Source organism: Manihot esculenta, chromosome 10 (genome assembly GCF_001659605.2).
Source record: "Manihot esculenta cultivar AM560-2 chromosome 10, M.esculenta_v8, whole genome shotgun sequence".
Taxonomy (NCBI): Eukaryota; Viridiplantae; Streptophyta; class Magnoliopsida; order Malpighiales; family Euphorbiaceae; genus Manihot; species Manihot esculenta.
Window position 1 is genome coordinate 25,485,300 of NC_035170.2, and position 71,289 is coordinate 25,556,588.

The following is a 71,289-nucleotide window of genomic DNA, read 5'->3' on the forward strand; positions in this document are numbered from 1 at the left end:
AATGTATTTATTTATTCATTCCGCTCATGATAGAGCCAAGGGGTGGTGGCGCAGTTGGCTAGCGCGTAGGTCTCATAGCTACTGAGTTATCCTGAGGTCGAGAGTTCGAGCCTCTCTCACCCCATTCATTTTTTTTTTAACTTTTTTCAACCACGAACCTGCATTAAAAGAAAATTTTAAATTTTAAATTTTTTAATTATATTTATTATAAAGATATTATATTTTATTAAATATCAGTAAAAATTTAAATAAACTTAAACATTAAATAATATTAATATTCATCGTTTTATATATTATTATAATATAAAAAATAAATAATAATTTTACATCATTTTATATATTATTATAATATAAAAAATAAATAATAATTAAAAAATTTATAAAATGAATAAAATATTATAATTTTTCAAATTATTATACTTTTTAAAAAATATTAAATTTTATTAACTTTTTAATTATATTTATTATAAAAATATTAAATTTTATTAAATATTAACAAAAATTTAAAAAAATTTAAACATAAAATAATATTAATACTCATCATTTTATATATTATTATAATATAAAAAATAAAATAAATAATAATTTTAACAATAATTAAAAAAATTAATAAGATGGAGGAAGGAGACTTAAGTCTCCTTTCCTGTGCATGGAAGTCCGCGGGACTGTACATGCACAGCGCTACACGGGTCTGTACAGTGCCGGATAGTGTTTTTGACATTCAAAATATCGAACCCGCCACCACCAGAGGAGTTCAAACTGCTTTCGTGAGGTGAACAGCTGAACACATTTTTTTACACACAAAATTTGAAATTATTTTGAGATTCTGTCTAAAATGGTAATTATATTTTTTATGCATAAATTAAAAAAATCTCCCAATTTTGATGACAGTTGAGTTAGTCGAGTTTCTTTTTTTTTTTTTTCAAAATCCAAAGAGCTGAGTTGAGTTGTTAATCATTCTCCGATCCTGATATACTGTCGACTGTCGCCTTTCGTCCCACCACCATCACCATCTCCACCGCCCGACCCTTCCCAAAACCCCCAATCCCACTAGTCCCAGTCCTTCGCTCTCCTATGATCATCCATTGACACCGGTCACTTCGAAAACCAATCAATCATTATTTTTCTCAAGCCATTCCTTTATGCACGCCCCGAATTCCAGCAATTTGAATTAGTAGATTTAGTGGGATTTGCGAGTCTCGAAGACCATTTAGAGAGGAATTGAGGAGGATATTGGGATTTTTCAGGGAGCTGGAAGGCAATGGTGTAGCAGGAGAAGGAAGACGAAGATTGTAATACACTAGTGGGTTTGTTGATGTCATGACCGTTGGCTTGTTTGGTTTAATTTCAATTTCAAAAATTAGAATATTGTGTATTTGTATTGAAGAAAAATTAAAATTTAATTTAAAAATTGAATTTTATAAAATAAATTATAATTAAAATAAATTCTTTTAAATTTAAATAAAATTTGAAATGAAATGAATTCACAGAACTTACATAACAATTTTTTGGATTAAAATACCTTTAATAAAATTTCACTTAATTATTATTTATTTTACTAGTTAATTAAATAAATAATTGAAAATTAATTATAAATTATTAAAAATGTTAATGCTTACAAAATGAATAATTAAAATTTATTTTAATAAATAATTATAATTTTTATTTTTATATTATTTATAAATATTAAATAAAAATAATAGATACTACTTGAACAATAGGCCATTTACCTTAAATTTTTAATTTTTTAAATTGATCCAATGAAATGAAAACTTTATTATATAAGAATACACACAAATATAACTCTCATATTATTTATTTTAATTTTATTAATATATTGTTAGAGTATTATTATTATTATTATCATTATTATTATTATTATTATTATTATTATTATTAATTAATTAAATTTTTTGAATAATATATATATATATATATATATATATTACTGAGTAATTTAGAATAAATGAATTTCAATTCTGAAATTAAACCAAACACAAATTATATGGAATTCAATTGACTTTTACAATTTAAGTTACATCAAATTAAATAGTAAAATTCATTTGAAATAAATTATATATGGAATTCAATTAAATTCCACATAATTCTAATAATAAAATTGATTAAGAAATTAATTTTAAATTTTATGACAGACTTGAATCGAATTTAACTTCTCTACCAACATCTATTGGAAGTCACAATAGCTTTTCAAAAATAAAACTTGAATCGAATTTAACTTCTCTTCGAACGTCTGTTGAAAGTCATAATAGCTTTTCAAAAATAGAATTTCGAAATGCAAAAGTTTCAAAAATTATCATGGCGGCAAAAGGTTTTGGATTTTAATTATTTTTTTAAATTTTTTTATAATTTTCTATATTATGATTTTTACTATTATAAATAGTTATTTTTTTATCGTATTATAAATATTTTTTTTACTATTTAAGATATTTTTTAATTTTTAAAAATTTAATAATAAATTTAGATTTTTAACCTTTCATTTTTTGACTTGCGGCAAGATTGTTTTGTTACCGATTCCATTAGGAACCGCAGATCATCTTAATAAAAAGATATCGACTAAAATTTCAGGAAGTCTAAACAGTCCTGTTCCATAAACAAATACTATGTTCCTACTTAGACTGAAAAGGAAAGATTCCTTACTTAGGTTACTTGCTAAAGATATATAAGTTACTTATTGTTCTTCTTCTTGTTCTCTGGTTTCCTGTGTTTCTTTTTAGTTTTGCTTGTATCTCACATGATTCTAAATAAATAAGATAGCTTCCATATATTTATGTTCATGGTCATGAAGTCATTCATGTGTATTTTAGCAATATAATCACGGGATTCCCGATCAATTAGCCGATGGAATCTTCTATCAATTAGACGACACCAGCCGAATCTCAAGAAAATATTATAATTAATTCCATATTCTTACAATATAAAAGATAATGATTGCAGAGATAAAGGTACATATTTGTACACAATTACTCTTGAATTCTAAGCAATTCCTTACATTCGCCTTTTTCTTCAGTTTATTGACTTGAGTATCAGAATCTCTGCCGTAGATACCAACTACCTCACATTCTCTTTCTTGCAGGTTGACCAATCATAGTTTAGCTCACTTTCAGCCACATCATTTGGTTCCGCTGTCGGAAAATCCATTGATTTTTCTCTGTTTATTTGGATTAAAACTGGTCTCTAATCCTCTCCCTTAAAAAGAAATTTCTGCTTTCTCTCTCTCGAAATGACTGACAATTCACAAGCTACTACTAAAGTTGCTATCAATGAGGACGCTATCATTTCTTCCACTCCTAGCAGTAGACAAAACACATCCTCTATGGTCAATGAAGCAGAACTCAATAATCTAAACAATGAGTAAATGCTCAAGTACATCAAAAGGTTGCATGCTACTCTCGAGCAATATAAAACTCAGGGGAGGCATCTTTCATGGCTCTCAAGGGAAGGGAAGAAGCCTTCATGGACACCCTAAGGACTCGGATAGAGGCGATCCAAACATGGTCTAACAGGAAGGCTAAGTTCGAGGAAGTGGAGTCATCAGACGAGGCTCCGAATTACGTTGACTGAAAACTGGTACAAGCTGTTCAAAGGTACTAGAAGGAGCAAGAGAAGAACTATGGCCTTGACAATGTCTCGCCCCTATCAGAAGAGATCTTAGCAGAAACTTTCTCAACCAAGTTTAAGCTGCCAAGCTTGGACAAATATGATGGAACAACAGACCCCAGAACCCACCTGGTGATCTTTAGGATGACCATGCAGCTTCAAGATGTTAATGACTTCGTGTTGTGCTGGGTATTTCTGTCAACACTCACAAGTTTGGTGTAACGATCCAGAAATCGGACCGCTATCGGCGCTAGAATCCATGTAATACCTGGCTAGACTTCGACATCGGAATTTTCACTTTTCGGCAGAATCTCGGATGTCGGAACCCTCTAGAAGGGTAAAATTATGGTTTTCTAAAATGTTTTTATGTGTTTTATAATTTTAATATAAAGAAAAGAAAGTGAGTTTGAAAGAAAAGATCAAGGAAGGAAAAAGCCAGATTCGGCCGCCGAACCTCATGTTCGGCCGCCGAACATTGGCCTCTTGTGGAGGCACCTTTGGCCCCCGAAGGTGGTCTGGCCAGCCACCTATAAAAGGCCCCTTGTCCGGAAATGGACGAGTTTTCTATCTCTATTTTCGGGCATAGGTGAGATTTCGCCCTTCCATGGTCGATTTGTTGTTTTCCTTCAATCTCTTCAAGTTTTGATGAGTTTTTACTTTGTTTTGAAGATTTTTTTAAGCTAAGATCAAGTTTTTGGAAGGTTGGAGACTCCCGAAGCTCGATTTCTCCAAATCTCCAAGTTTGGAGTAGTTCCGGATGAATGGATATTAGAAGGAGTAGTTCCTCCACCAGAACCAGAAAAGATAAAACCAAATACAAATTTAAGTAAAATTGAACAGTTTGAAGATGGTAAAGTATCATTAAAATTTAATAGGAGTGCAAGCACTAGGTATACAGGATCTTCATCTTCAGAAGTAACAGAAGATATAGGAAGAGTCTCAAACCTACCATCAGTTATATATGCTACATACAAAGGAGATGAACCTAAATCGGTAATCCAGACCATAGTAAAACCCAGGTTTTCTATATCAGATATCCCAGATAGACAGCTTAAAATGAAAGGAGTAGATTATAGTTCTTCAGTTCCCCAGGCAGTATATAATTCAGTAGAAAACTATCTAAATCAGCAGGCTGAGATAGCTCCTTCATCCCCATCATCACCTTCAGTATCTGCTATTACAGAAAATATAAACAATATAAATAGGGAATTGAATGTCCTCAGTAAAGAGAAAATTGAAAAGAAATTTCTAAAAGAAATAACAAAGACAAAAAATTTAAGTAAACTAAATAAAATAGTTAAAAGATATAAGTTTGAAAACTTAAAGGAAGAATATCTTGATTATATCGGTCAGAATAGAGAAGAAATAGGATTTTTCGAATGGTTTAAGTTAACTAAAAAGAAGAGTATAAATCCGATAACAGAGAGAGATAAGAGACCAGAATGGATTGTAAATGATAAAATAATTCAAAGTGAGTTTCCACCTAAAACGATTAGTAAAATAAAACATGGAGATAATGAAATAATTTGTGCATCTTATAAAATAGCTAGAGAAAATGATACAGATAAAAAGATTATAGAACAGAATAATTTGAGTAATGCAAGTTTAATATGTATTGGTACCCAGTTAAAGAAGACAGAAAAAATATTAAAAGAAAAAGATGTAGAAAAAGAAGAGAAAAAAGAGATAAAACCTCATATATTTAAACCATATCAAATATCTAGTTCAAGTCAAAAGGAATTAAAGAATAATAAAAATAAATTTTTACAGAGTTTGAAAGACCAGTTAAGTAAGATAGAGTCTTTAGAGTCTACCAAGAATGCAGCTCCAGAGACACCCCAGTCTAGGAACATAAATGTAATAGAAGAAAAAGAGTCAGATACAGATAGTGAGAATAGCCTAAGCCAGCCAGAGTCAGAAGAAATAAAACAATTTGAGATAAATCCTATATCACACAGAGAAATAGTAAGTAGAGCACCAGATCTAGGATTATTAGATAAACCAATCAGTACTTCTCAATTTAAATATAATGCTTCAACAGTCTATGAATGGAATATAGATGGATTGTCTGAGTATAACATTCTAAGTTTATTACAACAGATGACTATGGCAGCTAATGCATATAAAACCCAGTCTTTTGCATTAGATAGGGCAATAACTGAAATATTAGTAGCAGGATTTACAGGACAATTAAAAGGATGGTGGAATTATCATTTAACAGATATGCAGCAGTTAGAAATTTTAAATTCAGTTTAGGTAGATAGCGAAGGAGAACCTATATGTAATGAGTTAGGAGAAGCTATTTAGGATGCAGTATCCACATTAATTTTAACAATTTCATTACATTTTATAGGAGACCCATCCCTCTTAAAAGATAAAAATGCTGAGTTATTAAGTAATTTAAAATGTAAAAAATTAAGTGATTTCCAGTATTATAAAACAACATTTTTAACAAGATTAATGTTAAGAGAAGACTCAAATCAAGACTTTTGGAAAGAAAAATTTTTAGCAGGACTCTCTTATTTCTTAGGAGAGAAAGTAAGAAATCATATAAAGAACCAATATGGAAAGAAAAATCTTTTAGTAAATTAACATATGGACAGATAGTAAGTATAATTCAGAAGGAAGGATTGCAGATTTATCATGATTTAAAGTTACAAAGAACTCTAAAGTATGAAATGCATAAAACTAAGAAGGAGTTAGGATCTTTTTGTAAACAGTTTGATTATGGGATAAATCAGGATAAACTCTGTAATGGTCAGTGTTCTAAATCTAAACTTAGAAAATATTATAAGAAGGATCAGTATTATAAGAAGAAATATATAGCAAGACCGAGTAAAGAAGAATATTATAAGAAGAAAAATTATAAACCTTATAAAAAATATAAAAGGAAAGCACTAGTAAATAAAACTCAGAATAAAAAATCATTTAAAGATTTAATATGCTATAATTGTAATAAGAAAGGTCATACATCTAAGTTTTATAAGTTTAATAAAAAATTAAATGAGTTAGATTTAGATGAAGAAATAATAAATAAAATTCAGGAGCTATATATAGATTTAGAAACTACAGAGTCAGAACTCTCAGAAAATGAGAATCAGATAGATGAGTTAGGAACTAGCTCATCAAAAAATTCAATAAATGTTTTAACTAAAGAACAGAGTTCATTACTGTAATTAGTAAATAATATAGAGGATAATACCACTAAAGAAAAATTTATTAAAAAATTAATTAAAAGTTTTGATGAATCAGAAGAGGTTAAAAATATTATTTCTAAAATAGAAAAACAGACTTATGATTTAACTAAAATATTAACTAGAAACAAAAAACCAAAGGAAACAGCATCTATAGAAGATTTGCAAAAAGAAATTAGGATAATAAAAAGTGAAGTAAAAGAATTAAAGAATCAAATTCAGAAGGATTCGAAGAAAATAAAATTTTTAGAAGAACAATTAATTTCTGAATCATCTTCGACTAATGAGGAGAATGAGAATGAGGAAGAGGATGATAAAATAAATCAGTTAGAAAGTGAAGAAATAGATAATAATTTTATATTATTACTACAGGAAATAATTTCTAGAAAATATCTGATAAAATTAACAATTAAACTATCAGAAGACTTTAAAATAGATATCATAGCATTATTTGATACGGGAGCAGATTTAAATTGTATAAAATCAAGTCTAGTACCTAAAAGATTTTCGCAGGAGACTAAAGAAAAATTAAAAACAGCAAATAAGACTAGTCTAAATATCTTAGGGAAAACAGAAGCATTAATTATAAATCAGGATTTAGAAATAAAAACTGTATTTTTATTATCACAACAGATAAATCACACAGTAATACTAGGAACTCCGTTTATAAATCTAATAACACCCTATTCAGTAAAAGATGATTGTATAGAAATTAAAACAAAAGGTAAAAGGATTAGAATGAATTTTATAGAAAAACCTAAGAGGAAAAACTTAAATCTAATAAAGGCACACTCCATTAGGACAATGGAAATAAACTCAATAATAAAATCTAAATCAGAAGACTTAAAAGATTTAAAGAATACTATACATTTTAATAGGATTAAAACTCAGTTAGAAAAGGAATATATAAAAGAGAAGATAAAAAATTTAAAAGAACATATGGAAAAGGAATTATGTGCAGATCACCCTAATGCTTTCTGAAATAGGAGATAACATATAGTAGACCTACCTTATGAAGAAGGTTTTGATTAAAAAACTATTTCAACAAAGGCTAGACCTATCCAGATGGCACCAGAATTAATGGAACATTGTAAAAAAGAAATAAAAGAATTAGAAGATAAAAAATTAATAAGCAAATCAAGAAGTCCCTGGTCAGGTGCAGCTTTTTATGTTAATAAAAGTGCAGAAATAGAAAGAGGAACACCAAGGTTAGTTATAAACTATAAACCATTAAATACAACATTAAAATGGATTAGGTACCCAATTCCTAATAAAAAAGATCTTTTAAATAGGTTATTTAATGCAAATATTTTTAGTAAATTTGATATGAAATCAGGATATTGGCAGATTCAAATTCACCCCAATGACAGATATAAAACGGCATTTACAATCCCTTTTGGACAGTATGAATGGAATGTAATGCCTTTTGGATTAAAGAATGCTCCTTCAGAATTTCAGAGAATTATGAATGATATATTTAATTCTTATTCAAAATTTTGTATAGTCTACATAGATGATGTAGTGATATTTAGCCAGACAATAGAAGAACATTTTAAACATCTAAGGACATTCTGCATGATAATAAGGAAGAATGGGTTAGCTCTAAGTAAAACTAAAATAAATTTATTCCAGACCAAAATTAGATTTTTAGGACACTATATAGAACAAGGTAAAATCCAACCAATTGAAAGGACAATGGCGTTTGGAGATAAATTCCCAGATGAAATAACCAATAAAACTCAACTACAAAGATTTTTAGGATGTTTAAATTATGTCATAGATTTTTATCCTAATTTAAACAGAATGATAAAACCATTACATAACAGACTTAAGAAAAATGCTGGACCATGGACTGAAGAACATACCAGCATTATAAGACACATAAAATCTTTACTAAAGGAAATCCCATGTTTATACCTTCCTAATCCAGAAGCTTTTAAAATAGTAGAAACAGATGCTTCAGACGTAGGATATGGAGGAATTTTAAAACAAAAGATAAATGGTAAAGAAAATATAATTCAATTTACGTTGGGTCATTGGAATTCAGCTCAATTAAATTATTCCACTATTAAAAAGGAAATTTTGAGTATTGTGATTTGTATAAATAAATTCCAGTCTGATTTGTTAAATCAAAAGTTTTTAGTCAGAATTGATTGTAAATCGGCAAATGATGTTTTAAAGAAAGATGTTAAAAACCTTGCCTCTAAACAAATTTTTGCTAGATGGCAAGCAATTTTAAGTATTTTTTATTTTAATATTGAGTATATTAAAGGAAGTAAAAATAATATCCCAGACTTTCTAACTAGAGAATTTTTATAGCAAAATGGGAAGAAAGAAGAATAAACAGAAGAAAATAAAATCCAGCTCCAGTTCTACTAAAGCCCTCTCCAAGCATTCGGAAGAACTTAATAAGTCCACAATAAAGCCTGTTGAGCCTAGTAAAACCACTAAAATCCAAGAAAAAACTTCAGAAGATTTGAAAAAATGGATCGAAGAATTAAGCCAGTCACTAGAAGTGATTAAAGCTCTGCAGGATATAGCCTCTTCTTCAGGAGAATCAGGTATGGCTTCTAAATCTAAAGCTATCGTACCCATTCATAGTACGGCTAGTCTGTCTCAAACGGTAGACAGTAAAGACTTATCAAATCCGTTGAAGGCTGTGGGTTTGCCAAAAATCCAATCTTCCCAAGGATATAACACTGGTATTCATAAATGGAATTTAAAAAGTTTTTCAGAAGTAGAAATTGAAATTGAACATGGTTTTAATGATATAAATCCATGGGAAGTAATTAGAAAAAACTATCCTGAGGATTGGTATTTTACACCAAAAGATCTTTCAAAACCTCAGGATTATTATCAAAGTATTTTGCAGGAAACAGAATCAGTTGAAACAAAACATAATTTTCATAAAACCCATAAAAATGTGATAGCATACTCCTCTATTAAAATAAAACAAGTTTTTCACCCTAAGGATTGGCCCGTTTCAAGTTTGTATACCCCATTAACTTTTAAAAATTTAAAAAAGTATTGCTTTTCATATAATTACTTTGATTATATAGAAGTATGGAAAAATATTTTTTGTGTTCAGAATGCAAATACTACTCATTCGTGGTTAATATATTTTGATCATCAAAGTTTTAAAACCACCTCTAGATATCCAAATTGGTTTTTAAGATGGTGGCAAAATAAAGGTATTACTGATGATATTTTATCACCAGAAGTTTTTAAAGTATATCAGTATTTTAAAACAAATTATAAACCTGCTCAGCATGAAAAATATATTCCTCCCTTAATGTATTTTTGTACCCAGTTTTTTATACCCTGGGTATATCAATGGTATTTTGATTTCCAGTATATAACACTAAATATCCCAGTTATTGTAAAAAGACACAAAGTAAAATGGTGGGGATCCTTCAAGAACTCTACAACAGAATTGGTTGTAAAGCAGAGGATACTTAAAAAAGCCCAGTTCCCTGCAATATCTTATGCTAGTAAATTGGCCCTGCAAGGAGAGTCTTCATTTGGGGCTCAGAAGGCCCAATGCCAAGCTATGCTCTCATCAGCTAAAACTTCTGAAGAATATAAAATGATATGTCAACAGATGTTCAGCCAATTGGGCTCAGGAGAAACAATAAAGTCTGAAGAAATAAAACAGGAAAGAAAGTCCAGTAGTAAAGAATCTTCAAAGCATTCTTCCAGTAAAAAAGCTCTAAAGAAAAAGTCAAGCAAAAGAAAGCCTAAAAAACAGTCAAGTTCGGAATCGGAGTCGACAGCGTCAAGTACGTCATCCTCCAGTAAAACTTCGGCATCTTCTTATTGTGATAGCAATGAAGATGACTGTTATGGAATATTACCAGCAATAAGAATTAAAAGCAAGACAGACAAAGTAAAAGAAAAGGGAAAGAAAAAGTAAAGAAAAAAGGAAAAGGGAAAAAGAAACGGGACACCTCGTCATCATCAGACTCAGAGTAAAAAACAAAAATGGGCAGATCACTATTCATCTACAGTAAAAGCAGGTGACACAGTAAAAAGCAGGTGGCCGACATACTATTCATCTACAGTAAAAGCAGGTAGCACAGTAAAAAGCAGGTGGCCGACATACTATTCATCTACAGTAAAAGCAGGTAGCACAGTAAAAAGCAGGTGGCCGACATACTATTCATCTACAGTAAAAGCTACTATTCATGAACAGTGAAAGCCGTGTTAATCAACAGTAAAAGTCCGAAAATTTTCTATAAAAAGGGAGCCTCTCCCCTTGTGAAGGCACGCATATATTTTCTCCCTCTCTCTATTTTCTCTACCTTGACACTTCTCTGTAAAATCTCTATATCAATTTTCAATTTCCAGAAATTTTGTAAAACCTTCAAGAATAAATAAAATCATAGTAAGTTTTATATTAATTTCTGCATATTTTATATCTGCTATTTATATAAACCCGTGTTGACGGCACCTTTCTCTTCTCCCTCCTCACTCAGACTTAATTCTGGGGATCTCAGGTTAAGATTGCAGGAACCTAAAACCTTTGTGCTATTTTGTTGCCTAAGTATGTTCTATGGTTACAGCTCAGGCTGACCTTCCACATCAGAAATATGTATTGTTTGCTTGAGCTAGTTATAAATTTAATCATTTCATATTTTAAAGGCCAAGGATTTTGTGAGGCCAGAAATTTTACTTTTATTAAGGCTAGTGACCTTTTGAGGACTGAGTAATATTTCTAATATTTCTAATATTTCTTTTAAATTTAATTTTTGATGTATGTTTCGATCCAGTATTTTGTTATCAATTATTGAGAGGCTAAGTTACAAATTGAGTGTGGTGAAGAATCGTTCTTTTTTTTAATTTTATAAAAAATTAATTTAATTATTTAAATTAAAAATTTTAATTTTTTAATAAAAATTCTCGAAAAATTTTTTAAAAAATTTCAGCTATTTTTACTGAAATATTTAAAATATTACTTTCCCATAATTTTTATTTACTTTATTTTTCACATATATTAAAAAATATAATTATTTTTATTAATATTTTCATTATATTTATTTTAAATATATTAAATTTTATTAAATATTAAGATATATTTAAAAAAATTTTAAAAATAAAATAAAATAAAAAAGATTATAATGTCCAATTCATATATTATTATAATCTAAAAATAAAAAAAGAATTTTAAGATAATAAAAAATAAATAAATAAAAATGATGGGACGGCCAAAATCAATAATTTAATATATAAATTTTATACATGAGGTCAATTAATCTTCAAAATTTTAGAATTGCTAACTATCATTTTCTGTACCTAAGGTTGAATTTAGGGTTAGGGGAGGTGGGATCCATAAGTATATGATTACCATATGAACCTATTAAAATATTTTTTTTAATCCACTAAAATATTTAAAATATTATTATATTTAATAAATTTAGACTTATTATATGCTCCCTTTAATCACCAAATTTTTATGTATAAATTAAATTATTAATATCTTTTTATTTACATTTTATTCCTTGCCTATAAAATGGTCATGGATAATCTGAATTCAACATGTTAAAGAATCAAAAACACAAAAAGAGATCAGAAATGGGTTTGAAAGCAGATCATAAGCCGCATGCAGTTTGTATCCCATTTCCAGCTCAAGGCCACATAAACCCTATGCTTCAAATAGCTAAAATCCTCCATTTCAAAGGCTTTCACATAACTTTCGTCAACACAGAATTCATCCACAAACGCCTGAAGTTAAACTCCATAGCCAACAGCTCCATCAATGGCTTCTCTAACTTCAGATTTGAAACAATCCCAGATGGAATCCAACCCGCCGGCGATGAGGATGGTGGTGCTGAGGCTCCTCATCAAGACATGCCTTCTCTTTTTCACTCCATCCTTAACAAATTTTCAACTCCATTTTGTGATCTGATTCACAAGCTTAATGATAGTTCGTGTTCTGGAGTTCCTCCGGTGACTTGTATTGTGGCTGACGGTGGCTTGACCTTCACTCTTGATGTTGCTCGACGATTTGGAATTCCTATCGGGATTTTTTGGGTGGCCAGCGCCTGTGCTACTTTGGCTTACACGCAATATCATCAACTTATTGAAAGAGGTTTAGCTCCTCTCAAGGGTAGGATCCCTCTTTGTCCAATTCAAAATAATATATTCATTTTATTATTAGAATTACTTGATTTTACAATTACGTACATATTTACTCATTATAAAATAAATAAATACAGCACTTTCAGTAAAACAAAACTATATCAGAATTTTAATTTCTTTAAACTCTGTCTAGAGATAAGTGTATCAAATTAATTAATTATATATAATAAATCTATTATTATCTCATCAAAAATTTTAAAAAAAATATGTTTTTTATATTATTTTTAATTATATAGTAGGCACAAATTGGATCCTTTAAACTTGTATGACTATTTAATTTGTTGTGCTTTTCACGCAGATGAAAGCTACCTTACAAATGGCTATCTGGAAACGAGCATAGATTGGATTCCAGGCTTGAAAAATATCCGGCTAAAGGATCTTCCACCTTTCTTCAGAACTACAGACCCAAACGATCCCTTTCTCAAATGGGTCTTGACAGAGGTAGAGAAAGCTTCCACAGCTTCTGCTTTGATTCTCAACACGTTTGATTCCCTGGAACAAGATGCCTTGCAAGCTCTGTGTGCCATGTATCCTCATTTATACACCATAGGTCCTTTTCAGTTGCTGGTTGATCAGATCGATGACGATGATGAACTGAAACTCATGGGTTCAAGTCTATGGAAAGAACACTCTGAGTGCCTTGCATGGCTTGATTCAAAACAACCCAACTCGGTTTTATACGTAAATTTTGGTAGTACTACTACAATGACTCTTGATGAACTCACTGAGTTTGCATGGGGACTAGCCAACAGCAAAAAACAATTCCTGTGGGTAATAAGGGCCGACCTTGTCAAAGGTGGCTCAGAAATTCTGCCACCCGAATTTGCAGAAGAGATAGTGGACAGAGGATTTCTGACAAGCTGGTGTCCGCAAGAACAAGTCCTGAAGCATCCATCGGTCGGAGTTTTTTTAAGCCATATGGGGTGGAATTCAAGTCTGGAAAGTGTTTGCGGTGGAGTGCCGTTGATTTGTTGGCCATTTATAGCAGATCAGATGACAAACAGTAGATATGCTTGCACAGAATGGGGCGTTGGATTGGAGCTTGAAAAAGTTGAGAGAAATGAAGTGGAGAAGCTTGTGAAGGAGCTTTTCGAAGGAGAGAAAGGGAAGGAAATGAAGAAGAAAGTAATGGAGTGGAAGAGAAAAGCAGAAGAGGCTACATTTCCTGGTGGTTCCTCTTGCAAGAACTTGGATAAGTTGTTGGAGATTCTCGTGGGAAACAATGATAATAATAATTAATAGGTCTGTTGTCAAGTTGATATGCTAAAAAATAAAAGGCAGGTAGCCTTAAACAGTTCAAAGTGATCTTGAGTTGTTTTCGTTACAAAATTATTACCTCACACAATGAATTGAGCTTAATTTCATCCAAAAACCTAGCTGGAGAAGAATTGTCAAAATCTTTATATTTAATATTAAATTTGGAGTATGAAAGTTATGAACATATACATTTATGGATGACTCCATATTGAAATAGAGAGAACGATATGAATTTAAACTAAAAATAAATCGATTTATTCATTTATTCCGCGTACGATAGCGTGAAGGGGTGGTGGCGCAGTTGGCTAGCGCGTAGGTCTCATAGCTACTGAGTTATCCTGAGGTCGAGAGTTCGAGCCTCTCTCACCCCAGTCTTTTCTAGACATTTTTTAATAGAAAACGACGCGTCGTTGCGGTAATTGTTTTATTTTTCCGGCGGGCGCCACCAATTTTGATGAGAGTTGAGTTGAGTTAATCAGTCTCGGACAGACATACTCTCGCCTTTCGTCCCGCCACCATCACCATCATCGCCACCGCCCGACCCTTTCCAAAACCCCAATCCCCCTACTCCCAGTCCTTCACTCTTCTATGATCATCCACTGACACCGGTCACTTCGAAGACCAATCAATCATTATTTTCCTCAAGCAATTCCTTTATGCACGCCCCAAATTCCAGCAATTCCTTTACGCACGCCCCGAATTCCAGCAATTTGATTTAGTAGATTTGGTGGGGTTTACGAGTCTGGAAGACCCATTCAGGGAAGAATTGAGGAGAACTAAAAGGATGGATAAGGAGGGGATATTGGGATTTTTGAGGGACCTGGAAGGCAATGGTGTAGCAGGAGAATGAAGATTGTAATATACTGGTGAGTCTGTTGACGTCTTGCTGTTGATTGGAAGCTCCTGATTGGATTCAAAAGGAAAGAGTCCTTGCTTGGGTTACTTGCCCAAGATATATAAGGTACTTCTTCTTCTTCTTCTTCTTGTTCTCTGGTTTCCTGTGTTTCTTTTTAGCTTTGCTTGTATCACACATGATGCTAAATAAATAAGATAGCTTCCATATATTTATGTTCATGGGCTTGATGTCATTCATGTGCATTTTAGCAATGTTTGCAAACAAAGGAATTGGATGATCCATATCCAAAATTTGTTTTATATGGTCAGCTTCACTTCAATTGCTTTTCCTGTCTCATGTTATGTGTTTATTCATTAGCCAAGATATCATCTTTTCCACTAAAAAAATTTTTGGTTTAAGTAATCCATTTGAAAAAAGAAGCAAAAGTTAATGTAATGATATTGAGATTTAGAGAGCTACCTAAGTTTCTAATTTGATGACTTAAGAAGTCCTTTAATTTGAAGGTTAGAGTTGGTAAATGTGCTAGTAATTTAGATATTGTTTATTGAGCACGGAAATTAGTTCTAATATTTTGCTGCTACTGTTCAAGTTTTAACTGCGCCACCATTCGGATGCCTTTTCTCCTCTTCCCCGGAGTTGCCATCACATTTATGATTCTTTGAAACTTAAAGTTTTTAATCTGCGGCTAGGTTATGTAAATGTTAACCAAGTTGATTGCAACAGTATCATGTATGCCAGGTTTATTTTTTCTTTCTTCTTGTTTGATGGTATCTGCCCTGGTGGACAACAATTTATATCTTGTAAAGGAGTTGCTGCATATTTGCATTCATTTGTTGGACCATATGATAGACTAGCTTCTGAAAGTGCAACTAAATGCTTCACAGCTTTGTCAAGTTTAATCATGTTCAATTTGGCTTACTGTATATGACTATGTTCAACAGAATGCAGGTGCAACCAGGAAGGATGAAGATCAGGGGCAATCTACTTATCATGACAATGCTTTCCTTTGCTGAGAATTGACAGTTTGGAGGTTGCTGATGTTCAAATACATGACCTTTTTGAATTCCACAAAATGTAACATTACATTTGATGAAAAGAACACATATATACATCACCTTTTGTCCTCTTGGTTCTTCTGTTGGTATATGGTGTAATTGTTAAAGATTGAATATATGAATGTCAGTTCTGCCTTGGTTGAAATAGCAGGACTGCTTTGCTAAAACCTTTTACATTGACAGCTTCAAAATCCAAAACGTTGAAGAGCATATCACCTTTTGTTTTGGAGTCTTTGACAATGTCGATGATACGAATCTGGTGTGAAACATATTGAAACCTAAGCCATTCTTACCTAATCTTGCTCATTCCATTGTTAATTCATTGTTACTTCTTTTTTTGCAATTGTTGTTTATTCTTTCTGTGAATAAATTTTTTCCTTTTTTGGTGGAGTTGATTGTTCTGGCTGTTAATATGTTCTCCCATTTTACATTGGCAGCTGAAGCTGGATGAATGATGTCTATAATGGCAAGTGCAGTACTGATATTTTGCAGCAAGAAGTTTATCAGTTACCGGTTCAAATCAAAATCCAAAGAGCCCAGGTCTATTAAGAGTATTTAGGGGTGTAAACGAACCAAACTGTTCATGAGATATTTGAGACTCGACTCGATAAAAACTCGATCGACTCGACTCGTTTTCTTTTTAGGCTCGTTTAATAAACGAGCCGAACTTGAATTTAGCAGTATTCGCCTCGTTTAGGCTCGTGAGTTGACTCGTGAACAGGCTCGCAAACAAGTTTATTTGCTAACATTAATCCCACATCAAAAGTTGAAGGGATATGAAGAATCGTGACTTTTCTATAAAAAGATAACCCTTCTACATTTTTTTTCATTAATTTTGGGTTCAAGAGACTTTAATTAAATAAAAAAATTTAATTTAAAAGTCTCTTAATAATCTTATAATTTAAATTCGTTTTTAATTTAAATAAATTTGAATTATATTCAGCTTGTTTATAATATAATCGAGTTCAAATTCGAACTTTTTGAATGGAGTTTGAGTTGGTTCGTTAATGTGATAAATGAGCTTATTACGAATTGAGTTTAAACCGAATTCAAGTTTAATATTTGTTTTATGAATCGAGATCGAGTTTATAAATGAAGCTCGGATTTTTAAATTTCTTTTCTAATCGAGTTTGAACTTATCAAAATTCAGTTTGATTCTGTTCGATTACATCCTAAAAGTATTATAGGAAGAAGAACAGACTGAAACATCCCAGCCATGAGATGGAAGATAAGACATTCTTCAGCTTTATTTCATCATGAAACAACAATTGGGTTTCAAGAGTCATGATGTCTAGTTCTTGCCTTCATTTCCTTGTATAACCAGCCTGATTGAGCACATGCAAATCACAAAATTGTTTCTGTTGTGGTTGAAACTATAGTTTCCTAAATCATGATACTCTCGAGTTGTGGTATGTAGTACGTAGAATACTAATGAATGAAATATAGCGATGGGCTTAATAGGTATACTAATTCGATTAATGATACGTTTAGTTGGTATGTGAGCTTAATTCAGGGCATGTAAATTATTTTTATGCTTGAAACATTTCCCTTTCATTTCAAAAGTAGTCTCAACTCGTGAAGAAAGTGGAGGATTAATTTTACAGTGGGATCATAGCAGTACATCTTACAGATTTGAATGACAAAATTGTTCCACAAGTCCAGAGATGAAGTGAAATCACCAACTGGGCTGAAGTCAGAAAAAGCAATTAAGCATGCATTTAAATAAGGGCAAGAGGATTCAATTCTTTTCACATTATGATATGGTAGAAATAGAATAACGAGACGAATCAAACCGAAGGAGTGCAGAAAAGAAGGGAAATGGGGACAACAAGAATATGGAGGAGTATAGCCACTAGGAAACCATAAAAATTTTAACCAGGACCATCCATTTTTCACTGATGTTGAATCGGTGGAAGTTCTGCGTATTTGAACATTGATAATGGGCTTCTTCTTTGGAGGATGGCAATGGATAAGGTAAGGCCCATGAAAATCACTCTACTTAAATTCCAACTCGATTATTATTTATTATATTCAAATTAATTTCAAATACGGTTAAAATTTTGAACAAATTCTTACTCAAAATGAGTTTATATGAACTATAGGGTAAGTACATAAGTGATGTTATACACTAATCGACCAAAGTAAGTCATGAACTGATATCATAAGACAGAATCACGTGACAAATGTTTGATAAGCCCATACATGGTCCCACGGAATAGCATCCGGTTCTTCATCGGGGCTCGCCCTCACTTAGATAAATCGAGTTTTCATATAAAATTACCGTTAGCAGATACAATCAGACAAATTCTCATTACGTCTATAATTACGGGGTTCCCAATTAATTAGCTGATGTGATCTCCTATCAATTAGACGGCACCAGCTGGATCTCTAGGAAATATTATAATTAACTTCATCTTCTTATAGCATAAAAGATAACGATTGCAGAGATAAAGATATGTATTTTTACACAACTACTCTTGAATTCTAAATAATTCTTTACATTCGCCTTTTTCTTTAGTTCAGTGACTTGAGCGTCAGAGTGGTTGCGTAGGACCACCTCACATTCTCTTCCTTGCAGGTTGACCAACCTCAATTCTCATTTTCAGCCACATCATTTGGTTCTGTTGCTGGAAAATCCATTGAATTTTCTCTATTCATTTGGATTAAAGCCGGTCTCTAATCCCCTTTTATCTTAGAAAGAAATCTATGCTTTCTCTCTCTTGAAATGGTCAGTCATTCATGAGCTACTACTAAGGTTGCTACCAATGAGAACGCTATCATTTCTTCCACTCCTAGTAATGGATAAAATACACCCTCTATGGTCAATGAAGCAAAACTCAATAATCTAAACAATGAGCAAATGCTCCACCACATCAAAAGGTTGCATGCTACTCTCGAGTAATATAAAGCTCGGGGAGGCATTTTTCATGGCTCCCAGGGAAAGGGAAGAAGTCTTCGTGGATACTCTAAGGACTTGGACAGAGGCGATCTGGATGCGGTTTGACGGGAAGGCTAAGTTCGAGGAAGTGGAGTTATCAAACAAGGCTCCGAAGGACGTTGACTAGAAACTGGTACGGGTTGTTCAAAGGTACCAGAAGGAGCTAGAGAAGGACTATGGCCTTGACAATGCCTCACCCCTATCAGAAAAGATCTTAACATAAACTTTTCCAATCAAGTTTAAGCTGTAATACCCGGCTAGACTCCGGTATCGGAATTCCTACCGTCCGGTGGAATCTCGGATGTCAGAGACTTCTAGAAGGGTAAAGACATGTTTTATAAAATGTTTTCATGATTTAATGATTTTAAAGTATGAAATTAAATGAGTTTTTGCATGAAAATTCTTTGGAGGAAAACCCAGGTTCGGCCGCTGAAAGTCAAGTTCGGCCGCCGAACGTGCATGCGTTTAGGAGGCACGTTAGGCCCCCGAAAGCATGAGTGAGGGCAGTCCAGGTTCGGCCGCCGAAAGTCAAGTTCGGCCGCCGAACATTGCATGGATGCGGAGGCACATTCGGCCCCCGAACGTGGCCTGGCCAGCCACCTATAAATGGGGCACTTAGCCGAAATGGGCGAGCTTTCTCCCATTTCCGGCCACAGCAAGCTTCCGACCTTCCCTTTGCAACTCTTGTGCTCTTCCTCCAAATCTCTACCATTTTTCTTGAGTTTTAAGCTTGCATTGAAGGTTTTGAGCTTTTAAACCAAGTTTTGGAGCTTTGGGAACTCAGGAGCTCATTTTCGTGGATCTCCAAGTTTAGGTCGTCTCCCTCTCGATCTTCAAGAGGTAAGAGCCGATCTTAAGCTCCTCATGTGTTCTAAGTAAGTTTTAAGTGATTTTATGGGGTAGAATGGCATGTATAGGGTTGTATGAGTTTTTAAGCAAATGCTAGGTTTTATGTGATTTATGAACAATGTGGCATGTTTGAGTATGCTTGAAGTGTTGTAGTTGGGGAATTTGATGTTTTGAGGCCCCTAGGATCTTGTATGCATGTTTTAAGTGAGGTATATGCATGATTGGTGAGTTTGGAGGCGAAAATGCACAAAGGAACCGAGTTTCTGCCCTTTGGCAGAAACCAGGTTCGGCAGCCGAAGGCACTTTCGGCCGCCGAACATGGCTGGGGAGGCAGGCCTTTCGGCTGCCGAAGTTGCCCCCGAAAAGAGACTTTCGTCTCTGTCTGGGACTTTCGGCCGCCGAAGGTGCCGCCGAACCTACCTGAGTTTCGTCTCTGTCCAGGACTTTCGGCCGCCGAAGGTGCCGCCGAAAGTGCCCTGTTCAGCCACTTCATGCATATCTCTATGTGATATTTTCAGGATGTTTTAGGGGGTTTTTGGGGAATACATTAGAGTTATGTTTATGTATGTTTGGTCCCTCATTGGAGTCCACCTGTGTAGGTTCGGACCCGAGGAACCAAGGACCCCAGTAGTGAGCCAGCTGCTACAGAGTTTGTCAGAGTCAGCCAGAGGTGAGTGGAACTAAACTTAACCTTTTAAATTAAGAAATGAAATGCTTTTATCATGTTTCATGCATCATGATCATATTATAGGTTGTTTGCATTAGAATTCACGACTATGCCGCATTGTATTGTTGTGATAGATGATAGTGGATGGACATTAGGATGATTCATTAGCCTTCTATATACGAAGTCCTGTGGTGCCCATAATAGGGCCGGGCAATACGAAGACCTGTGGTGCCCATAATAGGGCCGGGCAATAACTCCGAGTACGAAGTCCTGTGGTGCCCATAATAGGGCCGGGCAATACGAAGTCCTGTGGTGCCCATAATAGGGCCGGGCATGGAGTTGAGGGATTTTTGAATCAGTCCATCCGTGGTGTGATTTATTTGTGCAGTGACGCATTTCATGATAGCATGTTTTAAATATTCTTTTACAGTTCTACTCACTGGGCATCTAGCTCACCCCTCTCCCCTAACCCCCAGGTTTGCAGGTACGGGATAGATAGAGAAGGCAAGAAGAAAAAGTCATATGTATGTAATAGTTAGTTGTGGACATGACAATTGTATTATGATGTAATGTAAGAGATCACAGTATGTTATGTAATGAGGTTATGGAGGATAGAGTTGTGCTTGACCATAATATATTGTTAATCCATTTTGTATATACATGATCTTATGTTATGATGTTTATGTATACTAACTCAACACAGGTTGTTTTGCCTTTAAGGCTTGATGAGATCCCACAGAGGGACTATGTTGTGTATATGATCAGAGTATGCACAGGTTGAGTTAGTTGATGACAGTTGTATGAAGAAAAGTTTTAATTTTTATGCATGTTGTTGATCATGTATGGGATTATGCAGGTTTACAGGTTATATGTCAGGCTTGCTACGGGTCCCGGCGGCCTTAAGTCGACCCGGATCCTAGCGCCGGTAGCGGTCCGAATTTCCGGGGCGTTACATAAGCTGTCAAGCTTGAACAAATATGACAGAATAATAGACTCCAGAAGCCACCTGGTGATCTTTAATATGACCATGCAGCTTCAAGATGTCAATGACTTCGTGTTGTGCCGAGTATTTTCATCAACACTCACAGGTTTGGCTCAGAAATGGTACCAACATTTGAGCCCATGTTTAATTAAGAACTTTACGCAATTCACTATGTTATTTAAATCTAAGTTTATTACTTGTATACCTCCTAAAAAGCTCTCCTCTAACCTATGAAAAATCCGCCAAGAGAATCTTTAAAGAGTTTTATCTCACGGTTAAATATAAAAGCAATACAGGTGGAGGAATTAAATCATGAGATAACATGTGAAACATTAAAGAAAGGGACACATAATGTCAAGTTCATGGATTTCCTAATAAAAAATACAGCCATTATGTACCAGTAGCTAAGGGACAAGGCCCAGAAGTACATCAGACTGGATGACGAAGTCCAAGCATTAAGAGGGGAAAAAAGGATGAGTCAAAAGCAAAACCAAAAGACAGAGAGGCGAGGATATGAAGAAAACCACATAAGTTACCCAGTTTCCTGAAGAAGGGATGACCCAAGTAAGTATAAGAACTATACTCCATTGAATGACTCACAAACACGTATTCTAATGTGAATCAGGAAAAATGACAAAGATGACAGATAGTCTCCCAAGTTCAATCTTGAGAGAGTTGAAAGGCGATATAGAACTAAGTATTGCTGCTTTCGCAAAGACCACAGACATACAACGGAAGAGTACCGACAATTGAAAGACAAGATCGAGAGGTTAATAAGGGATGACACACTTCGAAAGTTTGCTAGAAAAAATAGAGAAGAGAAGAGGCCCAAACTTGAGTGACAAAGAACGTTGGGGTTACCTTCTTCAAAAAAAGATTAAAGAGCATTCAAGGCCACAAGGTGTGTTTTACCAAGCCATAATCCGGGTGTTAGTCCCGCTAATGAAGGCATTCTATGTCAGGCCACAAAGCAGGTTCCGTCAGGCCATAATCCGAGTGTTAGTCCCGCTAATTAAGACATTTTATGCCAGGACACAAGGCGGATTCTGCCATACTATAATCCAGGTGTTAGTCCCGTTAATTAAGGCAATCTACGACAAGGCCACAAGTGGGTTCCACTAGGTCATAATATGGGTGTTAGTCCCACTAATAAAAGTATTCTATGACAAGCCACAAGGCGGGTGTCTGCGAGGCTCAACAACCGGATGATAGTCCCATATTTATAAAAAAAATTTAAGGCTTTTTATGCCAAGGCCACAAGGTAGTTATCCGCTAGACCACATGTTCGAGTTTGGTCCCATTTTACAAATTTTTTAAGTTATTTATTTTATGGCCACGAATAGTAAGATCAGTGACCGAGTGTTATGTTAGCGAGCCTATTTTAGTCATTTTTACAAAGGCAATGTTTACTAGGTTCTTTGGTTGGGTGTTAATACCGTAGCCAATTTTTTAAAGGATTGTTTAAATCTCGATTGGACGAGGGTTCTGGCCGAGTTAGTAAAGATAATGGCAAGATATGCAAAAAATATATTTTCATTTCAAAAGATTACATGATGGGAGGGATATTTTCAGTTTCTTCCTTCCAAGTCTCTGTTATATTTATATTCTCCACGTCTATTAAATTTTCTGCAGAGACTCGGTCGATGTCTTCAATTCCTCTTGCTCATTCTCGCCCTCCTCCTTTGGAAAGATGTCATCTATCCAAGCAAAATCCTTAGAAGGAAATCGCTTCATCAGCTCCTTCTTGACCAAGTCTTGGCCCTTGATGAACATCTCCCTTCCTTGGGCCATTGTTTCTTGAAGTTTTGATTCTAGTTCAGCAATCCTGGTAAAGGCAGCCTAGGCCCCCTCAACCTGAGACTACAGCTCCTGGACTTGGCGTTGAAGTATGGCCATTTGATCCTCGGCACTCTGTGTCCGGTTCTTAAGGGCAAGCTTGGAAGCGTTGGCTTCATTCAGGTCTGCTTGGAGCTTATCCATTGACTCTAGAGTCTCCTTTATCATGCCTTCCACTTCATCAACCTAAGCCTTCAGCCTCGAGCACTCCTCCTGTAGGAGATTTTTGTCTGTTTCTATGCCCCCCACCTCCCGTCTCAAAGCCTTGTTGCGTTCCTTGGCCATATAGGCATAGAGAGCACTCTTCATGACCGAGTGTATAATGTTATCATAGATGTCATCGGTCTCAACCTTATTCAATCAGTGGCAGTCCCCTGGCCTCATAGCGCTCTTGACAATTAGAACAGACAGGCGGGGCTCCTCGAGAAGGGAAGTGGAATGGATTAGAGTCAATTCCAGGTGCTAAATACCCTGACGCCATGTGGCTCCAACATTACTTGCTTCATGCGAAGCATCGGCTTGAGTAGGGGCTGTAGGAGGAATATCCCTTATAGAAGACTCGGGCTGAGTAGGGGCCATTTCTTCTGTTGTAGGAGGGGGTGGAGGAGAAGGAAGCATGATGATTTTTTTGGCGCAACAGGAATGCTTGGGTGGAGGCGCGGACATTCCAGAAATAGCTTTGTCCTTATGGGTAGCACGTACTACCTCAATAAATTTATTCTTTGAGCCGACCATATCTATATAAAATAAAAAGTGAGTAAGTAAGGCAGTTTGAAATACAAAAAGTACCAGAAAGAGATATCATGCTCATTGGCTAGATAGGTGCTTTTCCCAGGCATAAAAGGTTGGGTGGGTGAGGACCCCAAGCCTGACTCACCTGGAGTTGGCTCTGCTAGGACATAACGGAGTTCCTCTCTGCCTTGAGGATGTCTATCTTCTGGGATATGGCCATCGTCTAGAGAAAGTCGAGAGCCTCTTCCTCATTCCTCTGTAGGTAGACCCTATCCTGTCTCAGCTCCACTCATATGTTTCAATTCGTTTAAAGAGGGACCCGGAGTCCTTCTTCAACTCCACCACCGCGAATCCCTCTACCCAGCCTTTTATCGAGTCCTTGTGACCCGAAAAATAGACAACCCCCCGTGAGGGGCAAAATAGTAAAAACCCTGACTCGCTCTAATGAGTCGGAAGAAGGTGATGTACAGACACGCTATGGGTGTGAACCTCCAGCTCAAACAGATGGACTCAAAAGAACACATGAAAAGAATGGAGTTGGGAGCCAGCATCCGAGGGGTTATCCTGAAATACCGGAAGACCTCGATGAAAAAGAGAGAAAAGGGAAAGGTGAGACCATACTCTTGCTGCTTGACGAAAAAGACCAGGCTAAGGTCCTTTTGAGGGTCGACCAAACCAAAAGGGGGAGGATCGGGAAGAACGATCCTCTCATTTCGATAGGGAGCTTGGATATGAAAAAGGGGGGTATCAATATACTCCTGGGCAAAGAAATTTTTTAGGGTGGAAGGAGTAATATTGGACTCTAGGTTAATGACATCAGAGAGTTTTGGGCTATCCATGGATGAATGAAGAATGTACCTTGAAAACGGCGGGGGCAGGGGGACAGAGCTAGCTGTAACGACTTGAAAATCGGACTGCTACCGGCGCTAGGATCCAGATCGGCTTAAGGCCGCCGGGACCCGTAGCAAGCCTAATATACATCCTGTATACCTGTTTAATCCCATACATGATCAACATATACATAAAAATTTTGAACTTTCTCATTCATTTATCAAACTTAACCTGTGCATGCACAACTCATAAGTATAAACATTAAACCCCACACTGGAGTCCTCATCAAATGCTCCAATAGGGTAACATAACATACCTTAAGTTCGGTTTACATAAACAGTGATAGAACATTTTATAGACCATGTACAAAGGGATTAATCAACATACTAGGGTCAAGCACAACTCTAAACTTCCATAAACATAATTACATTACATTACTATACTATACTTTACATTACATCATTCTTATGTCCACATCTAGCTATTACATAAATCATAAACTTTACTCTTGATGACTTCCTGATCTATCCCGCACCTGCAAACCTGGGGGTGATGGGAACGGGGTGAGCTACTAGAGCCCAGTGAGCAGAATAATAAAACATTATATTTAAAGTTCATGCTTTTATGAAATGCATCACATCACAAACAAATCACATCAAGGATGAACTTGTCACCATTTAGCCCTCTACACAATCCAATCATGCCAGGGGCGTAGTGCAGGCCACACCTAGTCTTTCTCTTACACATAACATATCATACATATCCATTCGTGCCGGGGGCGTAGTGCAAGCCACACCCGGACTTTCTCTTACATTGTGCCAGGGGCGTAGTGTAGGCCACACTTGGACTTCCATATCATATCATCATTATATCATGTCATAACATACGAGGGCTAATGGATCATTCAATATTCATCCGCATCAACATCATATTATGCAATGCAACATATTCGTGAATTCTAATGCAAACAACCTAATATATCTCATGGCATTCGTGATGCATGAACATGCTCAAAACTGATTTATTTACTTTGAAATGTAAGAGTAATTCCACTCACCTCAGGCTAGCTCTGGAAAGACACTGAAGCAGCTATCTTACTGCTGGGGTCCTTGGTTCCAAACCTACACAAGTGGACTCAAATGAGGGACCAAACATACATGAACATGACTCTAAAATACTCCCCAAAAACTCCCCTAAAACACCTTAAAACAATCATAGAAAACATGCAAAGGAAGGCTGAACAGGGCACTTTCGGCGGCAGGTTCGGCGGCCGCAAGTCCCTCTAGAGCCGAAACTCAGCCACTTTCGGCGGCACCTTCGGCGGCCGAAAGTCCCTTCCAGAGATGAAACTCATGCATGTTTGGCGGCACCTTCGGCGGCCGAAACTCCCCTCCAGAGCCGAAAGTCCAACTTTCGGGGGCAGGGTTCGGCAGCCAAAGGCTTGCCTCCACAGGCAGGTTCGGCGGCCGAAAGTCCCTTCGGCTGCCGAACCTGAGTTCTTCCAAAGTGGCAGAACTCAGCCATTCAATGCACATTTGCCTCCCAAACCAATCCAACATGCATTTGGCTATTCTACAACATGCATACACAAGCAAATAAACATTTAGGGGTCTCAAACCATCTTAAACCCCAACACAAACACATAAAGCAACTCAAACAACAAACATTACTAAAAAACTCAACATTTACCCTAACAACATTCAACTAACCTAAACATGCATTTCTACCCCAAAAACTTTCATAAAACTTGTTTAAAATATGAAATGAGCTAAGGATCTACTCTTACCTCTTGGAGATCGAGAGGGGAGGCGATCTGAACTTGGAGATGGGAGAAATCTAGCTCCTTGGGTCTCCAAGCTCCAAAACTTGATCTTAGCTCCAAAACTCTTCAAAACCATGTTAGAACTCGTTAAAACTTGAAAGGTTGAGGGAAAATCATCAAAAATCAACCATGGGAGAGCATGGATTCACCGTTGGCCGAAAATAGGGAGAAAGCTCACCCGTTTCTGCCATGGAGCCCTTTTATAGGGGCTGGCCAGACCACTTTCGGAAGCCTAAAGTGCCTCCAAAACTCATGCAAGTTCGGCGGCCGAACCTGGGCTACTTTCGGAAGCCTAACTTGCCCCCCTAAACTATCCCACGTTCGGCAGCTGAACTTGAGGTTCGACGACCGAACCTGGAAATGCCTCCATGGTCTTTTTCATTCAAAACTCAGTTTCTTTCTTACTTAAAACCACATAATACATGAAAACATTTTATGAAAACATGATTTTGCCCTTCTAGAGAATATCCGAGATTCCACCGGACGGTAGGAATTTCGATACCGGAGTCTAGCCGGGTATTACACTAGCAATACACGCAGAGAGTAGAGAAGAGTGAGAGTTTCGGGAAGATTGAGAGAATTCGAGTTTTAAAATAGTAAAGAGAGGAAGAGAGAAGAAAAGATGTTTTAAGGGAAACAGTCCTCGAGCCGTGCAGTCAATAATGATTCTTGATATTTACCCCATCATCATTCATGTAATAACTGATGAGAATGTAAAGGGGCAATTGATGACCGCTGGTCTTCACCACCCCGGAATAAGGCTTAGTCCATGATAGTGACCCTAATCCAGAGGTCATGGGGCTTCTTCAACGAGCCGGCCTGGACCACCCGGCCTTGAGGTCGGGCCTCCCGTGGGCCTCGGCCCTTTCACCTCAAGTTCGGCCCGGGACGTGACAGGAGAAAAGATAACCGGTCCATCCTTCCAGTTACGTCGCAGCCCTGTCTACACCCGCGTCGGGGAGAATTAAATGGCTGCCTGGCGTGAAGAGGGCGTCTGACGGTTTCGTATGTACATACCTGTATGACAAAGATAGAAAACACTGTAGCTGAGGGGGCCATTAGGCATCGCTAACAGACAAAAAGGAAAGAAATAAAGGGGGAAAGAGCACCTTCCCCTCACCTAAGCAAAATCAACCATTGTAAATCCCATTCTATCGGAATCTCAACAATCAAGATATATATATATATCATTCAAACTATATTAATAGAGCATATGTCTGACTAACTGTAATTCTCACTTTTTATCGCATCTGATATTAAATAAAATTATAACCGAACTGATAGCTAATTGTTAATTGCAATTAAATATCTTAAACTTTTTCTATATAAAATAATAAGTAAAGGTATATGTAACAGCCCGGAAACCGAACTGCTACCGGCACTAGGATCCAGATCGACTTAAGGTCGCTGGGACCCGTAGTAAGCCTGCTATACTATCTGTGTGCCTGTGAAATCCCATACATGATCCTACATTTTCTCTCAACTCATAAAAACTTTTCTTTTCTCCAAGGCTTAACCTGTGCATGCACTATAACTCATAACTCATAACTCATCATGGTAAGCCTGGTGATCTCATATACATCTCATAATCAAAGAAAACATACATAACATGATCATGTGGATACAAAAAGGGATTACAACTCTATAAGTCAAGCACAAGTCTATACACTGTACACTATCTCTTTACAATTACATGTCCACACTAGCTATTACATATCTCTTCTTCTGCTATACCCTGCTGGACTCCTTCTGAACTCTGAACCTGCAAACCTGGGGATAGGGGAGAGGGATGAGCTATACAAGCCCAATGAGCAGAACTATAAAACATGATTTGAAAATAATGATCTCATGGAATGCACAACATCACATCATCTCAGGGATAGACATGACCAACAAAAATCCCAATCCATAAAAGGATGCCTGGCCTAGCCAGGTCTTACAACCTCAGTCTGCCTGGCCCAGCCAGGTCTTACTAACTCTGCCTGCCTGGCCCGGCCAGGTCTTACTATCTCTGCTGCCTGATCTAGTCAGGTCTTACCTACAGATGGCTGTCTGGCCCGGCCAGGTCTTATAACAGAGCTTGGGCTATTGGAGTCGCCTTGGTCTATTCCCAGCCTCATACGCATCGTATTATGCAATGCATCATAGTCGTGAAACTAATGCAAGCATCCTACTAGACTCATTATGATGCATGAGATATGCTTAAAGCAGTTTAGTTCTGAAAAAAGAAGTTCCACTCACCTTAGGCTGACTCTGTACTCACTCTGCAGGTTCTGAAGCAGTGCTCACTGCTGATCTCTGGGGTTCCTCTGGTCCGTACCTACACAGGTGGACACAAATGAGGGACCAAACTAACTCAAGAACATCTCTAAGAAACTCCCCAAAAACCCTCTAAAAGATCCTAAAACAATCACATAAAACATGCAAAAGAAAGCTGGACAGGGCACTTTCGGCGGCAGGTTCGGCGGCCGAAACCCCTCTCCAGAGACTAAACTCATGCATGTTTGGCGGCACCTTCGGCGGCCGAAGGTCTCGTCCAGAGACGAAACTCACACTCTTTCGGCGGCCGAAAGTCCCTTTCTAAAACGAAAGCCTAGCTTTCGGGGGCAAGCTTTGCCAGCCGAAACTGCCTCCACAAGGGGTTCGGCGGCCGAACCTTCCTTCGGCGGCCGAACCTGGTTTTGCCCGAAGGACAGAACCCTGCTCTGTTTTCATGCAAACTCACCCAAAAATTACCCAACATGCATATCAACTACTCCCAACGAGCACATACCATATAACATGCATAAAGAGGTCCAAAACTATCCTAAAACCTCAAACAAACATAGCACATAACACTTAAACATGCTTGAACACCAAAGATCACCAAAAACCTCATCTAAACCTAAACATGCTTACTATCCATACCAACTTCATAAAACCTTTAAAACTCATCAAAGAAGCTCAGGATCTTCACTTACCTCTTAAAGAACTTGAGGATGAAGGATCCTAACGTGGAGATATGGAGAAATCCTCTCTCAAAGCTCCAAGCTTCAAAACTTGGGTATTTTGCTCAAAACCTTCAAAACACACTCAAACTCTTAAAACCCTTGAAAGATTTGGTGAAAATCATGAAAAACATGAAAGTCAACTTGGGAAGGATTTTGGCTCACCTCTGGCTGCAGGTGGAGGAGAAAATATCCTCCTTCCACCGACCCTTGGCCCTTTTATAGGTGGTTGGCCAGACCACCTTCGGCAGCCGAACGTGAAGCCGAAACCATGCAATGTTCGACAGCCGAAAGTGACCTTCGGCGGCCGAACCTTTGCATTTCTCCCTTATTGCTTTTCTTTCCAAACTCATTTCCTTTAACACTTTTAAAACATTCAAAACTCTTAACAACACATAAAAACATATGCATTACCCTTCTCGAGGGTTCCGACACTCGAGATTGCACCGGACTATAGGAATTTCGATGCCGGACTCAAGCCGGGTATTACATTCTCCCCCCCTTAAGAACATTCGTCCCCGAATGTCCCTAACACAACATAAAACACATAGAAAAGGGGAAAAACTAACCTTAAAACAGATATGGGTATTGCTGGAGCATAGAATCTCGTGTTTCCCAGGTGCACTCTTCTAGGTTGTGGTGGTTCCACAGGACTTTCACCATTGGTATTTCCTTGTTTCTCAACTTTCTAATCTGGGTGTCAAGGATCCGCACTGGCTGCTCTACATAGGTGAGATCTCCTAGGATCTCTACATCAGACTCACTGAGAACCTTACTCGGATCTGACACAAACTTTCTCAACATAGAAACATGAAATACCGGGTGAATGCGTTCCATCGATGCAGGTAAATCCAGCTTATACGATACATCCCCGATCCGTTGCAAGATCTCAAAGGGACCAATGTACCGTGGGGCTAGTTTATCCTTCTTTGCAAAGCGAACCACTCCCTTCATTGGAGACACCTTTAGCAATACCATATCCCCCTCCTGGAACTCTATATGCTTCCTACGGATGTCTGCATAGCTTTTCTGCCTGCTTACAACTGTTCTGATCCTCTCTCTGATGATAGGCACTAACTTGCTGGTAATCTCAACTAACTCTGGCCCTGCAAGAGCCTTCTCTCCTACCTCTTCCCAGCAAACAGGTGTTTGGCACTTCCTCCCATACAAAGCTTCATAAGAGGCCATCCCTAGGCTAGCATGATGGCTGTTGTTGTAGGCAAACTCCACCAGAGGTAGATGCTACCTCCAAGAACCGCCAAAGTCTAACACACACATTCTCAGCATATCTTCTATGGTCTGGATGGTCCTCTCTGACTGACCGTCTGTCTGTGGATGGAAAGCAGTGCTGAAATCCAATCTTGTGCCCATTTCACTCTGCAGACTCCGCCAAAACCTAGAGGTGAACTGAGGTCCTCTATCTGATACTATTGACACTGGAACTCCATGCAACCTTACTATCTCTTCTACATACACCTGCGCCAACTTGTCCACAGAATAGTTACTCCTGACTGGAATAAAGTGAGCAGATTTAGTGAGTCTATCCACAATCACCCATATGGAGTCTAGCCTGTTGGACGTCGCCGGTAACCCCACTACAAAATCCATAGCTATATTCTCCCATTTCCATTCTGGAATCGGCAGTGGGTTCAGCATTCCAGCCGGCTTCTGGTGTTCTAGCTTCACCCTTTGACATGTCTCGCAGGCTGACACAAATTGTACCACTTCTCTCTTCATCGCTGGCCACCAATACACCCTTCTCAGATCTTGATACATCTTGGTGGCTCTAGGGTGAACGTTATACCTCGCATTATGAGCTTCCCTCATAATGTCTTCCTTCAAACTGCTATCATCTGGTACACATAACCTCTTACCGTGCCGAAGGATCCCCTCACTGTCAAATGTGAACTCCGCATTGTTGCCAGACTGAACAGTCCTGGCAATCTTTACTAACTCGGGGTCTTCGTGCTGTTTCAGAGCCACTTGCTCTAGAAACACTGGTGTAACTCTCATCTGTGCGATTAAAGCACCTGTACCAGATAACTGCAACTGTAGTCCTTCTTCCATGAGTCTGTAGAAGTCATTCACCACCGGTCTTCTTTCTACTGAAACGTGAGATAAACTGCCAAGTGACTTCCGGCTTAAGGCATCAGCTACAACATTAGCCTTACCCGGATGATACTGGATCTTGCAATCATAATCACTGAGCAATTCTACCCACCATCTCTGTCTCAAGTTTAACTCTCTCTGACTCAAGATGTGCTGTAGGCTCTTATGATCTGTGTAGATCTCACACGTTACCCCATAGAGGTAATGCCTCCACATCTTAAGTGCAAAGATAACAGCTGCCATCTCCAGATCGTGTGTCGGATAGTTCAGCTCGTGCTTCTTCAGCTGTCTAGAAGCATAAGCTATCACTCTGTCCTTCTGCATCAACACACAACCTAATCCCACTCGGGATGCATCACAGAATAATGTGAAATCTTCATCACTGATCGGCAGAGCTAACACCGGTGCTGAAGTCAACCGTCTCTTCAACTCTTCAAAACTCTCATCACATTTCTCTGACCATACAAACTTCTGATTCTTTCTGGTCAGTCTGGTCATAGGAGCAGCTATCTTCGAAAAGTCCTGCACGAACCTCCGATAGTAGCCTGCCAAACCCAGAAAACTTTTGATCTCAGTCACTGTCGTGGGTATAGGCCAGTTGGCTACTGCCTCTACCTTCTTGGGATCTACTGCTACACCTTCCTCTGATACAACATGTCCCAAAAAGGAAATGCTCCTTAGCCAGAACTCGCACTTGGAGAACTTGGCATACAAGCCATGCTCTCTCAAGGTCTGAAGCACTATCCGTAGATGCTGGGCATGCTCCTCTGCATTCCTGGAGTACACCAAGATATCATCAATAAAGACGATCACAAAACGATCCAAGTACTCTCTGAAAACTCGGTTCATGAGATCCATGAATGCTGCAGGGGCGTTAGTCAACCCGAACGGCATTACTAGGAACTCATAATGCCCATATCTGGTCCTGAAAGCGGTCTTGGATACATCTTCTTCCCTGATCTTCAACTGGTGGTATCCGGATCTCAGATCTATCTTCGAGAAACACCCTGCTCCTGACAGCTGGTCGAATAGATCATCGATCCTGGGTAGAGGATACTTGTTCTTGATAGTGACTTTGTTCAACTGTCTGTAGTCGATACAAAGTCGAAGAGATCCATCCTTCTTTTTGACAAACAGTACTGGAGCACCCCAGGGTGAGGTACTCGGGCGGATGAAACCCTTGTCTACCAAGTCCTGTAACTGCTCTTTCAACTCTTTCAGCTCTGCTGGTACCATCCTGTAGGGAGGAATAGAGATCGGTCTGGTACCAGGCATCAATTCGATCTTGAACTCTATGTCCCTATCGGGTGGTAGTCCTGGAAGCTCTTCAGGAAACACATCTGGGAACTCTCTAACCACTGGTACTGAGGACGGTTCCCTAACCTGACTGTCTAGCTCCCTCACATGAGCTATGAACCCCTGACAACCCCTCCTCAACAACCTATGAGCCTGAAGGGCTGATATCAACCCCTTAGGTGTCCCCCTCCTATCTCCTCTGAAGACACACTCTGACCCATCCTGGTCTTTGAAACTAACTACCTTGTCTCTACAGTTCAGGGTAGCATCATATGTAGATAACCAATCCATCCCTAGAATGACATCAAAATCTGTCAACTCTAGAACCACCAGGTCAGCTGGAAGGTATCTACCCTCTATGCACACTGGACTGAACCGACAGACTGACTCTGCCAAAGATGGATCACATTTGGGTCCACTGACCCAAAGAGGACACTCTAACTCGGACACCATCAGACCCAACCTCTTTGCGGCTCTAGAAGAAATGAAAGAGTGAGAAGCACCGGGGTCCATCAAAGCATACACCTCTGAACACCCAATGATGAGATTACCTGACACCACTGTGTTCGAAGTGTCTGCCTCCTGCTGAGTCATGGTGAAAATCTGTGCTGGGGCTGACGGACCTGCACCTCGGGAACCCATCCCTGATGAAGAGGCTGCCCCTCTTCCTCTACCTCTGCCACTGCTTGGTGGTATGGCTGAAGCTACTGGCTGTACTACACTACCTGTACTCATCTGTTGGGATGGTGAAACCAAAGTCGCCTGAGGACATTCCTGTGCATAATGTCCCTCCTGCCCACATCTATAGCAGGCTGTAGATCCCAACAAACAAGCTCCTTTGTGCGGTCTCCCACACCTCTTGCAAACTGGAAGATCTACGCCAGAGCTGGAGCCACTACTCATTCCCAGACCTGACTTCAGCCTGTTCCAGAACTTGCCTCTTTTTCCTCTGAGTTTATCCCATCTCTTCTTGCTCACACTCACTGTACTCTGTGAGGAGGAACCTGGTTTAACACCAGAAGACTGTGCCTTTGGTTGCTTGACTATTCCCTGACTTATGGCACTGGCCTCCATCTTCCTAGCAGCATCCATAATAGAGTGGAAACTCTCCTTCTCTGCGTGAAGGATCAAAGAGAAATACCTGGCATAAAGCCGCGTGGCATATCTCTTTGCCTTCTTCTGATCTGTCTCATACGCTTGACCCACGTATGGTAACAATTCCAGGAACTTATCTGTATACTCATCAACGCTCATCTCCTCCGTCTGTCTCAACTGCTCAAACTCCACAACCTTTAGCTCCCTGGAACTGTCAGGAAAAGCCCACCCAGCAAATTCGTTAGCGAACTCTTCCCATGTCATACTGTCTATTTTGGGGTCCACATAGTTCTTGAACCATTCTCTGGCTTTCTTGCACTTTAAGGTGAACCCTTCCATCTCAATGGCTCTGCAATCATCTGCTCCTAACTCGCTTGTTATCATTCTGACTGCACTGAGATACTCAAAGGGATCATCTCCTGTATTGAATTTAGGAGCATCCAACTTTAAGTACTCCGTCATCTTCACCTTACTCCCCCCTGAAGAACTAGGTTGTTGTGCTTCCACAACAGGGGCTACTGGTTCAGGTGGTGGTGGTGGAGGTACTGTTTCTCTCTCTTCTGGCTGTGCTGAACTTGGAGGAACAGGTGGGGGTGGATACATGTGATATGGTGGATAGAAGGAAGGATAGGGCATATATGGCATGTAGGGTGGATATGGGGCGAAGCTGGAGAACTCCGACGTGCCTCCCATCGGATACCCTGGGCCCTGTGGAAAGGGTGAATAGCCAAACCCTGCGGCCTGACCGCCTCCCTGGGACTCCCCCATACCTTCTTCTGACCTTCCAACACCCATGCTTACATCTCTACTCTGATCACCCTCCATCACACCTCTTTCTTCTACTGACCTTCCCCCTCTGCTTACTCCTCTTCTGCTCTCGTCAGAAGACCTTCTAGGGTCTCTTGACGTTCCCTCCCTGCTTGACCTGTGAATCATTGCCCTTGGCAATGCAGGAGGACGAGCAGCTGTACCCTCACTGGCAGGTGGGACTCCAATCAATCTAGCTGATCGACGAGTTCCTCGCATCTTAACTCTCTGGAAAACAGCACATAACATAACACATAAGCATCACATATAACAGAATGCACATGCATGAATCATGGCATTTCACATCATCATAAAGACAGGACTGACATCCTATCCTAGTGGACATGTTTTCCTATGGTGCTTGACCTGCTAAAACCCCTATGAGCCCAACTCTAACTCGATAGGTCCGACCATGTGAACCTAGGACTCTGATACCAATCTGTAACAGCCCGAAAACCGAACTGCTACCGGCACTAGGATCCAGATCTACTTAAGGTCGCCGGGACCCGTAGTAAGCCTGCTATACTGTCTGTGTGCCTGTGAAATCCCATACATGATCCTACATTTTCTCTCAACTCATAAAAACTTTTCTTTTCTCCAAGGCTTAACCTGTGCATGCACTATAACTCATAACTCATAACTCATCATGGTAAGCCTGGTGATCTCATATACATCTCATAATCAAAGAAAACATACATAACATGATCATGTGGATACAAAAAGGGATTACAACTCTATAAGTCAAGCACAAGTCTATACACTGTACACTATCTCTTTACAATGACATGTCCACACTAGCTATTACATATCTCTTCTTCTGCTATACCCTGTTGGACTCCCTCTGAACTCTGAACCTGCAAACCTGGGGATAGGGGAGAGGGATGAGCTATACAAGCCCAATGAACAAAACTATAAAACATGATTTGAAAATAATGATGTCATGGAATGCACAACATCACATCATCTCAGGGATAGACATGACCACCAAAAATCCCAATCCATAAAAGGATGTCTGGCCTAGCCAGGTCTTACAACCTCAGTCTGCCTGGCCCAGCCAGGTCTTACTAACTCTGCCTGCCTGGCCCGGCCAGGTCTTACTATCTCTGCTGCCTGATCTAATCAGGTCTTACCTACAGATGGCTGCCTGGCTCGGCTAGGTCTTATAACAGAGTTTGGGCTATTGGAGTCGCCTTGGTCTATTCCCAGCCTCATACGCATCGTATTATGCAATGCATCATAGTCGTGAAACTAATGCAAGCATCCTACTAGACTCATTATGATGCATGAGATATGCTTAAAGCAGTTTAGTTCTGAAAAAAGAAGTTCCACTCACCTTAGGCTGACTCTGTACTCACTCTGTAGGTTCTGAAGCAGTGCTCACTGCTGATCTCTGGGGTTTCTCTGGTCCGTACCTACACAGGTGGACACAAATGAGGGACCAAACTAACTCAAGAACATCTCTAAGAAACTCCCCAAAAACCCTCTAAAAGATCCTAAAACAATCATATAAAACATGCAAAAGAAAGCTGGACAGGGCACTTTCGGCGGCAGGTTCGGCGGCCGAAACCCCTCTTCAGAGACGAAACTCATGCATGTTCGGCGGCACCTTCGGCGGCCGAAGGTCTCGTCCAGAGACGAAACTCACACTCTTTCGGTGGCCGAACTCCCTCTTTCGGCGGCCGAAAGTCCCTTTCTAAACCGAAAGCCTAGCTTTCGGGGGCAAGCTTTGGCAGCCGAAACTGCCTCCACAAGGGGTTCGGCGGCCGAACCTGGTTTTGCCCAAAGGACAGAACCCTGCTCTGTTTTCATGCAAACTCACCCAAAAATTACCCAACATGCATATCAACTACTCCCAACTAGCACATACCATATAACATGCATAAAGAGGTCCAAAACTATCCTAAAACCTCAAACAAACATAGCACATAACACTTAAACATGCTTGAACACCAAAGATCACCAAAAACCTCATCTAAACCTAAACATGCTTACTATCCATACCAACTTCATAAAACCTTTAAAACTCATCAAAGAAGCTCAGGATCTTCACTTACCTCTTAAAGAACTTGAGGATGAAGGATCCTAACGTGGAGATATAGAGAAATCCTCTCTCAAAGCTCCAAGCTTCAAAACTTGGGTATTTTGCTCAAAACCTTCAAAACACACTCAAACTCTTAAAACCCTTGAAAGATTTGGTGAAAATCATGAAAAACATGAAAGTCAACTTGGGAAGGGTTTTGGCTCACCTCTGGCTGCAGGTGGAGGAGAAAATATCCTCCTTCCACCGACCCTTGACCCTTTTATAGGTGGCTGGCCAGACCACCTTCGGCAGCCGAACGTGAAGCCGAAACCATGCAATATTCGGCGGCCGAAAGTGACCTTCGGCGGCCGAACCTTTGCATTTCTCCCTTATTGCTTTTCTTTCCAAACTCATTTCCTTTAACACTTTTAAAACATTCAAAACTCTTAACAACACATAAAAACATATGCATTACCCTTCTCGAGGGTTCCGACACTCGAGATTCCACCGGACTACAGGAATTCCGATGCCGGACTCAAGCCGGGTATTACAGGAATTCCGATGCCGGACTCAAGCCGGGTATTACAGTATATATCATAGAAATTATTTATTATTGAATTACATATAAAATTAATAATTTATCATTTATATATATATATATATTATAAAAAATAAGATAAATATTTTAACTAATATAATTATTTTTATAATATTTATATTTATTTTATATGTATAAATAATTGATTAATATGTATTAAAATTTATGTTTTACAATTAGGAAATACTAAAGGAATACTATGATTTAAATATAAGATAAAGTCTCATCAGATATCGGCCTATGAGAAAAACGTTAAATTAAGAGTTGATCGAAAGGACCGACCCCGTCTTATTACCAAACAGATAAACATATTGTGTTGGCGAAAATACATATTAAATCTTTAATTTTTTATGTTTTTATAAAGAGAATTAGGGATGGAGAGTTGCTATGCAATTTTATTTTTATTTGTTATTTTAAAGAATGGGGATTAGACTTGCCAAATTTCATAGGTTTTATTAAGAATATTGTTTGGTTTAAAGTAGTTGTAGAGATCAAAATATTAATTAAAAATAATATGATCTTGATTTGTGATATAGAGGAATTTCTTCTTAGAAAGGTTTAGAAATTTATTCGTTGATTGTTCTTCCCTCTCTTTTTTTTTTATTTATTAATTTCTTTCTAAAAAATATTTTAATATTTATCTCTAAAAATAGAATCTAATTAACCAAAGTTTCTAGAAATAGAATCTAATTAATCAAATGAAAACTATTGACTTTATTTGATTCAAAATGTCCTAATTTCTAGAAAATATGTTTTTAAGGAAATATATTTTTTAAAAAATTATATTATCAGAGGTAGATATAATTGTATTTGGTATATAAATTAATTTTTTAAAAAGTAAAATTATTTTTAAATAATAAAAAATAATAATATTTATAATATAATTTTAAATATAATAAATTAATAAATTTAATACAATTTAACTAGAAAAATGTAACTTTAACTGTAACTAATTACGTTACTTCTCTTTTATAAGGAAAATAATTTAAAATGTAAAATTTTGCACTTCGTGAGAAGTGCTACTTCCTTCTTTTACTTATCTTCAACTCAATAAGCCAATAGATATTCGGCCAGAAAATAAAGAGATAGGAATTTGGTTCTCCCCTACCAACTTTAACAAGATGATGGCAGAATAAATAAATGAATTATATGTAGTAGAAATAGAAGAGGGATTTTTTTAAAAAAAATTAACATAAGTTAAATTCTATCGTATTTTTAGAAAATAATAATAAAAAAATAATAATTAAATATATGTTGCAGCTGTTGGATGATAAATCTGGAAAGAAAATTACTAAATAAATAAAATCATCTTAATTTTGACTTATCATGCTAAGTTTTTTTTTTTTTTTTTCCTCCAAGCAATATATCAAGAAAATAAATTTAATTTACATAAGAAAAATAAATAAATAAATAAATAAAGAATTTTCAAGGAGAATTTACTTTGTATATATGCATTGGATGTTCACACTCTTTTGTGCCATATCAAATCAAAGTTAGGAATTACTAGCTTCTTTTTTTTTTTTCTACTAGATAAGATTCCACTAAAGGCATCACATTATCTTTCACAAATATATAACTACAACTTTTTTTTTTAAAATACGTGCATAAGCTGAAATCTATCAAAATTTAAAATCTGGATTTTTTTATAGTATAGAAAAATAGAAAATATTTAATTAGATCAATTTTACAAATCATCAAATCAGAGTTCTATTAATTCGGCCTTTGGCTTTGGAATCCTTCTCTATCACCAACTCATTGCTCGGTGATCTTTTCGTCACCATTTTATCTCTACCGATGAGAAAATGGATCAAAGCGGTAAACTCCTCAAGGATACCAGAGGATACAGTTGTGGCAGATGCCGACAAAGATTATTACCAAACACATCAAATGTCCCAGAAATCCAACTCCAATGCCCAGCATGCAAACGAATTGCATCTGCTGCTGCATGTAAAACAGATGGCACCGTTTCTTACGTTGTCGAAAAGTTCAAGAATAAGTTGTTACGACGTAATAATCGTCAAGAAAGTGATGATTCAGAGAAATTCATCTCATTGAATTGGAACCCTTCTCCATTGAAGTCATCATCACCACCTTCTTCTTCTCGATCTGATCGTAGACCGAGGAAACGAGCAGTGCTTGTCGGAGTAACTTACAAGAGGTGGAAGTACATGCTCAAAGGAACTGTCAATGATGTCAGGAATATGAGAAGTTTCTTAATCGAAAGTTTCAGTTTCCTACCACAGAACATCCTCGTTCTCACAGGTAATATGTTCCCTAGTTGATAGCTTTTGAAGATCAAATGCAAAATTGTTGCTTATATTCGAAGTTGTCAAGCTCTGAAAACAAGTTCAATAACGCTAAATAAAGGTTCTGATTTTATGTTAGTGCAGAAGATGAAACAGAACCCTATCTAATTCCTACAAAGAAAAACATTCAGATATCCTTGCAATGGCTTGTAAATGATTGCCGATCGGGTGACTCACTGGTGTTCTATTTCTCCGGCCACGGCTTGCGACAACCGGATTTTAATGGGGATGAACGTGATGGGTTTGATGAAACAATTTGCCCAGTTGATTTCTTGAAAGAAGGAATGATTTATGATAATGATATTAATTCCACCATTGTTTGGCCACTTCCTAAAGGTGTCACTCTTCATGCTATTGTTGATGCTTGTCACAGCGGGACAATTCTTGATCTTGTCTATGTTTACAACAGAGAAAAGTAAGTTTTTTTATTTTGTTCTCTTTCTGCTCAGTTGTGAGAATTTCTTTCCATACCTGAGGAGAAAAAAAAAATATTGAAATGGTAATTTTTATTTCTTGAAACAGAGACGAGTGGGAAGACAATTTTCCTCCAAATGGTACAAGGAAACATACCAATGGTGGATTAGCAATTTCTATCAGTGCCTGTGAAGACAACCAAATGGCTGCGGATACCACTGTAAGAAAAATATATATATTCTTGACGTGCAATAATTATTTTATACAACATGAAAAAGAAAAGAAATTTGATGTGTATGAAAATTTTTCTTTTTAACTGTAATTTCAGTACAATTAAAATAATTTAAAATATTTAAAGTAAACTTAATTTCATTATGATTATAACATAATTAAAGAAATTTGATAAAAAAAATTAATAAATTTTTTATTAATAAAAAATAAAAAATTTAATAGAAAATTATCAATGACATAATCAACTGCATCTTCCATTTCAAATAAGAAATTTAATAAAAAAATATAAATTGAATTGAATTTTTATTAAATTTTTTATCCTAAACAAATATTTAAGGAAATTTAGCAAAGTTAATTAAGGAATAAGGCTTTTTTAAACTATAAACCAACATATAACAAAAGAAAATACAATATAATTTTGAAAATACCTCCAACGGAAGGGATGGGATAAGACAACGTTAGGAGTGAGCAGTATTTGATTTAAATCAAAAAAATTAATTGAATCGAATTAATTTAAAATTTTAGTGAATCGACCTGAATCAGACCGATTCATTTCAATTTGATTTTTAATCAAAATTGGTTCAATTTTTATAAATATCAAAATTTTAATTTTTAATTTATTCAGTTCGATTTAAAACCGAACCGACTGAATATGCTGACTCTAAATAACACAAGTCCCATCTCCTTTAAAAAAAGGTTTTGAATTTGAATCACAACACTTTTAAAATTTGGGATGGAGTACTTAGCGGATCTGTTTAATGCGAATTTAATTTATTATTTTATTTTATTTATAAAATCTGCTGAATGCTTATTTTCTATTGAAATAACTTATATTACAGGCTTTCACAGAAAAGGGCATGAATGGTGCTCTGACTTATCTTCTAATAGAGATTGTGAAGAAAAACCCAAATAGTACATACAAAGAACTACTTGATAATATACATGAAGCCATTGTTGCAGTCAATAATAGCGGATGCCTTTTTTCAAGAGTCTTAAGATCAGTGTTAGGCAACATGATATTACAGGTTACCTTTTATTCTATAACTCTAGCTTTTGATGTTTGTTTCTCAAGAAAAACATATGATTTCTCATGATAATGCTAATTGATGTGTGCAGAAGGCTCAACTTTCGGCTTCCGAACCATTTGATGTCAGAAAGAAAAAATTTATTTTGTAATCATAAGAAAATAACAGATGATGATCAGCATTGTTTTGAAGACAATTTACAACTCACTGAATATCATAAGAGTAAGTTGTTAATCGAGAAGATTAATCCGCTCACTGGTATTGAAATCATCTACGAAATTATGAAGTCTAGATCAGAGCCGATATCAAAAAAGTTAATAGTACGAGAATTATTTTCAATTTAATCTGGTGAGGATGAAGTTCATGTAGAATTGCTTTTGTAATCATATGAACCAAAAAGTTCAAAAATCATTCAAATTAATGAAAATTGAGAAAAGTGTCACTGAGGATGAAGTTCATGTAGAATTGCTTTTGTAATCATATGAACCAAAAAGTTCAAAAATCATTCAAATTAATGAAAATTGAGAAAAGTGTCACTGAAACAGAGAATTGCAGAATTTAGGCATGGGCAAAAAATTTTATAACTATTAAACTCTTACTTCAATTACCTGTTCAGAATAATTATACCACTTGTTTGATATGATTCATGTTGTAAAAAATTATTCAAATCAATTTTTGTAAAATGATATAAAATTTTAAATTTTTATAAATAAAAATTTTTTAAATAAAAAAATTTTGAATTCTTTTTTTCTAAGTAAGAGAATTATTAAAAAAAGTTAATTTAATCAAATTTTTATAAAATGTTTTATTTTAAACAGAGATAAAAATATATTATATATCATTTGTATCGAGATGCATTATAGTGAATTAAATATTATATAATTTTTTATATAAATAACTTTCGATTGAAATTTAAATTCAAAAGTTATTATATTGACTATTTATTTTATTTAAAAAATTTAATTAATTTAATAAATAAAATGTTATAATATAAATAATAACATTGTTTTAATTGAAATTTAGTGATTAGTTGCAGTCGAATATTTTAATTTTATCTTTCAACAAAATTTGAGAAAAAGGGAGAATTGAGGATTGATGCAACCAGTTTTTTTTTTTTTTTAAAAAAAAAAAAAACTAGTGTTTGAGAAAAAATAGAAAACCACCAATCAGAGAAAAGAATGCAGCACTAGCAGACCACAAATAAAGAGAAATGCATCTGATTCTCCCTTCTTTATAAGGTGGCAGGATAAAGAAATGAATCAAAACAAAAGGAATCATAATTAAACTGTAATCAATTTTTAAAAAAGTATGATTCCATTTCTGAGAATATAGATCTTACAAGGCAATCCAAAATCCATAAAAATGAACATGCATGGTGATAGTGCCCCTTTTTGTCTCTTCTAATAAATTCTTTTAGGTTCGATATTTAAGAAAAATTAAGAAATTAAATAAATTCTTAAAATAAATATTCTTAATGATTTACAATTTCCTCAAATTTCTTTTTTTTTTTTTTTTTTATATAAGCCACATGACAAGTTGATGGAGTTATCTTTAAGCAGATGAGAATATCAAAAAAGCTTAATGCACAAGAGAAAAGAATAAAGCTTATAATATTTCATCTTTCAACTTGCGTAGCTACACCATTACTCTTCTTTTTTGTCTTCCCCATTTTCATAGCATTGTCTCTCATCAGAATTCTAGAAAACGACGATGTGTGCTCAGTTTGATAAAGAATATGCACAAGGGAAATGGAAAATTTTCCAGAAGCTTACGTGGGCTTTCAATCTCAAGCATGACAATGAAAATAAGGAATCTCTGAACACTAAACCCTCCCCCTTGGCAGCGTCAAGGTTGGCAGAAACCACAGAGGAGGCGAGGCCAAGGGTCCCCAAAAAGCGTGCACTGCTTATCGCGGTGACTTACAAAGGCACCAAGTACGAGCTCAAGGGAACTATCAATGATGTAAAGACAATGAAAGCTTGGTTGATTGATAACTTCGAATTTAAGCAAGAGAACATTCTCATTCTTTCAGGTACATAGCATTTCTATTATGTTAAGAGTTCTCGTAATCTCTTAAAGATTGATTAATTGTTTCAATTTTCTTGCGAGGGTAGAAAATGAGCCAGATAAAGAATTGAATCCAACAAGGAACAACATTCAAAACTCAATGAAATGGCTGGTGGGGGACTGCCAGGCTGGTGTGGGTGACTCCTTGGTGTTCTACTTCTCTGGACATGGCCTGCGACAACCGGATTTTGAGGACGATGAGATTGATGGGTTCGATGAAACTATTTGTCCGGTCGATTATGTCGAATCGGGCATGATCTTGGACAATGAAATTAATTCTACCATTGTTCGCCCACTTCCTAAAGATGTCACCCTCCATGCAATTATTGATGCTTGTCATAGCGGAACGGTTCTTGATCTACCTTATGTCTACAACAGAGAAACGTAGGTGCATTTGTTTTTATTTTTTATTTGAATCTCAACTTGAAATATCATATATTCGAAATTTTGAATATGAAATATTTTTAAAATTTATGATACATATGTTAAGGGCGAATCTCAAATTTTAAATTCTAAACATAAATCATAAACTCTTAACCCTAAATTTTAAAACCCGATCGAATTGTATATATAGATAAAAAAACTCTGTATGAAACATGCAGGAAGAAGTGGGATGACAACAGGCCACCGTCTGGTGTTAACAAAAATACAAGTGGTGGGTTGGCTATTACAATCAGTGCTTGTCGAGATGATCAAATGGCTGCAGATACTGATGCAAGTTTTCCTTTTCTTTATTTAATGGTTTTTTTTTTCTATATATATTATTGTTAATTAAAGTTGTGAATTTCAGGCATTTAGTAAAGAAGATTTGAAAATGAGTGGAGCTTTAACTCATACTCTGACAAGTCATGTGGAAAAAGGCCATGAAATAACATATGGTGACCTACTTGACGCCATTTATAAGGACATTGAGGAGGCTGACCAACGAGGCTGCATAGCCTGCAGATGCTTCAGAAGTTTGTGCCATGAAAGATTATTACAGGTTATCTATGCTACCTCCTTTAAGAAATTAATCCCCATTTATAAAATTAAAAGGAAAATTACTATTTTTATATTAATAGAAATACGGAATGAATTGATTTTAAAAAATATATTAAAATATTTTTAATATATTAAAAAAATTTTATTTTATTTGTTTTATTAATTTTAAGAGATAATTATTATTTAGATTTTATGGTATTAAAAAACATGTTAGTTGGTTTCTCTGGTTTTAAAAAATCTATCAAAATATTTTTAATCTTTCGAGAAGTTTATTAATTAATTTTTTTTGTTAATTTTATCCATTAAATATTATAAAAGAGTCTAAAATTTCTTTAATACGGAAAAATTAATTAGTAAATTTTATAAAAATTTAAGAGATCAACTAATAAGTTTTTAAAAACTATAAAAACTAAATAATAAAATACTTAATAGAAAAATTAGTTAGTAAATTTTTTTAGACAGCTGAGATTAACTAATAAATTTTCCTATATCACAGAGATTAAATAATAATTTTTTCTAATTTTAATTGTTAAGTATTTTACGATTCAATCTAGTTTGGAGAAATTAATTAATTGGTATTTCAGATTTATAAAAGTTTAATAATTAGTTTTTATATTAAAGATATTTTATATTTTTTTATAATATTTTTAATGATTAAAATTAACAGAGTGATTAATTATTAAATTTTTAAAAATATTAAATATATTTTAATATATTTTTTAAAATTAATAGACTAATTAATTTTTTTAATTAATTTTGCTGAATTAATCTATATTGTTAAAATTAAAAGAAAATTTACTATTCTATGTATGATTTATTAGTTGATTTATCAATTTAAAAAATATATTAAAATATTTATAATATTTTAAAATATTTATTAATTTTTTTCACTTTTAAATTATTTTATGATTTAATTTCTATAATTTTAAAAAATTAATTAATCCTTTTATATTAAAGAAATTTTAGATTTTTTTTATAATATTTCATGGCTAAAATTAATAAAGGGATTAATTATTAAATTTTTTAAAATATTATGAATGTTTTAATATATTTTTTAAAATTGAGTTAGCATGAATTTCTATAATATAAAAATTAAAAAATAAATTTTTTAAATTAAAATACAAATTTTAAATAATTGAAATTTTTTAGCCTCTTCAACCAATTTTTTTTATGGTGGCCGGTGACTGATTTCTTATTTTTCTTTTAAATGAAAATGTGTGCAGAAACCTCAACTTTCTGCTTCTGAAGAATTTGATGTTTATCAGAAACCTTTCGTTATATAAAATGGCAGAAGATTTTTCTGCTGAAGGAATGAGAATTGGTTGAATTACAGGAACATGAAATGAAAATAAGATTGTCACTTTGAAGCTTATGTCTGTGATCTCTTCTGTGTGCTAACTATAATTTTCTGCTTCTCACATGTAAAAAGGAGATTATGAGTGTTGTATGTATAATTAATATTCATCATAATAATAATTGTATTTTTTAAAAATATTCATCCTCTCTTAATAAAATAAAATTTTTTAATAAAAATATCATAGATTTTCTATAATAATTAATTTCAATAATACATGTATAGAAAGGTTAAAGAAGGCCATTGATTAAATCGTACTACAATATTTACCACAAGAGAAATTAACATAACATTATACGTATATTCATGGGTGATCATTGAATTTTCTTTCACTGGAGAATCAAGAGCTTACGGGCAGCAGTGCACCAGTGATCAAAAGAGGGTCGGAGATTAGGCCAATCAGAAGAAGTGGAAGTTGTAAAGTGTTGAAGCCACAAAGACAAGACTTGCTCTTGATCCTCTTCATGCTCCAAACTCCCTATGAGCTCTTCCAGAATTTTCTCTAACTCAGCCTTTTCCAGAGTGGTGAGCACTGGTAAATCAGTGCCATTACAAGCTTTGCATAATAATGGCAACCAAGCCATTAGCATCTTCTTATTTATTTGCCTTTGTTGTTGTTTTTTGTCGCCTTCTATTTCTTCTACTTCCCATTCTTTAGCCTGCTTGAACAGAAATGCTGCAAATATTTATGCAAATAATATTCAGTAATTAAATCAAACACATGTTGTGCAAGTCACATTTGTAGATGTCTATTAAATTAGATCACATGAAACTAATTGGCCTCGACTAGCAAAAGTCTATACATATCACACAACTTGCATTTCTTTTTCTTAAGCTTAAGCCTTAAGTAATTAATGGATAAGGATGACAAGAATAGGATAACCACGAAAATAATAATAGCTTGAATTTAAATTTAATTAATATTATTAATTAATAAATATTCAACGTATAAAATTTAAATTTATTATGAATATTAATTTTTAAATAAAAAGGGTCTCAAATTCAATTATATTATTCTATTCATTACAATCCGATTAATGGAAAAAGGAATTGGATTTTGACAATCTGTGCCCATGAGATGACAGTCAAAAGCTTGGTGCTAGGACAACTACATAATTCTAATAACTTCATGTAATTACGTGTTAGACTTCCCAATTGGACATAGAATTTGAACTTTGTTTTTTTAAATTGAGGTAAAGTAATTTACGAATAAGTTTGTGTGTACTTTTTTTTAAAGTACAATCTAGCCCTCTTAAGGCATACAGATAATGAAAATAATTAATGAATTTCACTGATATTCCTATAATTTTTATAATGGGAATAGCTTATTCAGATTTTTTTACTATTTATTTAATAATTATTTTTAAAATAGTGTTAAGATTGTTGGAAAAATAAAATAAAATAATAAAACTTAAATGGTATTAAATACTATTTTTAAAAATTTATTTTGTAATTTTTATGATTAAATAGAATTTAATTTTAATAACGTTTTCCTTTTTGACAAAAATAAACTTATTTAATTAATTGAGAAAAAAATATATTTTGGAGCCCACCATTCAAAATTTTTTTAAAAATCATATTATAATCCTTATAATGCCTAAATTTTTGAATTTTAGGTCTGATAAATCACTTAAATTAGGCATAAAGTGAGGAATTTTAACTTACCGGATATCTTGAGCAATGAACCTTGCAGCCGCGGTTCAGCCGAGAGAGCGAACCAAGCCAAATTCGAAGCCGAGGCCCACCTAAGAACAGCTTCCTCCCCGCAACCGCAAGCGGCCAACTTCTGCGACAACCATAGCAGCTCCGCCGCCAACTTCTCCTCCAACTGTTCCATTCCATCTCTCGTCCTCCCACCCAAAGCGCCCAGTGTCCCATATTTAACAGACCTAACCACTCTTAAAACTCGGTTCAACTGGTTTCGCACCTGCCAATTCTCCTCCGGTTCATAGCCAAGCTCCATCATGGCGGCTTCAAGCTGTCTAAGTGTCCTCTCAAAGGCCGCCGATAAACTTGTACGATTGACCAAACGCAAGGCCTCAATGTCCCCACTCTGGTTCTCCTCTATTAGCTTCTCAGCTAAAGATCGAACAACTTCATATTTCCTGGAGCTAACAGGTATATCATTAATTAGCGACAAGATCTGAAGAAGTGCTCGAGCAATACCTGAATCGCCGCCGCGGAGAGTGAGGGCGGCGTGATTATCATTTTTGGGTGATTTGAGGAGGTGATTATGATCAGTAATTGGATTAAAACAAGTCAATAATGAAGGAAGTAAACGTAAGAAGAAGAGAAACCCAGTTATGAAGAGATAGCGAATGAATTCAAGGAGTTTGTATTTTTGTCCAAGAGTAACAAGGGATTTATCAGCGTAGATGAGGGCAGGGGCAACCAGGTTTCTGAGAATTAAAAGGGCTAAGGCGGTGGGGTTGGTTTCGGTGACGGCCATCAGTGGTGGCCGATCGTGAAAAGGGTTTTGGAGGGGATGGCCGGCGGATGATAGAGACTGCAATTTATAAGGGTGGACGAAGATTTGCTGGTAATAAGCGTACGCCGTAGGTCACTGGCTGGGGAAGTGGCAACGTAATACAAATAGCGAAGATTTTCATAGGAATTTCATTGGACATTTCTTTCTTGGTGGGACTCTTGGGGTTAATTTTGTGGTGGGAACAGTTGGCCTTCCTCATTAATGTTCCCTTAATTTTTTTAATTATTATTGAAATTTATTATTATAAAATATTTAATTTTTACGTTGCAGAAAACTTTAATTTCTTAATTTTAAAAAATCTATTAAAATATTATTAAATTTTTAAAAACTTATTAATTAATTACTTTCATAAAAAATAATGGAAATAAATTAGCAATTTTGTAAAAAAATTAATTAAAATATCTTATAGTATCATAAATATATTCGGTTTTTAATTTTTTTAAATAATTATTAATAAAAAATCAAGATATAAGTGCGCATTATATTAACTATAGGTAATAATAAAACCTTTTAAAAAACATATTTTTCTTAATTTTGTAAATGGAAAATAAAATGAGACATAAAAATTTTCTAAAACAACAATGGAAGTTAGGATATACTTACTAATATAATCTATATATAATAGGAATGTATAATTCTCAAAAAAAAAAAAAAAGCAAATTTTTTAGCTTTTAACAATTTTACTCTAAATGAAAATTTTTAATTAATATTACCCAGAATTATATAATTAAATTTATTTATATTCTACTATTAAAATTATGTATGACTAAATAATCTTTAATAATCTCTTAAAATTTTTTTGTAATACTTATAAAATTATTTATATCTTTATTTTATTATCAAATATTATATTTTAAAAATATTTTAATTCTTATTTCTATATAAATTTTTATTTAATAAAAATTAAAAAATTATTTTTAGTGTTATCACTTAGGGTAGATATGATTTTTTGTTTCTTAATTATATTCGCACACTGTCTCACCGTTTAAAATAAAAAATTTTATAATAATTTAATTTTTTTTATTAATTTTGTTATTTGAAAAATATGAATTCAATTCTTTTTAATTAAAAAAATTTATTTCATTTAAAAAAATTAAAATCATACATAAATTTAATTTTATTAAAAAATTCAAATTTTTTAAATAATATATTTTAAACAAGTGTAAATGCATCGTATAAAGTGGACGTGACCATTTGATCAGTTCAATTTAAAATCAAATCGAATTAAATAAATTAAAAATTAAAATTTTATTATTTATGAAAATTAAACCGAATCAATTTTGATCTGAAATCGAATCGAACCAAATCAATCTGATTCAATTCAATTTGATTGATTTAAATTTTTAATAATTTTTTTATTTTTTACACTTTATTTTTAACATTTTAAAATTTAATTGAAATATTTTAATTTTAATATGATCTAATCTATCTATATTATTAAAAATAATATATTATTATCACTAATCGGTTCGGTTTGATTTTTTAAAATTTTTTTTAATCAAAATCAAACCGAAATAACTGAAATTTTTGAAATTAAAAATCGAATCGAATCAAAATAAATAATAAATCAAACTGAATTTTTAAATTAATTCAATTCGATCAATTTTTTTTTAAACTGAATATTGCTCATTCAAACATTGAATTAATAGATGTTTTAAATTAATTTTAAAAAAAAAATAAAATATTGCATTAATTTATTTAAAATTTATTAATTTTTATTAATTTTATATAATTTATTATATTACAATATCAAATTAGTAATAAATAAACATAATTAATTTCAAAGTAAAATGTTGCATTTCCTTAAAAAAAATTCATTAATTGTATGTTTTACATATATATTGGGAAGAAATAAATGGAGGGTTAACATTTCCTAAAAAAAATTAAAATAAAATCAATTTCATTAGGATTGAAATTATCGAATTTTAATTTTTATAAAACTTAAAATAAAAAATTTCCATGTAAAGGATTTAATAAGTCATAAAATAATAAAAATTAATATCGGAAATGAAAAATATTTATATATATCAATCTACATGATCTTGGTGGAAGAGATGGTAATGAGTTGAAGAAGGAGAAGGAGATTGAAATGAACCAACGAGGAATGATTTTAAGTGCTTAGCAAATTCCTTGGCCTTCTCTAAGTTAACTGCATGCCCAGCATTCTTAATTATCACCAATTTTGCACTTTCTCCCACGTGCCTACCACAACCACATATCAATATCATGCTTAGCTAAAATCATAAATAATAAAAAATAAATTATTTTTAAAAAATATTTTAAATATTTACACTCATTAAAAAAATTAACAATTAGGAATTAAAAAACCATTTAAAAAGATTAAATTAATTAATTAAGCAAGAATTGAGATATAACCTTTGTAATCTGTACCCTAGTTCCACAGGGAATATTTGATCTTCCGCTCCCCAGATTATTAACGCTGGCTGCTTGAAGGAAAAAAAAAAGGGGGAAAATGTCAGTGACCAACTTTAGAACATGATAAAACTTTATAAAAAAAAATATTAAAATTGCTTCAGATTTGCCCTAGAAAATAAAATAATTATAAAATTTCGAGTTTAAATTTTTTTAAAAAAATAAAATTTTAATCAATTTTTAAAATTTAGTGGGAGATATGGTATAAGAACCTGGGTGATCTTTGGCAGATTAGAAAGCTTTCGGCCTACGAGTATAGAATGAATCAGTTCTCTCTTCTCCTCAACATAATCTGTGCACATAACCTGTCCATGTAAAAACATAAACTAAAATTTATTAATTCTCATGTTTACAATAAAAGGATTAATTTTCTTAAAATTGCGGACTCACGTCAATGTAATCTGCAAGAAAGCAAGAGGGGACTCCTCTGGCTGGCTTGACAAAAGAAAATCTCATCAACTCTCGCAATTTCTCTGGCGTCTGTGGCAATAAAATATTGGCAGCTTCATCCAAATTTGGAACCTTAAACAAACCATCTTCCATATCCTTTTCCTCCAAGCAAACCCCAGCACAACACAACACAATCCTTTCTACAGCGTCAGGAAACTGAGCTGCTAAGCTATAACTTACGAACCCTCCATAGCTGACCCCCACAAGGCTCATTCGATGTACCCCTTGTGACTCCATGAGCCTCATCAGACACTGAGCCTGGAAAGACTCGTGCCTTTCAGGTCTTGACGTGTAGGACTCGCCGAAGAAAAGGAGGTCTGGTACGTAGACGTTGAAACGGTCGATGAAGTGGCGGAGATGTTCGCCGTATTGCCACATTGCATTGGCACCGAAGCCGTGGACGAGGACGAGGTTTGGTTTGGATATTTTGTAGGTTCTTGGAACCCAACAATGCATGGTGGTTCCATCTCCGAAATCGGAGGAGATTGATCGGAGACCGGCATTGCCAAATGAGTAACGGTAGAACCAATCACGGGAAGCTGTGAAGCTGAAACATCTAGCCATCTTTGAGACGGATCATGAGAAGAAACTAATGAAAATATGTATGATCTTCTTTAAATCTTGGGTTACAGAAATCCTGAGAAACTTCAATCTCAGAAAAAGAAAAGGAGGATGATAGAATTGAAAGAGACCCACAAGTTAAAACAAAGCATGGATTTCGCAAATTCACAAGCAAATGCAACCAGGAAAATTATTGAGGACGCATGCATCGTTTTCCGAAGTTTTTGGTTAGATGAGAAGAAAGCGTCTAAGTATAGACACAATTGCCACCTGGGCCTGGCTAGTTAATTGCGGGAAGGATGGAAATTATAAGCTTGAGAAGACTTGCTCTGCCACTTCACAAAGAACTGGGATTACAACACAAGGAATGAATATAGTTTCTTTTTTCAATCAGGCTTTTGGTTTGTTTCATAAAAAATATTTTCTAAGAAAAGATTTTCGTATTTTCTGGTATTTAGAATAAAATAAAAATTTTAATGTGAATCTCATATTTTTGAATAACAATAAATAACTCCACTTATAAAGAAATAAATATTTCAATCTAATTAAAAAAATAATATCTCACTAATATTATGAGACACAAATATAACAGGTTGTATAATAGAGATGCAAAGGAAAGGAAAGAACCATAAACAGAAGTGAATGCCAATGGGAACCCTTGGAATTATTTAATCTTTGTCTGAAAGTTCATGTTCTTCAAATGAAAGAAGGAAATACAAGAAGATCTAGGTTTTGTTCAAGTTGGGCCATGTCTTCTTTGAGCAGTGAGACCCATGCCTCAATTCCATGGCCATCACTACTATCTTGCTGCTCCATTTCCATTGCAGTGCTTACCCAAATGGGCTTTCCCCAACCAAAATCAACTTCATAAAATGGAAATCACCAACATCTTCATTGAACTTCCTCACACTCTCATTGTCTACCTTCCAGATTGATTTTAAAAAAAATAAAGTCAAATCTGAAAATATAATGAAAGAAAATAAATATTTTTGAGTACTCAAACTAATCCAACTTTATATAAATAAATTCAAGTTGTATTTGTGGATAAAAAGGGAAAATTTTATGTATTAGATATATATTTAATGAATCTATTCATATAAATAATTAAAGATAAAAATATATTAATATAATAGTATTTATAATATATTTAATAATATGTTTCAATGCTTCTGGCACGGGACACACTGCTTGACTAATCTCTTTGTGTTTTCTACCGTTGCGGACCAAAATAATCTCTACGTGAATGCTTTTTCACTGTAGTCCTAGCTTCCTTATGACTGTCGCATACCCTTTCATAAATTTTGTGGAAGACTCGTATGTCTTTCTCTTAGGATATGCATTTCAACTATGGTTGGAGATATACTCTCCTAAACATCCATCCATCTATTATCGGATAGTTGAAGGCTTTCAAGACTAGCCTCTTAGCTTCTAATTTGTCTTTTGAAAGGGTTCCCCTTGTAAGGTAATAGAAGGTTAGAGTCATACAGGTATTCCTGACTTCAATTAGAAATGACTCTTCTTGTTCGACTGTTGGGCAATTGATCTCGTGGAAAGGGAAATCCTGAGTCAGATATTGCTCTCCTACTACTGCTAACTTGGCTAAGGAGTCCACTTCTGTGTTCTCATTTCTTGGCACCTGGTCTATGAAAATTGCTTTCTTCTGTAAATCGAAATCAACAAAGAAATACTTCACCCTGACTTTATATTTTGCAAGGTTGGATTGACTTGAAAACTACCCTGACACTGATTTACCACTAATTGTGAGTCACAGAATATCTCAACCTTAGTTGCTCCCAACTGGTTTATGTGTGACGATGTATTTAAGTTTTGCTGCATACCTTAACTTTATCAGGTGAGGACCAAGCAGAAGTATGCCTATCCCCAAACCAGTGGATCCTAAAGCACTATCAACCCCCACCTTCCATTCTTCCTTCTTTTCCTCTTCTAAGGGTATTGTGGGAGTGAGTTCGGCTACAAAGTCTACTAATGCATATGCCTTCAAAGTTATCCAAGATGCATACCTGATATGATACGTACTCAACTGGACTGCCTATTCTGTTAATAGTCTAGCTAGATCAAGCTTGTAGAGTAGTTTTCTAAGAGGATATTTGCTTCTTACTTCGATTGTATGGGCTTCAAAGTAAGGTCACAAATTTCTGAATGCTACTAATACGACATAAGCCAATTTCTCCAATGCTGGATAATTGTTTTCGGCTTCTTTTAATACCTGGCTGGTATAGTATATTGGAAACTATTCTCCCTTTTGTTCTCGTATCAAGATTGAGCTTATAGTTTTTGATGTTACTAAAAGGTATAAGTACAGTGTTTTCCCTTCCCTAGGTGTATCAAGAAATAGTGGTGAGGAATGGAAAATTTTTAGTTCCTCGAAAGCCTTTTGGCAATCTTTTCTCCATCGCAATTGCTTCCTGACTTCCAAGGCTCAATAGAAAAGGAGGCAACTTCTTGCGGAGCAAGACATGAATCTACCCAGTGTTGTTATTCTCCCATTCAGCCTTTGTACTTTCTTAATTGTTTTTGAAGGTTGCATGTCCAGGATAGCTTTGATTTTCTCTAGGTTAGCTTTAATTCCTCTTTCAGACACCATGAAACCCAAGAACTTTCCAGCTTTGACTCCAAATGTTCACTTCTCGGGATTGAGCTTCAATCTTACTCGATCTAGGATGTCAAATGCAATTATAATATCCCTTGCATGATCCTCTACCTTCTTTCTTTTGATGATCATATCATTAATGTATACTTCCACTGTCTTCTCTATGTGTTCTTTGAATAATCCATTCACCAGACACTGGTACGTGGCCTCAGCATTCTTGAGACCGAAGGGTATGACTTTATAACAGAAAACTCCCTCGTCAGTAATAAAGGTTCTCTTTTCGGCATCAGACCCCTCTATCATAATTTGATGATATCCTGAAATTGCATCAACTAGGGAACAAACAACGTGTTCAGCAGTTCAGTCTGTCAATACAGGGGAGTAGGTAATGGTCCTTTGGACATACCTTATTTAAATATGTGAAGTTGACGCACGTTTTCAATTTTCTATTTGCTTTTTTTACTAGTACTAAGTTTGCTTCCCAAGTTGGGTATTGGACTTCTTGTATTAGGTCAGCTTCTTTCAGCTTTTGCATCTCTTCAGTGATTATTTTTTTCCTGTCAAAAGCAAAGTTCTATGGCAAATGGGTCTATATTGAGTTTGTGAGTGATGATTGTTAGATCTATCTCCATTACGTCTTCTAGATTCTAGGCAAAAGTTGATATGCAGCTCTTTAGAACTTCTAGAACCTTGGCACGATTCTCCCCTTCCAACGTAAAGCCTAACCTGATCAGTTTACCTTCTTCTAACTCCTTCATAGTTACCTCATCCACTAGTTCTAGAAAAAAAGTCTGCTCAAGTTTCTCCAAAAGATCTATGCACAGAGAAGTCTAGCAAATCACCTTGGTGGATTGTTTGTAACATTCTTGGATCGATTTTTGGTTCCCTCTTGTGACTGCTATGCCTCTGATGGCAGGAAGTTTTAAGCACTGATACTCCATATTAATGATAACTCCATGGTTGTTTAGGATGGGTCATCCTAGTATTGCGTTGTACAATAAATGGATGTCAACTACTGCAAACTCAGGATCGATCTCCCTTTTGAACTGCTCGTTCCTCATGAGTATGGTTAGATTCATGACACCCAACACTGGCACTGACTTATCTCCCAGTCCCACCAAGGGGTAGAGAACATATGACATGTCCTTCTCCTTGTCCAAGCCTAACTTGTTGAATACTTTTAATTTTATCAGGTTCACTGAACTTCCTGTATCAATAAAAATTTGCTTTACTATGAACCTGTTCATCCTTGCTGAGATCACTAAAAGGTCAAATTGAAGGGATGAAACTTTATTTTCTACTTCTAACTCAAAGTTTATTGGTTGCTGAAATAATGCCTCTACTGTCAAAACGTTTGCTTTCTTTTGCCTTCCCCCCTTCTGTTCATGTCTTTGTGATTGAAGACCACCAACAATCATATTAATTGTCTCCAAGGTCTCAAGATCATCTTTCTCATTTCTGTCTTTTTCTTTGGGAGCTATCCTGGTCCTTCTTCTTTCATAACTTACCTTCCATCTTCACTTTGACAGGTGAATTTATTCAAAGCTCCCTTCTTCACCAGTTTTTTGATTTTTTGCTTTAGGTTTTGGTGTTCATCTGTTGTGTGTCTTAACTGTCATTGGAATCAACAGAACTTGCTTTTGTCTCTTCCATTTGAAGTATCGAGGTTCATTCTTCACGGGTACTTGATTTGCTCACCATTCTTCTAAATCCACATTAGGATACGGGACCTACTTTTAATTAAGGGAGTGCAACTTTGAAATCTTTATCTTCCTCTATCACTAGGTACCCCCCTCCCCTGTCTTCAAATGCCCCCTTCTATCCCTAAACTTCTTCTCCTCTCTCATTTCTGCTTTCTGGGCTTGCTTCTTATCATCTAAATGTATGTACTTATGGGCCCTTTTCATTAGTTGGTGGTAATCTCTTATTGGATTTTTTATTAAAGATTCCATAAATCTTGTGTTATGACACCCCTTTTTTATGGCTTTGCAAGTTGTTTCGTGGTTCAGGTTGTCTACCTGAATGGTCTCCATATTGAATCGATCTATATAGATTCTAAGGGATTTGTCTTCTCCCTGTCTTATCTTCTAAAGATTAGATGATAACTTTTTAGTGGGAATACATGTGGTGAATCATTGTTTAAAGGCGTAAGTTAGTTCCTTGAAGTTATGAATGGAATTAGATGAGAGGTGTTGATACCACTTTTGAGCCAATCCAATAAGAGTAAAAGGAAAGACCATGTAAAGGACCATGTCATTGATGTTTTGGAGAAGCATGTTTGTGTAAAGGTTTGCCAGATAGCTTTATGGGTCAGTCTTCCCATTATACTTGTCCAAAGAGGGCAGCTTAAATTTGTCTGAAAAAGATTTTGCTAATATCTCAACAGAGAGGGGAGAAACATCCTAAATTCTAAAGTCATCCTCCAACTACTTTTTTTGAAAGCTTCTTACCACATCCATCAATCTCATGTCTAGATGGTCCCCTTCTTGGATTTTAGACTTTATTCTGATGGTTTTTTGACTTTCTACTGTCCTCTCCCATGCATCCTCTTTATTTTTCATGATACGAATGCCATGGGATCCTTATAACATGACATCCCTTTCTCGCTTTTTCAACAATTCCGTCAGCATTTTCAATTTCTCTAGAAGTTATTTTCGCGTCAGAGACTCGCATCCAGGCCATAACTTATTATTGGTAAGATGCCCATTATTGGCTGCTTTGGTAGTACCGTTGTTATCTATTATCGCAATTAGGAGTAAAGAGATCAAGAATAAGTTAAAGAAAGAAACTGAGGCAAACAATCACAAAATTTATATTGCTATGAGAAAATTTTTTATTTTCCACAGATGGAACCAATGATACTGCTTTGGTCCTTCTTTCGATAGTAAATTTGCAAAATAACAAGAAGCACAGGGTGATTTGGTGGACAAAACCTCTGATGTTTAAGTCAGTAAGGGATTCGAGATGAATTTAGAATTTAGAAAAAAGATTAGATAGATCACATAACTAGATGTTGTCTCTTTAAATAACTTGTCGGTAGTTTTATCCTAATAGGATTTTGATTTTATGATTGAATTTTAGTAGGATAAGAAATCCTACTGTTTAGAACTTTAATTTGAAATAAGTCTTGAAGACCTTGTTAGTTTGGAATGGATTGAGAAATTTATTCAAACTTTTAAACCTTTTAAGGTTGTTGTGTCAATATCTGTAATTATTAAATTTTAAATACAAATTATTGATATGATAATTTTTATATCAAGTAATAATTAAATTAATTTGAGTAGTATTCCATAATGATAATAATTAAATCTTAATTTTGAGATGAACATGAATTTTTTGTTTTTTTTGAGCTGTGAATAACTTTAAGTTGAATTCAAGCATGAAAATTATTAGAGTTTAAATAAGTTAATTTTTATAAATACTCTATCGAATAAAACTTTAATATTTTTAGATTTTTTAGAATAGAGGTGAGTCGATTAGTTGATAATTTTATAGTTTAATTTATTGATTTTGATTGATGGGTAATTTTAGATTTATTTTTCTAAATTTTTTATAATATTTTGTACTGTAAATTAGATTCGAACATGTGCAATTTATTTGCATGCTAAAAAAATATATATTTATTGAATAATCAGCAAAATTATCTTATTTTTAAGTGAAGGAATTTTAGTATTACTAAAAGCGATTGAAAATTCAATCCATGTGGGTTCTAATATAAAATAATGGGTGTACGACAACTCATACTTTTTCTTTTTTAAATAAAAATTTGTCAAAACAAAGATTCGAATTTTCAATCAGTTTATTAAGTGAGAAACGTGCTTCTTTCCCTTTTTTTAATCCCCAAAATAAAATAATAGAGATTAAACTATTGAGACTACTACCTGTTAAAGATAAACAATGTGTCTTCAATTATTCAGAAAACTAGGCTAGACCAGCAGTAGTAAAGAAAGATGTAATTGTGATATTCTGGTATTCAGCTTAGTGGAGTTAGCAGTATTCGGTTTAAACCGAAAAAATTGATCAAATCGAATTGATTTAAAAATTTAATTCGATTTTTTATATATTTTGGTTCGGTTCAGTTTTTAATTTTAGAAATTTCAGTTATTTCGGTTCGATTCGATTTTGATCAGAAAAAAATCGAAAAAACTGAACCGAACCGATTAGTAATAATAATATATTTTTTCAATAATATAGAGAAATTAAATAATATAAAGATTAAAATATTTTAATTAAATTTTAAAATATTAAAAATAAAGTGTAAAAAATTATTAAAAATCGAAACCGATCAAACCGAACCGAATCGAACCGAATCAGACTGGTTCGGTCGATTCGATTTCTGACCAAAATCGGTTCGGTTTGGTTTTCATAAACACTAAAATTTCAATTTTCGGTTTATCCAGTTCGGATCGATTTTGAACCGAACTGACTGAATGCTCACCCCTAACATATTTGATTCGATTTTAAACTGAATTGAATTGAATAAATTAAAAATTAAAATTTTAATATATATAAAAATTGAACCGAATTAATTTTAAATAAAAATTAATTCAAATTAAATCAATCTAATTCGATTTAATTCAATTTAATTTTATCGGTTAAATTTTTTATTTAATTTTTTACTTTTATATTTTAATTTTAATATTTTAAAATTTAATTAAAATATTTTAATTTTATTTATATTTTAATCTCTATATTATAAAAAATAAAATATTATTATCATTAATTAATTCAATTCGATAAATTTTTTATAAAATCGAATTAAAATAAATAAAATTTTTTAAAGTAAAAATTAAATTAAAAATAAAAAAAAATTAAAATTAAAATTTTAAATTATTTCGATTCAATAATTTTTTTTAATTTAAATCAAATACTCTTTGCTCGATTAGCCTATCAAAATAAGGTTTAAAAAACCAAAATAACATGAGAGATTATTAGTTGTTTCAAGTTTACTATTCCATACTATTTAGATAGTACACTAAATTAACAGTATAAGGATATATAATAAAAAAAATTTACCATTAAATTTATATTATTATTAAAAAATTGTAATTATATAAAAGTGAAATTTTAATTTATATTTATTTTTTTAATTACTTATTATAATAATATTGTTTTAATGCATCATGACATATAATTCTGAAATATTTAATAATTTGCTAAACATCGTAACTATCACCAGCAATGATAGCAAGCACTGCTCATGACGCTTTGAGATTTCCACGTCTCTCAAAAGCGGACCACTCATTGCTTCCGCACTTTAGGCTACCATTCCATCACTATGAAAAATATTTTTTAATAAAATAATTTATTTTTTATTATTTAATTTATTTTAAAAATAGCTATTTGGTTCTTCTATAATTTTTTTTTAAAAAATTAGTCTTAGACCCAATAATTTAGTAAAGTCTTCACATTAATTAATTTATTTATTTCTAAAAATCAGCTATCCATTCCTTGTATAATTAAAACAATAGTCTCTATTGTAAAATACAATTAAATTCAATATTTATGTGATATTTATCTAAGAAATAATTAACTTATATATTTATATATATCGATAAATTCCTTGTATAATTAAAACAATAGTCTCTATTGTAAAATACAATTAAATTCAATATTTATGTGATATTTATCTAAGAAATAATTAACTTATATATTTATATATATCGATAACCGTTGAATTTCTCATCCCGGTTTAAAGTCAGGCCCATGACGATAGCCCGTTATTTGGAGCCCCTCAAGTCTCTCGCATGAATCAGGTCCAACCCGCTCAGCCTTAAGACCAGGGTTTACTTAGATTTCTCAATCAGACCGGCCCACCCTTTTCAGCCCAATGATTAGATTTCCTCTGGTCTCAGTTTTGATCTCCTCCACCAGCCCAGCCCAGAGAAAGGAAGGTGACCAGCCCGGAGGAAGGAAGGTGGCCAGCCCGTCCGCCTAGTGGGTCCGTCCGCATGCACACCAGAGAAGAATTAAATGGCCGTTACGTATAGAGCAGAGATATGATATTCTTATACGTCCGTATCAACATGACAGAGACTGGTAACTCAATGACGAGAAATTATACGTCACTAGCAGACAAAAGAAACGAATAAAAGAGGAGGGGTATCCTCCTCTGGAACTAAACTTTTTCTAAATTCACAGAACCCTTATTAAATTATATTTTCTGAATCTCATATTATCATATACTAAGTTATTTTTTACATAAAATTATAGTTATTAAATTACAAATGAAAAAATGATTATTTTTTTATTATATGAAATAATTAGTTAGCATTTAAAATATAAAGACTAATATGTAAGTTTAACTCAAATTATAAGGATTAAGTTGTAATTTATCAAAAGAAATATGGGGAGAATTGGTCATGGATTAGTTGCTTGCACGTTAGAAAAACTTTATGGGCTGATTGTTCGGAATACAATGTCAATTATAAAGTGTATATAAATAAGATTTATATAGAATCAAAAATATTATTAAAATTATTATAATTTTAATAATAATTCAGTACGTGTATTTTATTTTTGATAAAAAAAAAGCTGTGAGGGGTAATTTATTATTCCACGTGCTACACATGTGGGTTCAGCTTTAAAGTCATTTGTTTATATATATATATACCCGCATGAGAATTAAATATTTTATATTTTATTATTATTTTACCGATAATTGTATAAAAAATAAAATTTTATTAAAAAATCTAAATATTTATTATTTTTTATATTTATATTCTAATTTTAAAATTTTAGAATAAAATTAATCTTTTTATATTTATCTTAATTTTACTTATTTAATTTAATTAATTTCTCAAATGATTTATTGAAAAAAAATTAAATATTTATATTTATTCATATTTATATTTAAAAATTTTAAATTTTAAATAATAAAATTAATTTTTTTATTTTATCTCAATTATAATGAAAAGAATTAAATTAAATTTAAAAAATTATTTAAAAAATTAAAATATAATTTCTAAAATTTTATTTGATTAATAAAATAATTTTTAAAATACATATGTTTATTTTATAATATTCTTTTTTATTAATCTCATTATTTACTTTTTATTCTATTTTTATACATATATTTTATTTTAATAAAAAATTTAAAATGTAAAAATTATAATATAAAATATATAATATAATATTTTATTTTATTTTATTTAATATTATTGATATAAAATATAATTTTTTATGAGATCAGTCAATAAATTAATATATATCATAAATTTATTTATTATATAAATGGACAAAGTAAAAATATTAAATATTTTAAATAATTTATAAAAAAATGTTGTTAATATATTTAAACTTTTATAAAAATTATAAAGGGAAAATTTTATCTACAAAAATATATAATATTTTATTTTATTTAATATTTTAAATATAAAATATAAATTTTTTATATATTAATAATAAGTATAAATTTTTAATGAAATATTTTAATATATAATATTTATATGTAATACTTTATGTAATAAAAATTTATTTATAATAATTATTTATTTAATATTATATATAATAAATATAAAATAAATATACTTTTAATATAAAATTTAAATTAAAGTACTTTTATATTTATTAATATAAAATTTTAAAAATTATATTATAATTATCATTGATTTTTTAATTTTAATTTAATTTTATTAGTTATAATTATAATAAATTAAAAAATATTTAATTTTATTATTTAAAAATTAATATTTTGGATATAAATATAAATTAATTTAGATGTTTAAAATTTTTTATTTAATAATTTTTTAAAAAATAATATGTAAATTAAATTTTTTTTTTAAAATAGAAAGGAATGTTATATTTGATATCCAGAAAAATAAAATTTTACAATAGTCGGGTGATTTTGGTCTGGGAGGAGGGTCCTCCTCTCCATTTATTTTTTTACTTTTATCTGCCAGTGACGTATAATGGTTTTGCGGCTCTAGGGCCACTTGTTTCTGTCACACAGATCCGTACGTACGAAAGTGTCAAACGCCTGCTTTATGCCAGACAACTATTTAATTTTTTTTTGGTGCGCATGTAGATAGGACTGTTAGGTGGCAAGGCCTGCTGTCTCTCCTCCTGTTAAGTTTTGTGGCTGAACTTGAGGTGAAGAAGCTGAAGCTCAAGAGTGATCTGATCCGCTTAGCAAGACTGAGTCAGGGTCAAATGAACCAGGCCGGCCCACCTAAGAAACTTCGTAGATCTTAAATTAGTACTGTCATTGCGGGCTTAATCTCATATTTGAGACGGTGAAACCCAGTTACCCTCGTACTGTAAAAAAAAATAATTTTATTGAATATGTCCAATCCTCTCATTTGTTTATACACATGCACATATATAATAAAAGACAAAAAAACCAACGGTTGGAATGCAATATGATAATGACTCGATGTCCACATTGATTCTTTTTTTATGCATTTTGATTTTTTCTTTTTTAAAAAATCAATTTAAAAATTAATTTTATTTATATTGTAGACTCGTAGTTGAATATAATATAAGAAAATTTTGTCCCATTCAGATTAATTTTAAAAATATAAATGAGTGTATTAAAAAATTATTTATGTAAAAATAAATAAAAATTTGGGAGTTGACTTCTATAGTTGGTCTTTATGCAAATATTTCATTGGCCATTCTTAAATAAACGCTAAATTCCATTCAACATTTTCATTTTATTATTGCATTCCATTTTCAAATCAGACCAAGTCATACACGTGTATACTTTAAAATCCCTTCATATTTTTAAAAATATATATATAAAAAATCAAATTTGAACTTCTCTCTAAACCAACCGAGCTTCTGACTTTGTCCAGGACAATTGAACTGCCCTTTGCTTCTGTTTCTTAGTATCCGTTTTATTTCATTAGAAATATTTTTTTACATTTTTTAATATTTAAAATATTTAATTAATAAAAAGTATTTTTTTATTATGAAAAAGACTATTTTATAATGGAGAGCGACTGCAAGCGTTTCTCGATGGCCCGGGACGAGACGCTGAAGAAGAGGTGGCTGTGGGTAGGAATGAGTTGATTCTGTTTTGGCTTCCTCAGATTTACCTATTAAATATTTAACAAAAATAGTAATTTATTAAATAACTAATTTTAAAACAATCTTATTAATTAAATATAAATTAATAAACTCATTCATAACTTGCCGATATATTTTTTTTTTCCAAAGTTTGATTAAGGAAAAAGTTTAAATTTCAACACACAATCTATAAAAAAGAAAATTAATTATAAATCGAATTTAAATAAACTGATACGATTTAATTTGTTTTAATTGATTGAAATTTTAATATTTTATTTATTTTTTATATTTTATATTTTAAAATTTTATTAAATATTTTAATTTTAATTATAATAAAATTATTATTTATTAATCGATTTAATTTGATTTTATTATTTTTTTATTAAAATTAAATTAAAATAATTAAAATTTTTAAAAATAAAAATTAAATTAAATTAAAAAATTAAAATTAAACTAAATTCTTAAATTAATTTATTCTAATTATTTTTTTTTTATTTTAATCCAATAGTGCTCATCACTGAAAACAACCCTCACCTAAAAAAAGCAAAAAATAGCCGAGATTCCAATAAAAAGAGACGGACTAGATTATCGGAGAAGAGGGGAGATGCAAGAGGAAAAGAGTAAAAAAAAAGGTTGTACGTAAAAATATTTATACTTATTATTAATTTAAATTTATTTAATTATATTTTAAATTTTATAGAATAATAAAATTATTTTCACATAATTTTATAAAATTTAAAATGCAATGAATAAAATTTAAAATATAATAAGTAATATATATATAATTAATTTTGAATATTTTAATAAATTATCAATAATATAATTAATTTGTATTTAATTATTATAATTATTATAAATTTATTTATTGTATAGATTATGGTTTTAATTTAATATTCAATAAATTAATGTCAAGTAATAAAAAAATGGAAATATATAATCAGCTATTTTATTTTAATAGATGGCCTGGTATTTATTTGATTCGAATGAAATTTAATTATTTCTGATAAAAAATTTTAAAAAAATTTAATTAAATTTTTAATTTTAAAATATTTATTTAAAAAAATTATTAATTAATTTTTTATTAATTTTAAAATTTATTAAGTAATTTTTCATTAATTTTATTTATTAAATATCATCCAAAGTCTAAAATTAATAAATTTCTTATAATACTGAACAATTAATTAATAAAATTTTTTATATTATACTAATTAAATAATAAAATATTTAATAATTAAAATTAAAAAATTAATTAATAAAACATTTTAAATATATTTTTTAAAATCAAATAATTCACTAATAAATTTGCTCATAAAAATTAAATAGTTAATTTTTTAAAAATAATTTTTCGGCACATTTAGCTTGCAAATGTAGTAAAGAAAAAAATTAACAAAAAAAAAAAAAAAGGAAATTACCCAACCAATCTGCACCACGTGTAAATTACCACCCCTTTCGTGGTCGTAACCGTCCGGGTCTGACCAAAATAAATCAACAATAAAAATAAAATAAGACCTCACTCCTCTTTCTAAAGCGGCTAACTATCCTTCTTCGTTCCTTCCCCCTTCCTTTTAACTATAATACTATAAAACCTCTCTCTATCTCTCTCTCTCTGGCTCTGCGCTCACTGCTCATATTCTAGTTTCGGAGCTCAGAGCTAAAAATGGCGGTGTTTCCATCCATGGAGGATTTCTTGAAACAGTGTGAACAGTCTGGGGATAATGCATACGCAGCGTTTCGCTCTCTGTTGGAGCGGTTGGAGGATCCCAATACTCGAACTCAGGCTCGAATCTTCCTCTCTGGTCTCCATAAGCATGTCGGTGACTCCGATCAGTGCCTTCAGAAGTACCATTTCCGGATCCAAGATATCTTCTTGGAACAATACGAAGGTATATACTGAATCCTTCTTTTTCACTGTACGTGACTCTGTGGGAATTGGAGAGAATTAACGCTATAAATTTATGGTCAACGAGTCTAATTCAATTTCGATTGATCGTCTTAGTTTTTCGAGTTCTTTATATTGTTATTATATGCTGTATATATTGTTTGTTTGCTGAGAAATGAGGAATCGGAGGAAAAAGGAAAAAAAAAAACGAGGAGAAATAAGAGAGTTGACTTTGGCTCAATATATGATTTTTGTGCTGTTATGATTCTGAGTATTTGATTCTATAATATACAGTGACAACGTTTGGTGGCCGAGAAAAATAGATGAATTTGAAGGAAAAGAAGAAAGTAAAATGATAATCCTTTTTTTCCAATCACTTGATCGCTTTCTTATTCTTTTTCCTCGTTTAATCTGTGTTTATGCTGCTTTTTCTTCCTTTCCTTTTCTTCCTAAATTTCTCTGGTTCTCCTTTTCTTTATGAACTTTTGGTCTGTCACTTTTTGCGGGGTCCTTACGGTACATGGTGGTTGACCACTGGGAAATTACAATGTGATTCATGTAATTTACGATGTAACACTTACAAGTCTAATCAGACGGCAAATGTATCTAATTAAACTTGAAAAGTCTCCTATTTAACACTGGGTCCCTTATTTCCTTTACTTTTAGCCAAAAAAAATTATTTAACAAACTAAATTTTATTATTGATAAAAATTTAGACTTTTTGATATGATCTTCAAAATACAAGGATATGATAACTTACAGGGATAGCATTGTAATTTACACTATTCTCTATTTAAATTCCGACTTTAGTACCAATGTATTAAATTTCATTAGTTGATATTATATATTTAATAAATAAATAAATTTCTATCATACATATCTCTTTACTCCACGTGTGGACAATGTCTAACAATAAAAATCCAATTGTATCATGCATAAACTCAAGAGTATTGGGAAATTCAATTTTGTCGTTATTCATGTGTTCTGCACTTTTGTTTACTCTGCTCTAGTTCTGTTGGTAGCCAAACCTAAGCTAACCAAATCTAATGGAGATAGTCATCTTTTACTTTTCATCGGTATGAATGTTGCTATTCTGCCTTTGCATTATATCTTGCCAATGAATCAAATCCGTAATTGACATTATAAAAGAGGAATTTATTCGATACATGTAAGTGAAGCAAAATGCATCTAAATTTGGAAAATATCAGTTTGAACAGAGCAGAACAGAACACAAATACCTGCTTTACGAGACGCATCTGTATAAATTGCAACCTTTTCTTGTGTGGTTTATTAAATATGTGATCCATACTGATAACGAGTTTTATGAACTCTGGATCTTAAAATTTCTAATCAGTGCATAGCATTTCAGAAATATGCACAGTAATTTATCCCAACAAAGTGCACAGCTTAAATTTTTTTCCTCAAAAAAAAAAAAAAAAAAAAAAAAAAGAGAATGCGTAAACAACAGTTTGGTTTTATGTCATTCATCATTTGAACTTTCAGACTATATGAACTTTCCCCACCTGAGTTCTTTCTTTTACTGTTTCTGCTGGAGGATAATAATGTCACATTTCCTTCACCTCTGCAGCTTTCTCAGGATTTTACTTCAAAGAAGATGTTTATTCGCCTTAATAATTATAATCCCTTACAAATCAGTTATTTTTCTGTTCATTTTATTATAGAAAACATCCAATTGATCTCTTTTCTTCCCTATTAACATATGTAGACATTGTGTTTCTTGGTTGCTTTGTGTCAATATCTTTTAGTTAATTGTTCTTTTACCTATTTTTTTCAGCTGTTCTTTTGCCTATTTATTTCTATATAAAACTGTGAACCTGTAAAATGGTTGTCTATTAGTTGATTTGACACTTTCTTTTTGCCTAGTGCAGGTTATCAGGGGAGAAAGAAATTGACGATGATGGTGATCCCTAGCATTTTTATTCCTGAAGACTGGTCCTTCACTTTTTATGAGGGCCTGAATAGACATCCTGATTCAATCTTCAAGGACAAGACGGTTGCTGAGCTTGGTTGTGGAAATGGATGGATATCCATTGCTCTTGCGGAAAAGTGGTTGCCTTCAAAGGTTTGTTGTTTGCCCTAGTCTTGCCTTGGCCCTTAGTTAACGGGCTCTTGTAGAATCTATCATCGAAACAGTCTTTGACCTGTTAGCTTTAACTGTTTCCTAAATAACCTTTTGCAGGTCTATGGCCTTGATATTAATCCTAGAGCAGTAAAGGTTTCCTGGATAAACTTATATTTAAATGCTTTGGATGAAAATGGTCAACCCATATATGACTCAGAGAAGAAAACTTTACTGGACAGGGTGGAGTTTTATGAGTCTGATCTACTTGCCTACTGTAGAGATCGCGACATTCAACTTGAACGAATTGTTGGATGCATACCACAGGTACTATTGCAATGCTTGTCACGGGGAATTATCAAAGACACTGGTCTCATAACTGTTATTTAGACTCTTACTTTGCCATTGCTTCTTTCCTCTTGCAGATTCTTAACCCAAATCCAGATGCAATGTCTAAAATGATTACCGAAAATGCAAGTGAAGAATTTCTGCATTCATTGAGTAACTATTGTGCGCTTCAGGTTGGGAGACAATCTTTATAAATTGCATTTATCTGTAGTTTAAATTTGTTAAAAATCAACATGCAAGTGGTTCAATTGGAATACTCGATTGCAATTGGCAGCTGGAAAATGAAATTGGGGCTGCACGGTTTAAATATGCGAACCTCCACATATTTAAAAGAAGAAAGAAAAAGAAAAGGTTCTTTCTATTTGAGAACAATTGCTAGAAGCCTGATGGAATTTAATGGTCTACACGGTTAAAGTGCTAGTTCAATCACTATCTCATCATAATCAATCAAATTTAATGGTGCCTGGTGAACCATTTCAGTTTTTATTTTGCACACTGACAGCAGTGTCAAGATTTTAGAACTTTGAATATCATTAACAGTAATTCAAATTAAGTTACGCAATTATCTTTGGATCTATTGTATCTACATGAATTTCTCCATTGTCATAGGTACCTATATCTTATTTTTAATCATTTTGATTGGATGAGCAAAGTGAATAGTATGGAAATAATGATTTTTATATACTGAGATAGTTTCATACTCCAATGCATATTTATGCTAATCAATGAACTTGCTTTGGAATAGATACACATTTGGAAGATACTGGAGGAAACACGAAACTAAAATATCTGCTACCAGTAACTATATCTCTAAATAGCTTATATTCATGGCGTTTATTTCAATGACTCATGTGGCAGCACAATTTTGCATTTTCATTGAATGATACATGTATCTCTCTATTGTTTGTAGAATGTTACTTTTGAGTGGTTCATAATTTGGTCAAACAAAAATGCAGTAAAATATTTCTCCTTATGTTCAGTCATGTTCAGATGGAAAGGTCTATTGAGTATTACAGTTCTATATGTGGTATGATTTCAAAGAAAAGGGGGTGGGGACACAATAATTATGAGCTCAGTTTTGCAACTCGCAGAGCTAGTTGATCCAGGATCTTGTATGGAGTTTGATTTTTCTTTATTATTTTTGCTAATGTAGGGGTTTGTTGAGGATCAGTTTGGCCTAGGCCTAATTGCTAGGGCTGTTGAGGAAGGGATTTCTGTAATCAAACCTATGGGGATTATGATCTTCAATATGGGTGGTCGTCCAGGGCAAGCTGTTTGTAAACGCTTGTTTGAACGCCGGGGATTTCGTGTTAACAAGCTGTGGCAGACTAAAGTCATCCAGGCATGAAAAATATTTCAACTGAAAACTGTTTCTTCATCCAAAATCCTCTCCTTTTGAAACGTTTTGTTGCAGGCTGCTGACACAGATATCTCAGCCTTAGTTGAAATTGAGAAGAACAGTCCACACAGGTTTGAGTTTTTCATGGGTCTTTCCGGAGATCAACCTATTTGCGCTCGAACAGCGTGGGCCTATGGGAAGGCTGGTGGTCGAATTGCTCATGCTTTATCAGTTTACAGTTGTCAACTTCGTCAACCGAACCAAGTCTGTGCTTCATTTCAGTTTTCATTCTATTAATTCGATGTTTATTGCTCCTGGAAAATCATTAGATGGATTATTATCTTCATAATTTGACAGGTTAAGAAAATTTTTGAGTTTCTTAAGAACGGCTTCCATGAGGTCAGCAGTTCTTTAGATTTGTCTTTTGAGGATGATTCTGTTGCCGATGAGAAGATCCCATTCCTAGCTTATCTTGCTGGTGAATTGAAAGAGAGAGAAAGCTTCCCTTATGAGTCACCAGCTGGCAGCAAACGTTTCCGTAAGCTAATTGCAGGATTTATGAAAGTATATCACCATATTCCACTCAATTCCAATGTAAGGATCTGCTTCGTCAATAGTCGCTTATGCTGTTGTCTTCTTGTTAACAGGATTATCTTAATGAGACTTCTTCTTTTACTTCTTTTACTTCTTCTTTTTCCTTTAAGTCAACATTTTCATGCTTTCCACAGTAGTCCAAATCATAGTGAATGGTGTAATTTGTATATGAGTTCAGTCTCTTCTACTATTTTTCAGCATTCTATGTGGTTTTCATCTTTGTTCTATATCTGAATGAAGAAAAACGATTACCTCAGTTATTTTTCAAAATAAAATATTGCGTCAGTTATAATTTCTGTCATAGTAGTTCTCTATCCAAAAATGACATTCTATTAACCACTCTTGGTTATTATCCATCTACAATGTTTATTTTCAATGATCTTTCCACAGATATTTTATTTATTATTTTTAAATTTGACAGGCCTTGACTTGTTTTAAATCAAAATAAGATGGCTTTGCAAACTTTTTCATTAATAAGTTCATGATGCTTGCTTGATTTCCTGGCCAACTTACAATAATTTAATTCAACTCTACCATTAAATCTTTTGCAATGTTGTGTGGATTTTAACTGATTGGGTTATTGACCTATATTGTTTACTTTTTCAGAATTATGATGCCTAGAAAAGATGGCATGAAAGTATCCAGTGTCATGCTTTTTTGTTTCTATGTTACATAAGCTACATTGTTGATTTGATAATTTTTAAATTCTTCTGCAAGAATGTTGTCATCTTTCCTTCAAGGGCTGTTGCAATTGAAAATGCTCTTCGATTGTTCTCACCTCGTCTTGCAATTGTGGATGAACATCTGACTCGACACCTACCTCGTCAGTGGTTAACATCTTTAGCAGTTAAGGTATGGTGTATATATTATTCTATATTAATTTGCTGTTTACAAGGAATGCAGATTCATTAACAGTTTCGGCATCTACAATATTCCAAACATCATAAGATTTCTTATGATGATTACGAAAGTGGAAAAACTAACGTAGATATTCCAAATTGGCTGTTGGTGTAGTTTATTCTGTCATCATTATGGTTAATACCATCTGGCATGCGAGAATGCGTGGGTCTAGAGTAGACAAAACAAAATTTGTTATAATGTAAATCCCTCATCAAATTTGGTTTGGGGGGAGAGATTGGGAAAGGTTGGCAATCTTTTATAACTTCAACACGTATGTAAGCAAAACTCAAAATCAACTCTAGATGTTGGATTACAGGCTTATGGTGCAATAATGATGTCAAAGTCAAAATAAACAGTTATTTTGTTTGCTTGATCCCTATGGTGAGAATAATGGGCCTAAACTAAGGGAGTTCCACATTGATAGTTCAATGAGATGCTATTTGGAATTTTCTCTGAACTTATTGAGCTATTACTAATATTCATAGGGAGGAGGAGGAGTCAACCGAATAAAATTTCCTTTTTTATATTTATT

General features: G+C 33.9%; 6 protein-coding genes and 2 non-coding genes across 13 annotated transcripts in view; 6 read left to right on the forward strand and 2 right to left on the reverse strand.

Annotated features, from left to right (window-relative positions):
• The first annotated feature begins 39 nt into the window (after positions 1-39).
• TRNAM-CAU lies at positions 40-124 on the forward strand. Its single transcript is given in 2 exon segments — positions 40-77; positions 89-124. It is a non-coding gene; the product is annotated as a tRNA-Met (tRNA).
• A 9,011-nt stretch (positions 125-9,135) lies between these two features.
• LOC122724830 lies at positions 9,136-10,725 on the forward strand. The gene is made up of 2 exons (XM_043960707.1): positions 9,136-9,373; positions 10,187-10,725. The coding sequence occupies exons 1-2, from the start codon at positions 9,136-9,138 to the stop codon at positions 10,723-10,725; spliced, it is 777 nt and encodes a 258-aa protein (XP_043816642.1).
• A 1,282-nt stretch (positions 10,726-12,007) lies between these two features.
• On the forward strand, positions 12,008-16,820 carry LOC110624522 (7-deoxyloganetin glucosyltransferase-like). Of its 4 annotated transcripts, none has more exons than XM_043960563.1 (4): positions 12,008-12,918; positions 13,249-15,168; positions 16,005-16,377; positions 16,556-16,820. In XM_043960563.1, the coding sequence occupies exons 1-2, from the start codon at positions 12,348-12,350 to the stop codon at positions 14,187-14,189; spliced, it is 1,512 nt and encodes a 503-aa protein (XP_043816498.1). In that variant the 5' UTR covers positions 12,008-12,347; the 3' UTR covers positions 14,190-15,168; positions 16,005-16,377; positions 16,556-16,820. The 4 variants fall into 4 exon arrangements, with proteins under 4 accessions (XP_043816498.1, XP_043816496.1, XP_043816497.1 ...); XM_043960561.1 differs by having other exon boundaries at positions 16,005-16,137; XM_043960562.1 differs by having other exon boundaries at positions 16,005-16,093.
• TRNAM-CAU lies at positions 14,494-14,578 on the forward strand. Its single transcript is given in 2 exon segments — positions 14,494-14,531; positions 14,543-14,578. It is a non-coding gene; the product is annotated as a tRNA-Met (tRNA).
• Positions 16,821-39,376: 22,556 nt separating the features above from the next.
• On the forward strand, positions 39,377-46,060 carry LOC110624601 (metacaspase-1). Of its 3 annotated transcripts, XM_021770872.2 has the most exons (6): positions 41,526-41,663; positions 43,357-43,695; positions 43,778-44,114; positions 44,333-44,444; positions 44,521-44,712; positions 45,935-46,060. In XM_021770872.2, exons 2-6 carry the CDS (start codon positions 43,374-43,376, stop codon positions 45,992-45,994), a joined length of 1,023 nt encoding a protein of 340 aa, XP_021626564.1. In that variant the 5' UTR covers positions 41,526-41,663; positions 43,357-43,373; the 3' UTR covers positions 45,995-46,060. The 3 variants fall into 3 exon arrangements, with proteins under 3 accessions (XP_021625501.1, XP_043817237.1, XP_021626564.1); XM_021769809.2 differs by lacking the exons at positions 43,357-43,695; positions 43,778-44,114; positions 44,333-44,444; positions 44,521-44,712; positions 45,935-46,060 and adding exons at positions 39,377-39,949; positions 40,078-40,408; positions 40,516-40,627; positions 41,755-42,106 and having other exon boundaries at positions 41,478-41,663; XM_043961302.1 differs by lacking the exons at positions 43,778-44,114; positions 44,333-44,444; positions 44,521-44,712; positions 45,935-46,060 and adding exons at positions 39,384-39,949; positions 40,078-40,408; positions 40,516-40,627 and having other exon boundaries at positions 41,478-41,663; positions 43,357-43,624.
• A 225-nt stretch (positions 46,061-46,285) lies between these two features.
• On the reverse strand, positions 46,286-48,691 carry LOC110625264. Its single transcript, XM_021770871.2, has 2 exons — positions 47,731-48,691; positions 46,286-46,741 (listed from the first exon to the last, which is right to left on the reverse strand). Exons 1-2 carry the CDS (start codon positions 48,512-48,514, stop codon positions 46,395-46,397), a joined length of 1,131 nt encoding a protein of 376 aa, XP_021626563.1. The 5' UTR covers positions 48,515-48,691; the 3' UTR covers positions 46,286-46,394.
• A 1,889-nt stretch (positions 48,692-50,580) lies between these two features.
• LOC110624279 (uncharacterized hydrolase YugF) lies at positions 50,581-52,000 on the reverse strand. The gene is made up of 4 exons (XM_021769384.1): positions 51,377-52,000; positions 51,199-51,291; positions 50,930-50,997; positions 50,581-50,755 (listed from the first exon to the last, which is right to left on the reverse strand). Exons 1-4 carry the CDS (start codon positions 51,998-52,000, stop codon positions 50,581-50,583), a joined length of 960 nt encoding a protein of 319 aa, XP_021625076.1.
• A 13,133-nt stretch (positions 52,001-65,133) lies between these two features.
• LOC110624929 (methionine S-methyltransferase) overlaps positions 65,134-71,289 on the forward strand; it is a 10,211-nt gene continuing 4,055 nt past the window's right edge. Inside the window, exons 1-8 of the mRNA XM_021770396.2 lie at positions 65,134-65,500; positions 67,386-67,579; positions 67,697-67,903; positions 68,002-68,097; positions 69,078-69,266; positions 69,339-69,527; positions 69,621-69,857; positions 70,575-70,709. Of these exons, the coding sequence (XP_021626088.1) occupies positions 65,275-65,500; positions 67,386-67,579; positions 67,697-67,903; positions 68,002-68,097; positions 69,078-69,266; positions 69,339-69,527; positions 69,621-69,857; positions 70,575-70,709 (1,473 nt within the window). The 5' untranslated portion in view covers positions 65,134-65,274. The remainder of the gene's footprint in view (positions 65,501-67,385; positions 67,580-67,696; positions 67,904-68,001; positions 68,098-69,077; positions 69,267-69,338; positions 69,528-69,620; positions 69,858-70,574; positions 70,710-71,289) is intronic.

What these genes read in the sequence shown, in the direction of transcription:
- LOC122724830 (XM_043960707.1), top strand. Translation starts at nt 9,136, where the DNA reads ATGGGAAGAAAGAAGAATAAACAGAAGAAAATAAAATCCAGCTCCAGT. An exon ending in CTCTTCTTCAGGAGAATCAG is followed by an intron (nt 9,374 to 10,186) that starts GTATGGCTTCTA and finishes TAAATATCCCAG; the next exon opens with TTATTGTAAAAAGACACAAA.
- LOC110624522 (XM_043960560.1), top strand. Translation starts at nt 12,348, where the DNA reads ATGTTAAAGAATCAAAAACACAAAAAGAGATCAGAAATGGGTTTGAAA. An exon ending in AGGTTTAGCTCCTCTCAAGG is followed by an intron (nt 12,919 to 13,248) that starts GTAGGATCCCTC and finishes CTTTTCACGCAG; the next exon opens with ATGAAAGCTACCTTACAAAT.
- LOC110624601 (XM_043961302.1), top strand. Translation starts at nt 39,490, where the DNA reads ATGGATCAAAGCGGTAAACTCCTCAAGGATACCAGAGGATACAGTTGT. An exon ending in TATGTTTACAACAGAGAAAA is followed by an intron (nt 40,409 to 40,515) that starts GTAAGTTTTTTT and finishes TTCTTGAAACAG; the next exon opens with AGACGAGTGGGAAGACAATT. An exon ending in AAATGGCTGCGGATACCACT is followed by an intron (nt 40,628 to 41,477) that starts GTAAGAAAAATA and finishes CTTATATTACAG; the next exon opens with GCTTTCACAGAAAAGGGCAT.
- LOC110625264 (XM_021770871.2), bottom strand. Translation starts at nt 48,514, where the DNA reads ATGGCCGTCACCGAAACCAACCCCACCGCCTTAGCCCTTTTAATTCTC. An exon ending in TTCATTGCTCAAGATATCCG is followed by an intron (nt 46,742 to 47,730) that starts GTAAGTTAAAAT and finishes AAATATTTGCAG; the next exon opens with CATTTCTGTTCAAGCAGGCT.
- LOC110624279 (XM_021769384.1), bottom strand. Translation starts at nt 52,000, where the DNA reads ATGGCTAGATGTTTCAGCTTCACAGCTTCCCGTGATTGGTTCTACCGT. An exon ending in TTCTTGCAGATTACATTGAC is followed by an intron (nt 51,292 to 51,376) that starts GTGAGTCCGCAA and finishes TTACATGGACAG; the next exon opens with GTTATGTGCACAGATTATGT. An exon ending in CTAGGGTACAGATTACAAAG is followed by an intron (nt 50,756 to 50,929) that starts GTTATATCTCAA and finishes TGGTTGTGGTAG; the next exon opens with GCACGTGGGAGAAAGTGCAA.